The 72,089-nt window shown below is 39.2% G+C and overlaps 2 protein-coding genes across 3 annotated transcripts in view; one reads left to right on the top strand and one right to left on the bottom strand.

The window, feature by feature from the left end:
• SFRP4 (secreted frizzled related protein 4) overlaps positions 1 to 9,086 on the bottom strand; it is a 10,427-nt gene extending 1,341 nt beyond the window's left edge. Inside the window, exons 1-5 of the mRNA XM_090286750.1 lie at positions 8,333 to 9,086; positions 6,991 to 7,071; positions 6,830 to 6,895; positions 4,501 to 4,699; positions 1,129 to 1,192 (exon numbers count right to left, since the gene is read on the bottom strand). Of these exons, the coding sequence (XP_090142876.1) occupies positions 1,129 to 1,192; positions 4,501 to 4,699; positions 6,830 to 6,895; positions 6,991 to 7,071; positions 8,333 to 8,777 (855 nt within the window). The 5' untranslated portion in view covers positions 8,778 to 9,086. The remainder of the gene's footprint in view (positions 1 to 1,128; positions 1,193 to 4,500; positions 4,700 to 6,829; positions 6,896 to 6,990; positions 7,072 to 8,332) is intronic.
• A 3,536-nt stretch (positions 9,087 to 12,622) lies between these two features.
• Positions 12,623 to 54,841, top strand: EPDR1 (ependymin related 1). 2 transcript variants are annotated; one of them, XM_090287369.1, is made up of 4 exons: positions 12,623 to 13,191; positions 51,879 to 52,087; positions 53,215 to 53,407; positions 53,674 to 54,841. In XM_090287369.1, the coding sequence occupies exons 1-4, from the start codon at positions 12,875 to 12,877 to the stop codon at positions 53,681 to 53,683; spliced, it is 729 nt and encodes a 242-aa protein (XP_090143495.1). In that variant the 5' UTR covers positions 12,623 to 12,874; the 3' UTR covers positions 53,684 to 54,841. The 2 variants fall into 2 exon arrangements, with proteins under 2 accessions (XP_090143495.1, XP_090143494.1); XM_090287368.1 differs by lacking the exon at positions 53,674 to 54,841 and having other exon boundaries at positions 12,864 to 13,191; positions 53,215 to 53,513.
• The last annotated feature ends 17,248 nt before the right edge of the window (positions 54,842 to 72,089 follow it).

The raw sequence follows: 72,089 nt of genomic DNA on the forward strand, positions 1-72,089 counted from the left end.
AATGAAAAACACTGTCCCCACCCTCCTAAATGTTCTAAGTAATAAACTCATTACTGTATGTTACTCTTGTGTGGTGATATTTTCAAATTTTTACTGAATTAGATTGTAATATCTCTCATAAAAGTAAAAGGACCGACAAGCTGATTTGTGAAAGCTTTCTTTTCCTTCAGGTCCTTATGGTGGACTTAGCTTCTTCACTAATGCCTCTAATCTACTGCAGTCTTTGAAACCAGATAACTCATTCTTCCGGAATCTTCAATCTAGTAAGACTAAGGCATAACTCCTAAGCAACTCATGAGTTTTTAGCTCAGATATAACAGAGTAGTGTTTGGCTCTTTTATTCAGAAATGCATTGAGTAGGAGAGGCTGTGTTACATAACTCAGTATTAATATATAGTCTCTCGTTAACCAAGTGTTTTATTCATGCAAAGAAATCATAGGCAGTAGCAATAACTTTGTGAACCTTAAAACAAATTTTCCTGAATATATCTAAACATATTTTCAGAAGAAGAGATATTTAAAAAATTTCAAACCAAAGACTTTATTTCCTTAATTCTAGTATGACTTCACATGTCTGGGCAAAAAATTATTCTAACTCCCATAATTGAATTACCAATATGTTTATAATATTACCACTTAAATCATGGATAGTATAAAATATAAGATATTACTTTTTGTATATGATTTATTTTGATAAAAATTTTAAAATTATTTTAAATACAGGGAAGGAAAGATTCTGCTTTGCAGAGTGACAGGATGAGTTTTAGAATTAGGTATTCAGGCCCTTACATGTGTGAAGAAAACATATGTCTGTTTTAATCTCTCTGAATATTAATTCTGCTCAAGTACCTAACTGTTTGCTAAAACAATGAAATGTAATACAATAAAGAAACAAACAAACAAAAAAAAGCACCCCCCAAAACTAACTTAATCTGGAAATAACCAATATGTCAGTATTGAATGCAACCAAATTGCCTTTGAAGTTGAGAGATTTTTGATAAAAATTCCAAGTGAGAATAGCTATATTTGTAACTACCTATTCAAAAGAATGGAAAGAATCCCCAAATTCTACAGAATGCCTTTATATGCACTTAATTTCATATTCCTAGCATGGCTAATTATACTTACAATGGATCTTTTACTAAGCTGGTCTCTCCATTTTTCAACTAAACAATTTTCAAGAAGCATCATCCTGAAAAAGAGTAATTTATCTTAATAAGCAACTTCTAATTATGAAAGTAAGAAGTTTAGAAATGCAAAAAAAGTAAAAAACCAAAATTCTTCAATAACCCACATTCCACCATTTATATTTTGATATTTCTTTTTATTCTTATATTTATATACATATTTTATTTTTTCTTATGTTTTGTTATTTATTTATTTCTATTTTATATATTTTAGACCACATTATATATTTAGATCATACTGTACATTTCCTTTTATCATTGTATTATATTGGGTGGGGCAAAAGTAAGTTTACAGTTGTTCATATGGAAAATAATACAATAATTATAAATAATAATACAAGAATAAATTCTGTGTTTTGCATACTCACAACTATAAACCTACTTTTGCTCCACCTTGTATGCATTTTCTGGTATAATTAGAATTCAAAAATAAAACTTTAATAACCAACTAATATTACATCTATGAATATCTGTAATATATTATATTTCCCTTATCTTGCTCCCTCTCTCTCTCTTTCTATATATATATATATTTTTTTTTTTCAATTCATAGTGTCAGATTGCTTTCAAAATGATTGAATGTTCATTGAATTCACTAACATTAAGACTAGGTAAAAGTTGAATCTTGTTTTTATTTGGATTGGAGAATTAAAGATATAAATATTTTTAATGTTTTATTTATTATTTATATTTCTTGTGGATCTTGTCTCCATAGATGTATGTACACAAAGTGAAATAAACCATTAAGTGAAAGACAAGTACCATATGATCTCACTTGTATGTTAATATAGTAAACTAACAAACAAAATAGAAACAGAAACATGGATGCATGGAATAGACTGACAGCTTTTGGAGAGGAAGGAGGGGAGGGAGGGGAGGACTGAATGAAAGAAAGTGGAGGGATTAGCTATAGAACATATTTGTGTGACCCATGGACACAGACAACAATATGATGATTGCTGAGACAGGGAAGGGAGGGCCTGGGTGGAGGTGGGCAAAGTGAGAAAAGATGGGCACAATTATAATAGCATAAACAATATAATACAATAAAAAAGATTAATGTACACATATTTCTATGTTGCAGGCTTAATGCTTTAAATATTAACTTATATTAAATCTTTAGAGAGTAAGGTTCCTATTCTTTTGTCATATCTATTGTTTTTTTTCTCAATTTTCATTTGTCTTTCTATTTTTATTAGTGATTTTAATGTACATGCTAGTATGTGGTCAAATATGTATACTGAAATTTTCTTTGTAATTTCTTTTTAAAAAATGTTATTTCCCTTGTAATTTCTTACATTACTTTTATGTTTTCAAAGTATTTTGCCATTTAGATATCATACATTTATTTACTTAATTTTATCTTCTTTGTTTTAAAAATAATTATTCTCTTTAATCCATTTGAAATATATTTAAGAGTATGAAGTGAAATTATGCACCATTTTTACAAATAAAAATATTTGCAACTTTCACTAATATTTTATTAACTTTTTATTAACTTTCATTAATATTTTTATTTCCTATTGACTTGCCATATTTCTTACATAATCTAGCTTCTTTTATTCATTAAGATCTGTTTCAAGATTTTTACCTCTGTTTTATTTATCTTTATGTCTACTCTTCTTTTAAAAATTATTTATTATTATTATCGTAATACAGTTGTCCCAATTTTTTCCCCTTTCCCCTCCTCTGCCCATTGCACCCCTTCTCCCATAGTCAATTCCCATACTGTTGTCCATGTCCATGGGTCATTCATGTATGTTCTTTGTCTAATCCCTTTCCCTTCTTTCCACCATTGTCCCCCTCCTTTATGTCTGTCTACTCTTATACCACATGGTTTTAACAAGTATATCATTATACCAATTTGAATGTCTCATAAAGCAAATTTCTTCTCTCCCTCTTATTTTCATAATATTCTTTACATGCTCTTACTAGTTTATTCTTCCCAATGATCATTAGCATCATTTGTGAATAATTAAATCCTAATTGTCCACAAAATCTTTACTACAGTTTGATCAGAATTACATTAAACTTACAAACTAACTCGGGAAATTTAATTCATTTATAATTCATTCATCTGTCTAAATATAATTTAATGACTAGCAAGATGGTACACCCCCAGAACTGCATCTGATACAGTAGCAGATACAAACACCATGCAAGAGATAAGCCTGGAAATATTATTCAACATTCATTTATTCAGCTTCTTTAGAGAGACAAGATATAAGGAGAACAGCTTTGAAACCAAGAACACAAGTTACTATATGTGGTATGAGGAGGGTACCCAAGTACCGATAGAGTATAGGACAAAAAAGTTTTCAAGTGACGTAAATTTCAAAAGAAAAAAAAAATTTTTTTTTTTTTAAGAAATAGGGTCTTGAGCTGTATCTGGAAGAAACAAACATACATATCAGCATTAAAGACAGAGAATCAAAGAAAAGACTTGTTATATAAAAATGAATAATTTTATTGGGGAAGTATATTAAAAAATATTTGGAGCTCATCCTGGAACCTGTGCTGAAGTGTTTGATTTTTATGTTACAGGGAATGTACTGATATATAAAAAGATGCTAAAAGAAATGGGGGGAGGTACACTTCTAGCTAGAGATATGAATACATGTGTATGTGAGTGTGTGTGTAATACTATAGCAAAAATTGTAAACAAAGTGTACATAAGGGAAAAAGTGTGGAACTATAGTCTTAAATGGCCATCTTTTAAAAATATATGTTTTATTTTATTTTAAGATTTTGTTTATTTATTTTTAGAGACAGGGGAAGGGAGGGAAAAAGAGAGAGAGAGAAACATAAGTCTGTGGTTGCCTCTCATGTGCCCCCAACTGGGGACCTGGACTGCAACCCAGGCATGTGCCCTGACTGGGAATTGAACTGGTGAACCTTTGGTTCACAGGCCGGCATTCAATCCACTGAGCCACACCAGCCAGGACTTAAATGACCATCTTTACTTGATTTTTCAGTTATTAACTAAATCTTTAAAAATTGAGTATTTACCACAGTAAGATTGATTTGAAATGAATCGGTTTTACTCAAAGTAACTTATCTTCCTATACATTTTTGAGATCATTTAATAAATTCTGAAATTCATTGTTGAAGATTCTATTCTAATACTCATATTCTATTTTTCCTTAATTCTATGAAGAATTCATTGATATTTAGGATATATAATATCCTGACAATGGCATCTATTTAAATAGCTTTTCAAAAAAGATGGTGCTACTTTTTAAAACCATGACTACTAAATGGGACTCTTATTTTCGTAAGCCTTATGAAGTTTCTTCTACCCCTCCATTCCTACCGTGAACGCCACTCATAACACATGATGAGAACATCTTGATGGGGCAGGATGTGAGGACACTGGCAAGAAGAATTTGTAATGAGGGGGACTTGAGTTCGAGGGATTGGTGATGAGGACTTGAAGATCTCTTTCACATCCACCACTGTCGTTACTTCATTACAGCCACTCCTCTGTACAGCTTTTATTTTGGCATGGATGACTGAAATTTAAAAATTGATATGTGTTGTTGAAGCCTTTGGGGAAAAGTAGGGATGATATATTCATGCCAACTCCTGAGTCTCTCTTAAAGAATCACTCCTGTAATTATGGTCATGTCCAAGTTGCCCAAATGCAGACAAAAACCCACAATTCCATGCTAAATATAAGACCTCTCATATTGTCAACACTGGCTTGAAAGTCCTGAATCATGCCACAAGATATAAAAGTAAATTGACAAGCAGGCTTAGTCTGGAGTCTGCCTTTGAGTCAGTGACTACTCATTGGGTAATAGATAGATTTTGATTAGAGAATTCCATAGGTCCTCCTTAGTTATAAAATTCTGTAGTTCTAAAATTAGATTTTTTTTTTGTTTTTTGTTTCTTTTTTGCTGAAAACCTATCAGGAAATTGAGTTACATAAGACTGTCAATAAAAATTTCATAGAAACAAACATTCGTTTATAATCTGCCATGTAATGATTCGAAATGAGAATCATATATTCTCAGAATCAGAAGCCAGCTTAAAGTTTGTATGGTTCAATGACCCATCTGAGGCTTGAGTTTCCTCTGTTCCAGAGTAAGTTATTAGAGTCAAAACATTTTAGACTGGAAGGAGTCTCTGAAGATCACTGTTCTCAATTCTTTAATTTCCCACACTGCAAAAGCGAGGTCTGTGGTGAGTAGAAGAACTGTTACTACAGATGACTGTTTATGTTACTGTGTCTGATCAAGCTTAAAATTCTGGTTCTTTTGATCCCTCGCTGTTACTGTCTTCCATGGAGTTCTAATCAGACTAGAATATATCTATCTTGGATTCCATCCTAGGAGCTAGTTTATGAAGAAGTCAAAGGATTTAAATAGAAATGGTTTCATCATCTAAGTAGTTATGAAACCATAATGCCCTAGAGAACATCATGAGAGTAAAACTCAGATGACAGACTAAGTAGATCAGATTAAGACAATATGAGTATATCTACATAGAAAGAGTTTTAAACAACAACAACAACAAAAAAGCAGCTAGAAAAAAAAGTGTATTTTTTGGTTGAATTACCCACATTAGCTATGATGATTCTCAAATTTGACAACCTAAAAAGAAGGTTCTTTTTTCAAACTTTTATATTGCCATGATTTTTTTTACTTTCATGTGTGTATGTGATATAAAGATTCTTATGATATAAAATATCACTTTGAATATGGAAAACTAAGCAAATAAAATGAGCATTTTTTCCCCAAAACAGTTTTTGTTATTTCAGCAGAAATTATTTAAGAAATTTGGCCCTGTCTGGTATGGCTCAGTAGATTGAGGGCCAGCCTGTGAACCAAAAGGCCACTGGTTCGATTCCTGGCCACATGCCTGGGTTTCATGCCAGGTCCCCAGCTGGGGGTGCACAAGAGGCAGCCACACATTGACATTTCTCTCCTTCCCTTCCCCTCTCTCTAAAAATAAATAAATAAAATCTTTAAAAAAAGAAATTCAAAGAAACATAAAATAGCCCAAATGAGTATTTTAAAATAAGAACATATTTTTAATTAAATTTACTTCCAAGTGATGATAGTAGAATTAAATTTACTTAAAACATTCAGAATATAATGACTGACTTATCCTTTGAAGAAAGCGCTGACTGGTTTTGTTTTGTTTTTCAAATAAGAGAGAAGAGGGCATTTATGCTATGTTAATAGTTGTAGCCATAGGGTATTGTAATTAACCTATTTCTACAGCTTCTTTAAGATGTTAAATATTCATAGCTATTTATAAGGAAAAAGATACATGGGCAGGTCTTAATTATGGAGCCTCTGGGCCTAAGATAACCAAATCCATGGATCACTCACCTGTCCTTCTTGCAGCAAAGAGAACTTGTGAAAAGAACAAGCAGGGTGTGCTGTCCTGGATGAGCAGGACCTCTCACTAAGACAAGCAGGATCATGATACCAAACTTACAGTCTGAGTAATTTACATTTGTATTTACTTGATTTACCCAGAAAAGCAATAAATTTTACAATAGTTATTATGCCATGTGAAACTCTCACAGTTAATTAGAAAAATCACCAAACCTCTTTTTTACTTTATGACCAGCAGACCTGGCTTTGGAATGTGCCAAGTCCTAAAGAGAATGTTCTCATTAGATGACTTACCATAACTGTAGTTTTTGCTCAGATAGGTTGCCAGAGTTGGCTTCACTTTTTTGCACTTGCACCGGTCTACAGAAGACAAGAGAGAGACAAAATGTTAGAAAATGATTTGGAGAAGCCATTCTGGGGAGACGGAAACTGAGCCCTGAGGACAAAGAACTCACCTGGGCTTAGGCGTTTACAGTCAATGTCAAGAGGCCTTTCTTGCACCATCATGTCTGGTGTAATATCTATCCACTTAGCATCTGAAACACACACAGGGTCATGTGGGTGTGGTCAGTGATTTGGTCTGTCTACCCAGCTGGAATAAGGAACCATCTAGAGACATAAACTAATAGAGCATCACAAGAAATTAATATGATTTTCAACTACTTTCATATAGACATCCCTGGGCTTCAGAAAGACTTTCCAACCCAAATTGATGTGAACGCACATTCATTTAACCTTCCTGATACATACATCCAACCTGGATGAATTATGTCATTCCTTTCCAAATCCATTTTAAAATGTTGATCTTATAAGTTGACTGCTTACTTTAGTCAAAATAACTAAAGTATTTCCAAATCGCCACCTTACATTTTGCAGTGTAGAAACAGTCCACAGCTATGTAATCCAAGAACAAGCACAATTCTTTATCATTTATATAATTTAAGCAAGAATAGTTTTTTCTAAAACTGAATTAGAGAGGAGTTTCAATCTTCCTCTTCATTTTACTTCACTTCTGTTGTATTTTGGGCAATGTTCTGAGTTATGTTTAAACTTGAGAAACTACACCATAATCTCTTAAAATGCACAGCAATCTGGGTCAGGGATAAAATAATGCAAAAATATTCTTAGTTTCACTTCAACAAATGAATTTAAATCTGCTCATTCTTCCTAGGAAAACAAAAAACAAAACAAAACAAACGAACAAACAAAAAACAGCAAAATGACCAAAGAAAAAAAAAAGTAAGTGGAAGACGACATCCAGTTAACTAAGATGCCACAGATCCTGGCTCCTAGTCAAGACCATGAAACAGACATAACAATTTTCCAGGGTGACCAAATTTACAAGCTGCCACTGCTGGTAGAAACGCTTTTTCAGAAGAGCTTTCAAGAGCTAACATTAAGTGGAGAATCCTGTGGTATTGCTTTAAAGATTTTAAAGATTAAATGATAACGAATAAAGTGCATAACGCTGGCTCAGACCCATCATGAGACCTGTACACCTGTTTGCTACTGCTGCTATTACTACGCTGTTATTACTGTAAAGGAAACTGTGCCCAGTGACTTCCTTTGTAAGCAAAATCCTCCTCCCATTATGGGACGTGGCGATCTTCCTATAGAGATATCAGACTCTTTCAGAAGTAAAGCCACCAGCCGTTCCCAACTCCTCCAACCCTCGAAAGTGGGATGGGAGGAGATGCTGACAGACCACACGCGGGAAGCTATAGGTATGGCTATCTTACATGGCAGAGACAGCCAAGGGTGGCCCCTCATCCCCCTCAGCCCTTCCCCCGGCCTCACCCTCTGGGAGGTCAGTGACGATGGCCTCAGGGGAGATACACACTCCGCGGTCGTAGACTGGCAGGTCGTCGCAGGCCAGGCTCTCGGGCCAGCTGTGGTTATACATCTTCATGAGGGGTTCGCAGTCGTCGCGCGCTCGCTGGCACACCGACTTACAGGGCTTGATGGGGTCGTGTAGGAACTCCAAGGTGCAGATGGGCGCGTACATGGCGCAGAGAAAGAAGCGCAGCACGGCGCTGCAGTTCACGTCCACCAGCTCCTCGTACTGCTCGATGGCCAGAATCGCGTTCTCCTGCGTGCTGTGGTGCAGGTGGTTGGGCATCCGCGTGATGTTCCAGGGCATGTGGCGGCACATGGGGATGCGCACCGCCTCGCACGGCGCGCCGCGCACGCCCAGGGCTAGGCGCAGCCCCAAGCATAGCGCGGCCAGCATGGAGAGAAGCATGGCACTGTCTTGCGCCGCTACCCTGACAGGCGGAAAGGTCCCTTCTCTTCCTGCTCTCCTTGTAGTCTTTCTCTCTTCTCTTTCCGAGGAGGTATTCCTTTAGGGCACCGGGCTCCGCAAACTCCCTTAGGCAGCAACGAGGAGCTGCTGGGGCTTACCGGTGAAGTCCGCGGTCTGGAGCACAGTGCACCAGCAGCCCCAGCCCTCAGCCCCCCGCGGCTCGAACCTGGCGTGGTAGCTCCAGGCCCGGACCCGGCAGCTCCAAGCGCAGCCAGCCACGGCCATTGCGGGACCCTATTTATCCCGACACCTCCCATAACGCTCCCTTGGCAGCTGCAGGCGCGGCAAGGGTTCCCCCTCCGCCCCCTCCGCCGCTCCACCCCCAGTCCTCTTTTTGTAGAAGCAGTGACATCATCTCCTCTGAGCCGCAGCCCTTAGCTGAATTTCGACATTCTCCGAAAGTGACACCTTTTTTATCTGGCCAGTCCTTTCTCTTAGGACCAAGAAAAAGCCTTTGGCAGTCGTTTTGGACACCGGAGCCAAAAGGGTGCAAGAGAGGATTTCAAGAGAGAAAAAGACGCTCTTTTGAGCCAAACTGAACTTTGCATCTTATGCAAGGATACAGTTGGAATATGGGAATTTCTGTTGCTCTTTAATTCTGAAAAATACTTGCTTCCTCCAGTTGGGGGCATGAAAAGCACTGAGTAGTGAGACTGTGGGATAGGTGAGTGCAGTACTGTAGTTAATTGCTGGAAGAGGATGGATATGTTATGTAAACAAACCACCCCACCCCACAGCACATTATGTGGAGTTCGTTTTGTTGTTATTGTAGTGGCTAATAGAGGTTAGTTTGGGCTAAGGTTTTTCCAGAATAACATTTGGCCTGTACCTGCTCTGGGAACAGAACTGCCTGAAGGTGCAATAGTATTTTCTAGTGTGAGAAATCTCTTCCACCTACCAACTGTTCCCCTTCTTTTAACTCCCTATTCCTCTCTCCAACGTGAATGACATCTAGTAGAATACAAATAAAAGTCTGGATGGACACCACAGTCTGTAGGATTTTTTCCCCTTCACAACTCAGCAACCTAAAGTTTTGATTTTTGATGTACTTGGAAACTGTTATTTAAATTGAGTAAGAAGTTATGTATCATGGCAAACAAGTATGTATGTCTTGTTTTTTATCTCATTTTGATTAAGAAGAAGAGGTGGTAAAACCTCTGCTGGTCAACTATCCACAGAAAAGGGCGGCGCTATTGTTGCAAGGATACAGGGATCTTCAGTCAGTAAGATTGCTGGTATATGTTATTTTCTTAGGGCGTTAAAACATCTTCTCTGAATGTTAATCTTTAAATCCATAGTTTCATTGGAAATCGGAACTTAAGGCAGACAGGTTTTTCTCCCCAAAACTTTGACCCACCAAGTTAGTTTAGTTTTGACTCTAATCAGGACTGAGAACTAAAATGGCCCAAGGAATAAAAAGCACAACTGACATTTATTGAGCATTTATAATGGGCTAGGCATGATGCCAAGTGCTTTAAATGCATTATCTAATTGGGGGGAGGCATGAATTAAGTATGTAAGTTTAAAGGGTAAATGAGACAAATGTATTGTATTTCAGGATTCACCACAGGAGTCCAGTTTTATTTAGAGGAAACCCAAGATGTCCAAATACAGCTAGGCCAGTCCAGAGAGGTATTCCGGTTTTCCATAGGACAGATCTCAAAGTTCAAAAATGCCAATCCAGGCAGCAAGATAGCAAGCAAAGGAGGTAGCCCAATGTGCTCTCAAGTATTTCTAGCAGCAAAATCCAATGAGACTAACCCCCTGGCTTAGTGAAAAAGATTTTCAACCTTAGTTCCTATGAGGGAAGAAAATACAGTTTTAAGAAAGAGCTGCACTGCCTGCCCTTTTCCTGTGAGTTGGTTGAGGAGGGAAAACTTGAAGAGGGCTCATATGTATGCAGCCAGTTTGAACCTGCTGCGTTTGTTTATGCAAGTACCAAGTCACATTTCAGGTGCTTCCTTGATATTCTCCTTGGCATGTCTTTTAAGAAAGGGTGAGAAGTTAAGAGTCCTTCTCCATAAAGCTCTTTGTTAGTTTGTTAGGTCAGTTGGTACTCTGTCACTAAGTGTTTCAGGCAGGGGGTAGGAGGTTGGGGGGGGGAGTCGTGAGGGATTCATCAGGACATTCTGTCAGCCCACCTCCTTCTTCATGTCTTGCTTTAGCACTCAACCCATTCGTCCATACTTGACACTGATTCATCAAAAGCTTAGCTTCTCCCTAGTGATTCATTTTAAATTTTAAGTGCCTGCTTCTCTGCCCATCCTTTAAATGTCTGGAGTTCTCTGGGGCTGCATTCTCAGCCTTCTTGACCTCTACACGGCCTGCTACTTCAGGTTTTTCTGGCTTGGGCACTATTGATATTAGGGCCCATATAATTCTTTATTGGAAAGGGGAGGTGGTTGTCCTGTGCATTATGGGTAGTAAAATCCCTGGTCTTCCCCCAAATGCCACTGGCAGCTTAATCCCCACCCTACTGTGACAATCAAAAACATTTCCAGATATTGCCAGCTGTTCCCTGGAGGGCAAAGTCACTCTGGATGGATTGCCACTATTCTACTCTTTGGCTTTAATGACCTAGATGCCAGTGGTTTCTCACCCAGACCCCTACCCTTGCTGGTCTCTGGAAGTGCTTATTCAACAGTCTCTGGACTGTTTCCACCTGTACACCCCACAATCACCTCAAAAATCAACCAATCCTAAACTGATTTTCTTTTCCAGCTCAAGACTATTTGAATCCAGTGGCGCAAAGCCAGAACTCACTCTGAGTCTAAATCCTTTTCCATAGTTCATTCTGTTATATCCTCTGCATCCTGGCCACCACCACCTTACTTTTGACAGTATTTCTTGCCTGGATTAAGACAGCATCTTCCTCCTCCTTCTGCTCTCCTTCTGCCTTGTCCTACCTATTCTCCACAGTGACACCTGAGTGGGTTCCTTAAGGCATGTATACCTGCTAATGCCTCTCCCTAGCTTTGAATTTATCCATGGCTCCAATCACCTTCAGAATTAATGCCAAATTCTTAGAATGGCTTTCAAGGCGCCAAATGACCTGGCTCTTTATTACCCTCTGCCTCATAATTGAACCCCAAAATTACACTCATTTTTTTTGTCCCATATCTTTCATCCAGAAATATTCTCTCCCTCTTTCACTCGCCTCACCCCTCCTCATCCTTGAGACACATCAAATGAAAAGATGCTATAAACTTGGAAAGCAAAGGTCTTTTTTTTTAAGTTGCTTCTTTTTTCTTGACTCCATATTATAGATCCTAATATTACATAGACATAAACCATGAACCCAATTAACTTTGTCCTTGAAGATGCTAAATTTCCAGACCCAAACTTATCTAGGCTTCTGGTATTGTCAGGTGATGCCTGAAGGCAGCAGTTTCACTGCAAGTGTGCCATGGAGGCAATGTTCCTGAGTCCTCAGGCCAAGGGCAAGAGCCTATTCCCTAGTCCCCAAGGCTCTATGCTGAGAGTGGGAACTGGAGTGTGGCTATGTTGAGTGATTGGTGTCATTTCTTCAGCAAGGGACCCTTCCTTACAGTTTTAATTTGAAGGAAGATTGCAAGTTTAGCAAAAGGGTCATGTGTAGCATAAAGAGTGCAGTAGTACTGCTTTCCTGACCTTTACTTTGTCCCCCAATGTGTGGGTTACCTGCTGAACCCTTATATTATTGGAGAAACATTTCTCTCTCACCATCCCCTCCCCCTACGTGGATGCCCTTCAGGATGCTAGTGGCACCACTGCCACTGCATTTCCTGTTGGCAGCAGAGAGCAAGTGAAAGCCGAAGCTGCAGTGGGCAGCAGCCCTGGGCAGAAATAGCTCCTGCGCGATTCACTGAAGCTGGCCCAGGACCCTGGATCCGGCTCCTGGCCTCACGCGTAGTGATTCTAATAGCTGTAGAGGCAGGCCATTACGGGGACAGACAGCAATTTGGCTGAGAGGGCATTCAGCCACAGCGTGGGAGAGCCACGCGGCGCCGCCCGCTACTTAGCTGCCCCTTGGGCTCAGATTGGCCTTCGGGGGTTGAATGGCGTGGAGGATCGCGATGCGCGGGCCTGCTCCCCTCCGTGGGGCTTTGGGGCCCCTGGGCGCCTGGCTTCTGGGAGGCTTCTGGGTCTGGGTGCTGGGCGGCTTCTGCGGGCTAGGAGCGGCAGCACTGCGAGCTGACCCCTGGGGGTCTACGGGAACGCCGCGCCCTTGCCAGGCACCGCAGCAGTGGGAGGGACGCCAGGTGCTGTACCAGCAGAGCAGCGGGCGCAACAGCCGCGCCCTGCTCTCCTACGACGGGCTCAACCAGCGCGTGCGGGTGCTGGACGAGAGGAAGGCGCTGATTCCCTGCAAGAGGTACGCGGGGAGCTGGGTGGCTGGCTGGGGCTGCCCGGTGAGATAAGGCTTCTGGGACTGCTCCCGGGCGCTGGATTTCCAGCTATTCGCGGCGCCTCCCTCCTACCAAAGAGAAACTTTGCCAGGAGGGTCACTCCGAGATAGACAGCAAGGTCGGCGGGTGAGTGGAGGGGCTGGCCCACCGAGCGCGGCCTGCCCTCGAGCACTAAATGAGACCCAGTGCGGCGTTGGTAGGTAAAAAAATGAACCCGGCAGAAGTCCATTCACACTGCCGGCGTCCCGTGCCCAGGCCTCAGGCTCTTGGAGCCTCCTCTTGGAGCTTAGGACATGTCTTCTGCACTGCCTCCTTTCTTCCGCGAACAATCTGCGAGGGAAGTACCCAGAACACATATTTTTAAAGAATTAGTCTTTACATTTCAAAGGACATGACAATGCTACAAAAGGTGTAGGGAATCAACCCAAGAAAACATCACCCACAAATTCATCACCCTGTTACAACTATTAAAATTTTGGTCTACTGCCTTAAAAATTGTTTTAAAGCAAGTTTTACATACTTGGATCAAAAACATATATTATTTGTATCTTTTTTATATAACATGATGTCTTATGTGTCCTTATTTGCCATTTTATTAGTTGGACCCCTATATATTTTTAATGGCTGCACAATATTCCACTGAAGGGCTATGCTATAATTTTTTTTTTTAACCACTGGTCTATAATTTACCTTTCCATTTCTATTGTGACAAAGGATATTCCCTTTCTGGGACCTCACCTTACTTCTGAGGCCTTTAAGCCCTGGTTTCTATTTTGGGATCACCACCTGTCAATTCAGTCTTTCCATTTCTCTCTGTGCTCTTCTCAGGGTTATGTTAGTTTTTCTGTACGGCATTTACATCATTAGGAGGGGGTGCCATGTGAATGTCCATGGGCTAAGACTCCAGGGAGGAGTAAGATCTGTAACAAATCTTGATATCAATTCACCTAAATGCTTTTGTTGAGTATTAGGCATCTTGGAGAAAATATGGGATCCTTTCAAAGCAGTACTTTGAAGAGTGCAAGATAATGCATTATAAAATGTAAAACGTGAGTGCTGAGGAGGTCTGTAGCAGCCGAGTCATCGTGGATCTGGGGATATCTGTGAGACCTTTGAAGAACATGAGTGTTTTTGGTTATGTCTCCATGGACATAGAAATAATAATAATAACCAATATTTGAACCCATTAAATACCAAGCATGCTGCTGAGATTTTCCACATAGTATGTGATTTAGTTTAAATCTCACAAGAACTTGACAGTGTAGGATTTATGATCCTTATTTTACAGAGAATCTGAGGTCTAGGAAGATGAAACAACTTCCTTAAGATCACACAGCTGGGACTTGAGGATGCAGGGTAGATTTTTTCACCTGTAATATACCAGCCTCTTGTTCATTCATTCATTCACTTATTCTACATGCATTTGTGTGTGTGTGTGTGTGTGTGTGTGGGTGTGTGTCATTGTTTATAAACCGAGTGTGTCCTGGGCTTCAGGAAGGTCATAGTCTGGGGGGGGGGGTGGAGTCACATAAATAAAACATTCCCATATAGTGAGATGAAGGATGAGCTGCATCTCAGGTGGGCACCTAACCCAGGTTTCCTGTAGAAGGTGAAACATGAGTGATTTCCAAAGCTCCTGTATAAGCTGACCAGAGGAGGTGTGGAGGGGAGAATGGTTCAGGGAGATGCGAGCATATTCCAGGATTGGCTTGTGTGTCCTCCTGCAACAGAACTGTAGGCCAATCACTGTTAGAACTGATGCACAGAGTATGACAAGAGGTTGTGGGGTCCACTGAAGGATTTCTAAACAATGAAATGCCGTGATGGGATAATACAGAGATCACTAGATGCATGGTTGAGAATGAAGGAGAGCAGGAGGAGAAACAAGAACATGCCCTAGAAGACTTTTGTAGTGGTCCAGGTGAAAGACAGGTAGTAACAATGTTGATAGTGAGAAGTGGACACAGTAGGGAAGTGTTGAAGAGGTTTATTGAAGGACATGCAAATGATTAAAGAGTGTGTGGCTGAGGTGATGATAGGAAGGGAAGTATCATTTGGCTTCTGAAGCTAATCTATGATTTCATGGAATAGTGACGGTGATGCTGTTCACTGGGGTAGGGCTTTCTGAACTTCTGGTTAAGGGTTGATTTCTACTCTTTATATGCATTGATGTCAAGGCTGGTAAAGTAGTGGTATATTGATGAATAGTCATGTTGAAGATGGACTGGATGGCCCAAAGCACACTGTCGAAGCAGAGGAGTGTGGCCAGGAGAAGGATAGGGTTCATCCTCCAGATGTAGTATTTTCAAAATTTAAGGGATTAAGCTTTAGAGTCAGACAAATATGAGTTAGAATCCAGATTTCTAATGTGGGTCTCTGGATAAGATACTAAAGTTTCCCGAGCCTTAGGTTCCTCATTTATAAAATGGGAATAGTAATAATGCCTACTTTATTGAATTGTTGTAGGGATTGAACAAGTTCAAGTGTGTAAAGCACATAGTGCAGTGTCTGACACATAGAAGTTGCTCAGCAATGGCTGTGGTTGTCCCTGTCACCACCATCGTCATCACCACTCTGATGAATTTTCCATGGCCCATAGACCTGTTGCCAGCTCTGTGGGCTCAGAAACCTGACCCCTCTGGGTACTCAAGGGCCCTTCCTTTGGGAGCCCAGTCGGAATACACAAACCCAAATATTAAGTTGTATATTTCAATGACTGCTGTAGTTGGCATGGGGCCAGAAATTTCAAATCCACAAGGTCATTCTCTCCCTGTAGGAAGAACTGTGTGGGAGCCAAATTACAATCAGGAGATTGTAAACAAAGAGCTGGAACAAATTCACTGAATTTAACGTTTACTTGCTCTAGGCAAAGCTGTATGCTCAATACTGAACTTTCCATCATGAATAACACAGGCCAGCTCAGAGAAATCTGGCTCAGATAAAGTGATGCATTTATTTTCACCGTAGAGATGCTGTCTCAGTGGCTCACTGCTGGTCCAGATTTCTCCCACTTGCACAGAGCCTTGGTGCATCTACTCATGTCTGTCTTAGCAACCCTCCTTCTGTTGCTCCACAACTGATTGATATGGTCTTTAGATGAATGTATTGTATCTTTAGTGGCGCCAAATTAAATCTTGCTCGCCTAGAAGCTTTTTTATCCCATGTGGTGTTTTCTTATTTCCCTTCCCTGGTCCATCAAATGTTGATTTCACAGTTTAACATTTAGAAGACAATTTTATTCCCCCTTTCCAATTTCTTGGCAAGGTTTTGTCTCATGGCCCAATCTCTAGCCCTAACTCAGATGTAGAAAAGAATGTTTAATGCATAAATGCATTTTAAAACACTTCAAATGTAGATTGGTTAAAATGAACTCAGAAACTTTTCCATGGAGACTTCCGGCCAAGATGGAGGCTTAAACGGACACACTTGGTCTCCCTCTACAACTAGAGAGGAATACAACTACTTCAAAACAAAAGATAACTAGAAATTCCAGAAAATAAAGCTACACGGAAGCCCAACATATGAAGTTATAAACCAGCGGCGCCCTTTGGGCAGGTAAGAAAAGCGAAAGGGGGCGGTGCTGTTTGCGGTAGCCCCAGGGACAGCGGCAGGGAGAGCAATCTCAGCTGCAGTCAAACCCCGGCGGCTCGCGACCCCAACGCTGGGAAAAGCAGCCACCGCATCACCTCTAACAGTGAGGCCCAGAGGGCGGGAGGACAGATCCCGGTCTCCTAGTGGAATAACTGCAGAAATCCATCTTGGACCCCCGCCCCCACACAAAGCGCCACAACGCTGCGAAATAGGTTGCGGATCTGCGCTGGTCACTGGGCAGTGACGACAAAGCGCCACAGCGCGGCGAGAAAGGTTGCTGGTCCGCCGCCGGTCGCTGGGTTGTGACGAGTACACAGGCACAGCCCCCTATAGCCGGCCCAAGAAAACAAAACCCATCTGTCAAAATGAGGCAGACAACTATAGAAATCCCGGTGGCGCAGATGAAGAATCTGACAGATGAACAAATAAGAAACCTGTCAGAGGCTCAGTTCAGGGCCATTGTTATCAGGTGGCTTACAGAATTAACAAAAGATCTGGAAAAAGATGAGAAAGAATTGAAAAACACTCACACTGAAAGGAACAAAACCACATACGAGACAGATGGTGAGGAAATAAAATCCAGAGTTCAAATCAACAAACCAGAACATAGAGAAGGAACAAACAGTCAACCAGTGCAGAGAGAGGAAACGGGAAGCAAGGAAAATGATGAGAGGATCAGAAACCTCTGGGACAGCTATAAGAGATCCAATATACAGATGATCGGATTGCCAGAGGGTGAAGAAGAAGAACTAGAAATTGAAAAATTAAGTGAAAATATAATAAAGCAGAACTTCCCAAACTTGGGGAAAGAAATAGACTTACAGGTCCAGGAAGCACAGAGAGTTCCAAAAAAACTGGACCCAGGGAGAACCACTCCAAGACACATTATAATCAAAATGTCAAAAGTTAAAGATAAAGAGAGAATCTTAAAAGCAGCAAGAGAGAAGAAAAGAATCATGTACAAACGGGTCCCAATTAGACTATCAGCTGACTTCTCAAGGGAGACCCTGCAGGCAAGAAGGGACTGGCAAGAAATATTCAAAGTAATGAAAATCCAAAACCTACAACCACGAATACTTTATCCAGAGAAGTTGTCATTCAGAATAGAAGGGCAGAGAAAGTGTTTCCAGGACAAAACAAAACTGAAAGAGTTCATTAGATCCAAACCACTGTTATATGAGATGTTAAAGGGACTGGTTTAGAAAAAGGAGGATCAAAACTATGAACACTAAAATGAAAACTGCATCACAAGAAACAACAACAGAAGCTAGGGAATTGAAACAAAGGTAAACTAAATAGGCAATGAGAGTGGAAAAAGAACTATAGGTATGGGAGCATATTGGGGGGAGATCAGCAGGGAAGGGGAAGGGGGAGAGGAAGGGAGATGGTATAGGAACTAAGAAACATCGTAGGAGGGAATGGAATAGACAGAGAGGTTGAGAAGAACTATATGCACAACCAATGGACATGGACTAAAATGGGGGGACAAGGGGAGGGAGGGAGGCCACCGGGTGGAGGGGAGCAGAGGGAAGGGAAATTGGAACAAATGTAACACTGTAATCAATAAAACACATTAAAAAAAAAAAGAAAAAAAAAACTTTTCCATGTATTATCAGTCTGTCTGAGAAACAAGATATTATTTGAACAAAATATGGATGGGTTGTCTATATTTATTAGTTGAGAAGTAAGCTTTAGAATTGGATCAACTTCTTAAGATTTTTATTTTGCATTCATATAGTTATGGAAAATCGCACTTATAGTTACTGTGGAATGACTAGAATGACTAGGATTTTCCAGGCTTTCTTTACCCAGAGAGGATGGAAAAGATTAAACAACTTTATAAGCTTCAGATAAGACAAGCCTTAGCAGAGAATGGGAAATATTAGTTATTGATACAATTTTGTTCCAGCAGTCTTTCCTGACTCTTCGATTAAACTCACAAGTATTACAGTACATTTGAAGACTGAAGGAAAAACAAAAAGATTTATTATCATAATCAATGAACATGTTGAACTTTTTTGAAGAAGCAATGTAGATATTGAATGAATTTGTTAGGCTATTGATAATTTACTGCTCCCACTTACAAAATAGTGCCTTGGGTTGAATAAAGCTACTTATGTAGAGTGAGCAGAGAGACATTAAGATAATATACATTGATAAGTCAGCGATAAATCTTAGAAGACTACAGTAGTCCCTCTCTATATAGTGGTTCACTTATCGTAGCCTCACTGTATCATGGGATTTTTAAAAATACTATACTTAATTATTTATCGTGGATTTTTCACTATATCATGGGATTTTGCATTACTGTATATGTATGTTGTTAAAGTTACATAGGTTTAAGAGTGTAGAATAAATATAATGTTTCTACTTAGTGGGGGGGTCTAGAATGTAATACCCGCAATAAGTGAGGGAATACTGTATTCAACAACCAATCCTAAAATGGACAAAGGACCTGAATCAATAGACACTTCCCCAAAAACGACATACAGATGGCAAATAGGCATATGAAAAGATGCTCAACATAACGAATCACAGAGAAGTTCAAATTAAAACCACAATAAGGTATCAGCTCTCACCTGTCAGAATGGCTATCATCAATAAATCAACAAGCAACAGGTGTTTGTGAGGATGTGGAGAAAGGGAAACCCTTAGTCCACTGTTGGTGGGAATGCAGACTGGTACACACTGTGGAAAACAGCAAGGAGGTTCCTCGAAAAATTAAAAATAGAACTACCATGTGACCCAGCAATTCCACTTCTGGGCATTTATCCAAAGAAATCCAAAACACTAATTCGAGGAGATATATGCATCTCTACCTTCATTGCAGCATTATTTATGATAGCCATGATATGGAAACAACCTAAGTATCCAATAATAGATAATTAGAGAAAGAAGAAGTGGTACTTATATACGATGGAATATTATTCAGCCATAAAAAAAGAGGGAAATCTTACCATTTGTGACAACATGGCTGGACCTAAAGGATGTTATACTAAGTGAAATAAGTCAGACAGAGGAAGACAAATACCATATGAGTCCAAGTACATGAGGAATTAAAAAAATAAAAGAAAGAAAGAAAACAGAAACAAACTCATAATTACAGAGAATATTTTGATGGTTGCTCTATGGGAGGGGGTTGAGAGCTAGATGAAAAATGTGAAGGATTAAGAAGTACAAATTGGTAGTTACAAAATAGTTATGGGTGTGTAACGTATAGCATAAGGAATATAGTCAACAATATTGTAATAATTATGTATGGTGTCAGATTAAGTGTGAGATTTATCAAGGGGATTACTTTGTAAATTTTATAAATGTCTAATCATTATACTGTATACCGGAAACTAATATAAAATTGAATGTCAACTGTAATTGGAAAATTAAAAAAATTAAAAACAAACCAACAAACAACCAATCTTACCTGTTTGGGGATTTTCTTTCTTATTAAAAGATGGAAAGAAAAATATGTCTTAAATGGATTGGAAAGTGGTTTTTATTCGTTATGATTTATTCATAACTGTCTTAATTTTCTCTGAGCATTTTTATTTTTTGGAGAATGGAGTATCACTTCTTTTATCTCTTTTTTTTCCCAGAAAACCACCTAGTGTAGTGGAGAGAGGATGGGCATCCAGTTAGATAGTCATGGAATGCCAAACAGGGCTTCTAATCCTGGCACCACCACAATGAGGTCCTTAAATTCTCAGAACATAGTGTTTTCCATCTCTTAATTTGATTTAATAATACTCTACAATGTTGATACTAAATACTTATGTCTTCTTCCTTAAGTTAGGTTCACATAAGATTAAACGATAGCATGAAAGCTATAACTATATCAGGTTAATACCTGTTTAGACAATGATGCAATGAATTTGACATAGATTCTAAATTTTTTCTTGACTTGTTCCTTCATGTAGTTAAATTCAGTTCTTTTTGTTCCTTCTCCTTTTCACCTAAGCTTGTGCTTGTGAGTAGAAGAAAGATGCTTTGGACCCAAACTCAGAAAGCTCTCCCATCTGTGGATCTTCCCTGTATACTAAAAGACTGAAAGGGACTGCTCACAGAAGTATTCCTCCAGGTATCTGCTGAGGAAGATCAATTTCAAGGGATGCTATCACACTAGCTAACTTCAGTGATCATATATGTGTTTAAGAATTAGATGAATCTTTTTTCTCCAAATATATTATTTTATTTTATTTTGAAACTATCTTATACTTATGGAAAAGTTCCAATTGTAGTACATAGCCACCATTTCCCCCCAAATTATTTGAGTGAGTTATCAACTTGATATCCCCAAAACTCCCAACTATCTCAGTGTGTATTGTCTAGCAAAAAAGACATTTTTCCTGCAAACTGCAGGATGAAGCCTGTCCAGAAAAAGTCCAGCCATTGTTAATAAAACGAGAATGGTTTGTGCAATATTGATGTAACCTGGCAGCCAAGGAGAACAGATTAGAATGCACATGCATGAACACTGATGACTTCACTGTACTAGTCAGTGGGAAGCAGTAGATGCCATTGAGTGAGCGTGTATACTGTGTGGCAGTCACATTCAAAATGACTGAGCAAGTAGAGCAACAAACATGCACCAAATTTTGCATTAAGCTGAACATGCCCCTGTAGACACTATTCAGATAATTCAGAAGGCTACAGCTATGGGCAACTTGTGATTGGCAACTTCATCACAACAACGTATCCGCTCATAGATCCTGTCTCATGCAGTGTTTTTCAGCAAAACATCAAATCACCCACATGGCTCAGCCCCGCTACGATTCAGATTTAGTACTCTGAGACTTCTGGATTTTCCCAAAACTAAAATTACCTTTGAAAGAGAAGACATTTCGAACCTCCCATGAAATTCAGGAAAATATGATGGAGCAGCTGATGGTGGCTGTGAAGACTGTGTGAGGTCCCAAGGTGCCTACTTTGAAGGGGACTGAGGTGTAATTGTCCTATGTACAATGTTTCTTGTCTCTTGCATTTTCTTTAATAAATGTTTCTGTTTATTATATTACATGGTTGAATACCTTCTGGACAGACTTCGTATATTCATTTCTACCATTTGCAATTAAAGTCTCATTCAGGTTTTGAAAGTTGTTCTTTCTATGTTCTTTACAGCAAAATAACAGTTTATATTCAAGCATTGCATTTACATCTTTTTCTATCTGGAACAATTTCTCAATCTTTCTTGAACTTCAGTACTTTGGAAGAGTACAGTACATTTTTTTTTTTTTTTTTGTAGAATGCTCCTCAGTTTGTGTTTATCTGCTGTTTCTTCATAATTAATTAGATTCAAAATATTCACCCATGGCAGCAATATCAGAGCAGTAATACTTTATTCTTTTTGCATCCTGATGTTTACTTTGGCCACTTGATTAACTGATGTTTAGAAGATTTCCTCAGTATGAAGTCACATTTTGGTTACTTTGTGAATAGTATTTTGTAGGGAGATGTTTTGAAACCATGTACATATCCCATTCTTCGTTAACCTTTCAATTTATCCATTTATTTATATCAGCATGGACTCAAGGATTGTCATTGTATATATTTCATTTGCTCTCATTGCTTATTTTGCTGTTCACACTGTTCCTTATTTGGCTGGTGGGTGCCTTGTCAACTTGCTTCTATGTTCTTTTCACATGTCTCTCTTAGTCTTTGAGGACTTCATTGTTTTCAGGAACCACAAGATATTCCAAGATTACCTGTACTTTCCCTGCCAGAGTTCTGGAATAACCCATTTCTTCAGGAGCTCTAGTTATTTTTACTGGAGAATAATATTTGAAAGGCAAGATCTCTGCTATAGTTGTGATCATGGCTGTTGGGTGGGGCTGCTTCCAGGCTCTGTCAGTGGACAAAGCAAGGGGGTGTAGGTTTGAACACATGCGCGCACACACACACACACACACTCACACCCCCCCACACATAGTTGCTTGCTCACACATATAGACACACATTTACGTGTACATTATTTCTAAACTTCCAATTCTAATTCATAGAGGTACTTATTTACACCAATATCTCTAATTCTAATCTACTACCACATTGTTTATTGTAGTTTTCTCCAGTTCATTTTTGTAACTCCTCGTTCAGAGGAAACTTGTTCCCATTATTCAGTTGCAGTACATAACCAATTGTGCATTGCTATGATGCTTCTCCCTACGCAGATGTCCTCCTTACCCTGCTTGAGCTCTGCATGACAGGTCAGGCCATACAGATGCCTATCTTGTTTGGCGCTATCGAATGGCTCTAAATTGTTTAAAAATAGGAAGGGAGAGATCACATTATTATTTTTTTACTTTTTACTTTTTTGTGTTTGTTTCCCTTTGGATCTCAGAGTAACAGCATTGTAAATTCTCAGCATGTGTCTGTGTGGCTGAAAAAGTATAAAGTGCTCAACAATTTATTTGATCACAAACCCTGTTTTGCATGGATTGAGCTTTCATTTTATGAAAGTATGATTTTTAGAATTTCAGGAGAATAACTCCTTTTGACTTTAATTCCTCCTCTAGATCCCTGAGGGCTGGAGCCAGCCTCTTTTATTAGCTCAGAAGTTTCACTACTTGTGGCCTTTTGATTCTTGAAAAATAAACCATGCTGACTTGCAATACTGAGTTTTTCTTCAAGAATAAGATTTTCTTGGAAGCACATGAAGTTTGCTTTAGGAGTCTTAATTCAATGGGCCTGGTGACCATGGATTTCAGAAGGTTGATGCTGGGGGATGTGGAGAGGAAGAAGACAGTGAAGAACAAGAAGTTTCAAGGAAGATAAACTCAGGAAAGTAAAAGGACTAGTCGGGTATAGGACTAACATAAATAGAAGCCAGAGGTAGTCGCCATACTGTTCCAAAAACATGTTTACTTTTCTCCATTAACCTTGAGCTCTTTTTTCCTGATTCCGACCTCAAAGATGATGGTCGAGGCAAAGTGCCCAAAGATCTGAATATATTCCACCAATTAGTGGTTTGTTTTTCCTGGAATAAATGTAATAGTCTTATATTTCCCCAATTCCAGTAAAAATATTCTGTTTTCCCCCTTTATAATTTCTTTTATTTTACCCATCCTTAAAGAAGAAAAAAAATTTTTTCTCTTAATCCTACTAGCTGAATCCCCATTTTCTCCTTATTTTGAAAGTAAATCTCATGCTAACTCCAATTTCTTTCCTCCCATGTTCACTTGAATCCCCTCCAATCAAACTTTTACCATCTGAAACTGCTGTGGTCAAGAGCAATACGCTTCACATTACTTATCAACTGGTATTTTATCAGTTCTTATTTTACTGTCAATCATTTCTTCCATCTTGATACACATTCTTCATGTGGCTTTCAGGACACTATACTCTTCTGGTTTCCTCTTCCACCTCATTTGCTCTCCTTCTCAGTCTCCTTTGTTCCTTCTCCTCTAATCTGGGACCATTAATGGTAGAATGTCCCTGGGCTCAGGCTTTCCAGCCCTTTACTTTACTGTTCACTCTCCTCTTTTGTTGATCTTGTCCAGGTCATGGCTTTAAATGTCATCTTTACATGGAACACTCCCACGTGTATATCTCTAGCCTATAGGTCTCTCCTGAACTCTGCACTCATATATCCAAATGCTTTGTTGAGTTCTTCATTTGGATCTCTAGTAGTCATCTCATACTCAATGTGTCCAAAACTAATGACTGTCCTGAAACAAATAAACAAACAGAAGTTCTTCCTCTTGAAGTGTGTGTGTATGTGTGTGTGTGTGTGTGTGTGTGTGTGTGTGTTTTAATTTCAGCTGATAGCAACTCCATTTGCTTAGGATCAACCCTTGGAGTCATTGTTGATTTCTTTTTCTCCCCTTGCCACAAATGATCCATAAGCAAATCCTGTTGATTCTGATTTCAGTATAGACCCAGAATCTGAACACAACTTTACTATAGTCTTGGCCCCAAACTGTTGTGGAGCAAGTGCAAGAACCAAATGGTCGGAGACAACCAAATTAGAATTTAAAGAGCCTTTATTAGCTGGCCAGCGACTGCCCACCCGTCCACAAGCCGGACTTAGGTGGACAGCCCCGACCTTAGGGATTGGGGGGTTTATGAAGCATTTCAGGTGCATTCTTGTTCTTGCAGATGCAGGAACTTGGACAGAAATACAGCTTATATAGACAAAAAATTTCCACTATTCCCCAGATCATTGCTGAAAGGAATAGGTCACTGCTCAAAGGAATAACAGTTAGGTCAAGTTCCTTGTTCTGCTTGGTTGAAGCATGCAACCGGAGGGGTCCTGAGTCTGGGACCCAAGTTCAGCTGATTACCCTACTGGCTGGGCATACCTTTTAACACAAACTTCATTATTCTTGCTGCATTTTTTGCAATAGCCTCTTTATGAGTTCCCCTAATTTTGCCACTGCCCCTTTTGGTCTCAACACAGGATCTTAAGTGATTCTGCTAAAAAATGTTGTATCATGTCACTTGTATGCTCAAAAGCCTCCAATGCCTTGCTGCCTCTCAGAGTAAATGCCCTTACAAAGACTTGACCATCCAATGGGATCTGCTCCCCCACCTCCTCCATACCTTGTTGCTGACCTCATCACTCCATTATCCATCCATTATTATATCACCAGCTCACTCACTTTAGTCCATGATCTCAGCATACTTCTTATCCTTTGGCACTGTGTTGTTCCCTCTGCCTATAAAGCCTTTTCCCTAAAAAGCTTCATGGCCCACTCTCAAATTAGACTGTCTTTCTTCTTCACCTTCTCATACACCCCACCTTACTGCCTTCTATGTTCAAGATTCTTAACCACTATTTAACATACTATTTAATAATTTAAAGTCTTTCCTAAAAACATTTGCAAGCTCACCCATACTAACTAGTCTATTTCTGCTATCTTCCAACTCCTGGATTCTCCTCCTTCAGTTTTCAGCTTCTCCTCTCCTCAGAGAGAACTTTTGTGACCATTCCACAAACCTGTCCCTATAACCCACTGTACAGCACATTTCATTCTGTTTTGCTCAGGACACTATCATGGTGTAACATTGTCTTATCAGTTCAGTTGTCTGGTGTTTATTGTCTCTCTCCTCCCTAAATTGAGAGAAGAATGTTATCAATTTGGTTTACCATCAAATTCCCAGAACCTGGAGGTGTTCGGCATATAGAAAGTCTCAATGTGTGTTAAATGAATAAATATCATTTTTAAGGTTTTTGGGTTACTAACATTATTCATGGTGGAAAATTTAGACAACTCAGAAGAGCAAAATACAGAGATTAAAGATTGCTCATAATCCTGTTATCCCTGGTTGAATGTGCTTCTGGATTTTTTCCTATTTCTGTATATAGAGTTTTAAAATTAAAATGGAAACATGATATTCATGTTTTTTATTTAACAAAATCTCTCTTATGCCACGAAGTAATCTTTAACAGAATCATTCTTAGTGACAGTGGTATTCAAGCTAATGGATAGAACATTGTTTCTTTAAGCAGTACCTTATTATGGGACAATTATCTTTCTTTACCCTCTGTTTTTCACTAGTGTAAACAACTACATATTTAATATTGCGCAATTATATGTGTACCATTTAAAATATATTTTGGATAAAGTCATAGATTAAAAAACGATAGAAAAGGGATCTACATATTTAAAATATTTTGGCAACTTTGCCTTTCAGGTGTTTCCCACACTTATAAGGAGGCTGATTATTGTTAGTGATTTTTAACATGATAAGAAACAGAAAGGCAAAATGATTTACCTACAATGATGTCACACCTCCTTGTCATGATTCTCACTCTAATGTGAATGCCTCTAATATTTCAGTTAAGTCTCTTCCAAAGCTACTCTATCATGCTCAGTAAGTATTTTCCTGACCTATTTTATGGATAATTTATTCTAATCAGGATGATATTAAACTTCAGCAACCTAGTGATTTTAACTAATAATCACTTAACATTAAACCATCTTTGCATTCCTGAAATAAATTCTAATTTATCAGTGTGCATAGTTTGCTTGATTTGATATGCTATTATTTTACTTGACTTGTTTTTAATCCATAGCCACAATTTAGTTTGACCTATAGTATTTTATTATGCTTTATATATTTTAATGTAAGGCTTTTCATATCTTTGTAAAAGCATTGGTTTTCTATATTTTTCTATGCTCTAAAGCCTTGAGGTTCCAGAGAAGGAAAACTCTGACTCCAAAAAACCTCCGCTGCCTTGCGGCATACCTCTTCAGGGGAAAGGCTAAGGGAGTAAACCCCGACAGAAAATCCGGAGCCGGAGTCCCTAAGGCGGTTTGACGTTGTAGTCAACACCGGCAACTCCTGCGGCGCACCTGAAGCCAAGCTGTATTGACTCCGTCTTTCCCTTGGATCCTTCAGCTGCGAAGAGAGGGGGGGTCTGCTGCATGGGCAACAGCAGACCCTCCATATCACCCTGCCCAGGCTCTGTAGCTTCAACACGGGAGGAGACAGATACCGTGTCACTCCCGAGTCGGACTGCACAGCCATTCTCGGCGGTGCAGATAGACTCTTAGGAAGCTACACCATCGTCTCTCGAGACGGACGGCTGCCGACGACGACGACGACGACGACGAAAGCCTTGAGGTTGGAAAGGACTAATTAATAAAACCATTTGGACCCAATTTCTTATGAAGAAGTAACTCTGATTTCTTTTTAAGGTAAAATATCAAAAGTGTAAGATGTCATTAGGCCATTGTAAGGATATTTCCCCTCTCTGGTTATTGATCCATTTAACTTTCTGTTTCATTCTGAGTCATTTTTGATTTTTTACATTTTCTATGAAATCTCACATTTCATCAAGATTCTATTTATCATGTTTATATATAGTATTTTATTAACTCTTAAACAACTCCACCTTGTCTTGTTTGACACCTCTGTTTCTTCTTCTCAATTACATTTTAACAATACACTCATGGATTTGTGCAATGGTTTTATGGTGTATTATTAATTTATATTTTAGATCATATAGCTCCTTTATTAAGAATAATTTTTGTTGTCCAATTACACTGTGTACCTATATTTTAAAAAGTTTTTAAGTAGATTTGTAGTGTAGCCTTCCCTTGTAGGGCATATCACAACTTCCAAAAATGAATACCCTGAGTTCTTTTCATGCATGACTCTCTTCCCAGCTGTTCTCTCATCAAACATTGCCCCTGTGTCTCTCTTGCTTTTCAATCTTAGTTTCAAGGAATTTCCACCAATATGGGCATTGGAAGTTTTCCAAGTGCCAGTGGTTTCCTCCAGAAGCCATGTTACTTTCCTCTTGGTTCTTCTTTGGACTGAGAGGCTATCTGAGAAACCAGATGCCCTAACAGAGTGCCTATGTTGTTCTCAGATCCTCCAAAGAAAGAAGAAACTCTTGGGATAGATAGTCTCCGAACAGAAGGTAGCTGCCCCAGGACAACTCTTTGCAGAGAGGCTCTGGAGGAAGTGGGGAGGCTGATGCAGCAAATGTGGAGAAAACACAAGAGGATGGAAGCTCTAAATTTCAGGAGAAACAGGACAATGGGCCAGTGGACAAATCTATCAGCCCATACTCCTGGAGCTAAGGATGTTGGGGATAGAATTTATCCCAGATTTAATATTCATTAAAATGCCACATCAGGTACTATGTTCTGGCGTGGGTTATGTGTTTCCTCTGCATGTGCAAGTCCTCTTTTTTTTTGAATGGAGCCCTCTACCTATCCTCTTTGTCACACACTCTGTATTTTGGACAATGATTCACCTTTTGGCCCAGCTTCAGGTGTTGTCTGGCTTACCCTTGGGATCCCAAAGGAAGCACTCCAGTGAGGTGTCAGTTCTTTTTAAGGAGTTAGAGAATGCAGCTTGGAAATCTGCTTTTCTGATTGCAGGATACAGGTTTGTTGTTGCTGCTGCTGCTGTTGTTTTGGTAAAGGACAAGTATTTATTTAGATACCACTAGGTATATTGAAAAGAAGTTAAAGTGTTTAGATGGTTTCTAGTCTTTCTTTCTCTTACCATGCAGTTCAAACCTCTAAAAGGTCAACTTCTTCACCAGTTAAAACACAGTTAAATTTTTCTATTGTGTGTGTTTGTACAAACTTATAAGTACTTTGCCACAAAGTCTGCTATTAAAAAAGAAACATGTATTATTTTACCCATTTTATTTTTCACTGCAAATTCTTTTATATTAATATTCTTATTTACCCGAATCCTTTGTTTAGATTCATGTTTCAGGCAGCTAGAAAACATATTCAATTAATTTTATTCAGTGAGGGTACTTTCAGAGACTTTGAATGTCTGAGAACATCAACTTATTGCTGTCTTAGATAATAATGATTCTGGGATTATACAATTCATTTGCTTAAAATTTTTAATGGCATTTAGAGATTTAGAAGTCTGATTCCAAAGTAATTTTGGTTTAGTTTTGATAATTTTTTTCTGCTCAAGTTTTTGTAGGTTGTTTCCATTAATGTCTCCAGGTTATGTCTGGCTCTAAGGAAATTTTACCTACTATTTCTGAAGGTCTAATACAGTGTCTTCTCTCTTTGTTCCTTGTAATATTTCTCTACTTACATGTATTGGTTCTCTTACATTTGTCCCCCAAGTTTCTTAGCTTTTCATTTCTTTATGTTTTTCTCTTACTTTTGGTGTGATACCTTTTAATTTACTGCTACTGTTTTTTTTTTTTTCCATAGCCACATGCTCCACACTGTTTCATCTGTATTTTCTATTTTGATAATCATGTTTTTCACAAGAAAGCTATTCTTGTGGTCACACATTATTCCTTTTTTATTAAATGTAGCTTTATCCCAACTCCCAGTGAATGTAAAAAGTAAGATTTATAGTTTAGTTTCACTAACCGTTAGCAGAAACAGTGTGTATGTGTGCGTTTATAGTCCAACATAACTGATGTATTTCTACTGAAAAGCATAGTGCTGGTTTTATGAACATGACTATTGTACCCTCCCAACCTGTTTAATATCCCCTGACATGTATTTCTAGAAATCATTGTGTACCAGGGCAACAGGGATATCTCAATATTAATGAGGCTATTTTTTTTTAATAGTGGTGGGGAAAAAAGCTATGTTGAACTATTGTCTCATGAGAAGTTTTTTATTATCTTCTATCAGATGAAAGAATATATGCCCACCTCTTGCCAATATTCATCCTGGTACAATCTTGGGAAAAAAACCTCTTCAATTTCATGAGCACTGTTTTCCTCTTTTGAGTTAGAATCCAAGTAGTAGAGATACGTCTCTTTACAGCTTCTTAAATTGCACACATAATCATACTTTGATTTTACTTTTCCTAGGACTACGTTCTTAAGTAATTTAACTTTCTTTTTGTTGTATGTGGTTGGCATCAGCCTGCACAATGAGTTTGTGTCTAACACAACAATTTCAAAATAGCATTTTTCTTTTATGTCTCATGATTACTGTAGGGTGTAACTCCATCTTGGTTTATGCCAGAATGGCAAGTGGCTGCAGCTCAATTCTTCCTGCTAAGAGAGAGCTGGAATGCATTACTAATCTATTATGTTGCATATTAACATATTAAACAAATCCAAAGTTTGTCCAATTTCTTTTATAAAAGCCACAGTCCTTTTGTAATCACAATATTATATTTGTCCATTCCATTTTCTGTAATGTAATGTACCTCCGGTAGTCAAGAAGTTTTACATGGATAGGAAGAATCACTTTTTCCCTTTGTGGAAAGAGTGAAGGAGCATAGTGTTAGTGAATTAGAATAAGTCTGGTTGGAGACCAGATCTTTGGTTGAATCCTGGCACAATTATTTGCTATTAAGTTATGCTCTGATCCTCATTATGTAGGGGCATCAGCTATTCTCTGTAAAAAGTTGTAAAGGTCTGCTAAGAAGTTGCAAAGGTCTGCTAAAAGATATTGTCAGGGAACTGGAATGGGGGAATGTTAAAGCCGCTTGATGATTTACAAGCTAAGAGACCCCAGCTCAGCTTCTTCCCATAATCCCTATCTCCTTCCATTTGCTTGTGACTTGTTTAGAACTCTTGTAATGTTATGTCTTACAGAATGTCTAGCCTTTTTTCAAAACTAATTGGTTTACAAAGAATTTGACCATAACTAAGAGGCTGCAGCTGCAAGCTAAAGATAACCTTATGGCCTCACAAATTTCTGTTCCTGTTACTGCCAAGACATTCCTGCAGCCCTGCCCAGCCCCCGCTTCCCAAGACTGCTTCCCGCCAAAGGAGAAACAAAGAAGCAAACCTCTTATACAAGCCCTGCCCTAAAACCCATTCAAGGTCGGAGATTCGTTGGAGACTTACTCAGGTCTCAGCCCAACCGCCAGCAATAAACTTTGCTTACTTTACACACTGCTTCAGAGTGTTCAATCTCGCTTATGCAGCTGCAACAATATTTTCTCATTTGTTAAAAAAGAAAAAAAAAAGGAGAGGAGACTTCTGGCCAAGATGGAGGTCTAGACTGACATGCTCTGTCTCCCAGCACAACTAAGAAGGAATACAACTACCGCAAAACCAGAAATAACCAGAAGTTCCAGAAAATAAATAGAAATCCAATGTATGAAGTTATAAAGAAGTGGTGCTCGTCCGGACAGGTAGGAGGCGTGAGCCAGGGTGGAGAGGTCAAGCTATGCTGGTGGCAGCAGCAGCAGTGGGACAGCGGTAAGCACAGACACGCATATTTAAGGGGAGGTGAGAAGTGCCTGGGGAGCACCCCTGGCTGCAGACAAAACCCATTAGCTTGCGATTCCAACGCTGGGGAAGGCAGACCCCCATTGCCTTGGACTGTGAGGCCCGTAGGGGATGGGGACAGAGGAGGAGGCTCCCAATCTCTCAGCAGAGGGCGAATGGCAGGAATCCATCTTGGACCCCCACCCCCATAGAAAACACCACAGCATGGTGAGAAGGGTCGCCCGTTTGTGACAAGTGCATGGGTCTCTGCCCCCTATAGCGTAGGAGGTGTGACAGCCCCACCCAGGAAGCAAAGGTAAACACAAAATGGTCAGGATGGCACAGATCAAGATAGAGATCGCGGTGACACAGCTGACCAGACAGCAAATATCTAATCTAGCGAAGCAGCAGATAGGAAATCTTTCTGAGGCACAGTTCAGAGCTTTGGTTATAAAAATGTTTAGAGACCTAACAGCAGATCCTAAACAAGATGGAGAAGGAATGAAGGCTAGTCCTGCTGAAAAGAACAAAAACACATACAAAACTAGTGGTGAGGGAAAGAAAACTAGGGATCAAATCAACAAATTGGAACATAGGGAAGGAATAAACAGTCAACCAGTGCAGAAAGAGGAAACGAAAAGTGAAGAAAATGAGCAGAGGCTCAGAAACCTATGGGACAGCTATAAGCAGGCCAATGTCCAAATCATAGGGTTGCCAGAAGGTGAAGAAGAAGAACTAGAAATTGAAAAATTATGTGAAAACATAATGAAGCAGAACTTCCCTAACTTGTGGAAGGAAATAGACTTACAGGTCCAGGAAGCACAGAGAGTTCCAAGAAAACTGGACCCAGGGAGAACCACTCCAAGACACATTATAATCAAAATGTCAAAAATTAAGGACAAAGAGAAAATCTTAAAAGCAGCAAGAGAGAAGAAGAGAATTACATACAAAGGGGTCCCAATAAGACTATCAGCTGATTTCTCAAAAGAAACTCTGCTGGCAAAAATGGACTGGCAAGAAATATTCAAAGTAATTAAAAGCAAAAACCTACAATGATGATTACTCTATCCAGCGAAGCTGTCATTCAGAATAGAAGGGCAGAGAAAGTGCTTCCAGGACAAACTAAAACTGAAGGAGTTCATCAGATCCAAACCACTGTTACATGAAATGTTAAAGGGACTTGTTTAGGAGAAAGAGGATCAAAACTTATGAACATTAAAATGAAAACTATATCACAACAACCAACAACAGAAGCTAGGGAACTGAAACAAAGGCAAACTAAGTAGGCAACAAGAGTGGGAACAAAATTATAGGTATGGGGAACATTATGGGAGGAGGTCAGGAGGGAGGGGGAAGAAGGGAAAGGGAAGGAGATGGTACAGGAATTAAGAAGCATAGTAGGAGGGAGTGGAGTAGACAGGAAAATGTTGAGAAGAACTATATGCACAACCAATGAGCATGGACTAAGGGGGGGGCAACTGGAGGAAGGGAGTCACTGGGTGGAAGGGAACAGAGGGAGAAGAAATTGGGACAACTGTAACAGCATAATCAATAAAGCATATATATATATATATATATATATATATATATATAAAGGAGAGTCTGGGCTGGTGTCACTCAGTGTATTGAGCGCCGGACTGTGAACCAAAGCATTGCAGGTTCGATTCCCAGTCAGGGCACATGCCTGGGTTGAAGGCCAAGTTCCCAGTTGGGGGCACACAAGAGGCAACCACACACTTATGTTTCTCTCCTTCTCTTTCTCCCTCCCTTGTCCTCTCTCTAAAAATAAATAAATAAATTTTTTTTAAAAAGAGAGAAAAATGTTAATAACATGTCAGTCAGCTGAATTTTCCAGTCCTTAGATGAATTTTCTTCTTTGACTGTTGTTAGCTTTTTTGTTTTTGTTTTGTTTTCTGACTACCCTAATTCAGGTCAGAAAAACAAATGCCTCTTGGCTGTAAATGCAGTAGCTGTTCAGGGTCATCTGTGCCCAGATTAGACTCTGGTGTTTTAGATTCTAGGATTAGCCAAATTCTTGGGCCCTGCTCATTCTGGAAGCAAAGACTCTCATAGACTTGTAGATTTATTATAAGGAACCCCACAGGTAATATCTTATAAAGAAGTGTTTTTTACTTATTTAAGGTGCTCTCAGCTGCAGCAAATCTGACTACCAGAGGCTTAAACTATGAGGATGTTTGGTTTTTACGTCAAGATTCTGGTGATACATGTTCCTAGGTTTGACTCAACAGTTTCATCAAGGCCCCAGGTTCTTCTCCATTCATCTACTCTGCCATTCTTAGAATGTTGGCTCTTAGCTGCAAGATGACATGTTGACTTGTTACTTCATTGCTTAAAGTTGGCTGCCTCCACCCCAAACACATGTCCTTACCCAACTATGTTCAAAGACAAGAAATAAAGGAAGAGGAGGAAATAGGACAGAGACTCTCCTCTTTATGTTTCTTTTTTATTTTTTGCACTGAATTTTTTAAATTTAAAAATTTTTAATTAAGCTTATTAAGATAACATTGGTTAATAATATTACATAATGTTCAGGTATACAATTTTATAGTACATATGTACACTCCATTTTATGTTCACCACCCAAAGTCTAATCTCCTTTAATCACCATTTGACACATTTTACCCTCTTTGTCCCCCTCCACTTCCCTTCACCATTCTATGAGTTTGTCTGTTTGTTTTGTTTGTTATTTTGTTGCTTTCTGTTTTGTATTGCACACATGAATAGAATTATACAGTTCTGCTCCCTTTATGTCTGACTTATTTTACTTAGCAAGATCCATCCTTGTTGTCACAAATGGCAATATTTCATCATTTTTTATGACTGAATAGTATTCCATTGCATATATGTACCACATCTTTATTCCTCTGTTCTTTTGACTGAAGAGAATTTTCCAGAGGATTTCCTCTCCCCACATGTCATCATGTTTCCTTTAGATGTCCAGTGCCAGAATGACATATACCCCTAGCTCCAAAGGAGACTAAGAAAATGAGTATATGTGCATACTTTCTTAGCCTCTATACTGAGAGACAGGTGAGGGAAAAGGGGTGGGAATGCCTGCTGGGTCTTTTACAAGAGAATCCACTATAGCACTCAGGAATGTTCTCTCCTTATCTCTCCATTTCACCTGGATGACTTAATCCTTCTTTGTTACATAGTAGATCCAGTGTTAGGTATACAGGTTAAGGGAGTAGTTTCCTTGTTAAACATTAACTGAGTATAGTAAATAAAACTATAACCAGACTTTCCTACAAAGTTATACATCCTTGCGTTTATATAACAATTTTACATCCATTATCTCAAATCATCTTCATAATAATGTGATGACCTTAAAAATTTTAGTCTCTCTTTACATTTGAGAAATAGATTAAAATTGTGATCAAATAGCCCACTAGTGGCTGACTGGGAACCTTGACTCCTTGCCCTAAGCTTCTTTACAGTGCTTTTCACATTATAAATCTTATCCTGAAATAGAAAAACTATACATCAAAGTTTTCTCCCTGACTTCAGGTCAGGATGGAGTTGTAGATAAATGTGGTACTTGCATCTTCCCACAACCACATCAAAATTACATCTAAATTACAGAACAACCATCATTCAGAACCACTGGAAATCTAGCTGAATAGAAGTCCTATAACGAGGGATTTAAAGAAGAAGCCACATCAAGACTGGTAGGAGGGCTGAAGACTTGGAAGCAGCTGGTCCCATACTCATGTGTGGGAGATAAAAATTGGAAGAAATATCTCAGTGGCAGAGGTCCCCTCTGAAGAGTGAGGAGTCCCAGCCCCACATGAAGCTCCTCAGCCTAGGGTTCCAGGGCTGGAAATAGAAGTCCCCATAACTTCAGGCTATAAAAACTAGTGGGGATTGTGGCTGAGTGAGACAGAGGGATTCTGAAGTTCCAGGCATTTCCTCTTAAAGGGCCCTGCATGAACATACGCAGACTCACTCCTTCTGAACTCCAGTGCTGGGGCAGCATCTCAAAAGTAACCAGGGACATATGAGGAGGAACTGAATTATCTGGCATCAGAGTAAGAGTTGGAGGGGAAGCGTTCAGCCATACAGAAATGCTGCCAGAGGCCATTGTTCTTTTTCTGAGACCCTACCCACAGAGTTAGCAGGCAAGCACAATATCTGAGTACCCATCCATCTGGCTCACACTCTTTGCCCCACCCTGGTGATTCCCTGAGACTCTGCTATACCCTACTTGCTGGCTCAACCAAACTGTTTCCAATAGATTTTCCATATGAATGGCATGTCTAGGTTCATGCTTCACACTATCCTAAAATCTCCTGAATAAGCAGTATCTGGCTTCAGGATGCCCCATACTTCTTGCTACGTGGCCCCAGGCCCTGCACTAGCAGCATCCAGACTTGTTCTGCATCTTGGCCTCACCTGGGCACCTCCAAGACTGGCACAAGTAGCAGCTATCTGCAAATCACTTTCTAACTCATGCCAGGTGGCTCTGAGCAAAACACAGGAGGAAGCTGACCTTGGTCTGCACTTCCTTGGAGGTCCCAGAGCCAGCACACGTGGTGGATAGCTTTAGATCAGATTGAAACATCATCACTTCTACAATGACATGGAGTGGACTCAGAATTCACCCGAGCTCTGCTGAAGCAAGTCCTGCTCTGTGAGGGGTGGGCCCCGGCACAGCTCATCCTCCACAGTAGTTGCTGCCAGTTACTGCAGCTGATTGGCCTGGGGGTAAATCACTCCCATTGATGTAACAACAGCAATCAAGGTTCAAATACACTAGGAGAGTGTACACAATCCACACTGGGTTGGGGCACACCTGAAGTGGCCAGCTTGGGTGATCCGAGAGGCTGTGCCTGTGAGCCCTACAGAACACCTACGGCATGAGGCCACTCTACCAAGCCAGGGAGTTGTAGAAGCTCTACCAAATACATAGAAACAAACAGAGGGAGGCTGCCAAAATGAAGAGAGAAAGAAACATGTCCCAAATAAAAGAATAAAATGGAACTCCAGAAAAACAGACAAAATGGATACAAGCAATACTGCTCAATGAACATAGTGAGAACTTCAACAGCATAAAAAGGACATGGAAACCATTAAAAAGCACCAGTCAGAAATGAAGGATACACTAACTTAAATGAAGAATAATTTTTTAATCTTCACCTAAGGACATGCTTATTTATATTTTTTTTAGAGAGAAGGGAAAGAAGGGAGAGAAACATTAATGTGAGAAATGTCAATTGGTTGCCTCTTGTATGCACCCTGACCTGAGACTGAACCTGTAACCTAGGCATGTGTCCTGACTGGAAATTGAACCTGTGACCTTTCAATTTAGGGGACAATGTTCCAACCAACTGAACCTCACCAACCAGAGCTGAAATGAAGAACAATTAACCAACAGTAGAGTAAATGAAGCCAAAAATCAGATCAGTGATTTGAAATATAAGGACGCAAAAAAGACCCATTAGAACAGCAAAAAGAAAATAGAATCCAAAAATTTATGATAGTGTAAGGCACCTCTGGGACAAGTTCAAGCATACCAACATTTGCAGCATGGATGTGCTGGACGGAGAAGAGAGAGAATTGAAAACCTATGTGAAAAAATAATGATGGAAAAATTCCCTAATCTGGAAAAATAGATAGTCCTACAAATACAGGAAGTGCAGAGAGTCCCAAACAAGATAAACCCCAAAAGGCCCATGTCAAGACACATCATAACGAAAATGCAAAAGGTTATATATGAAGAGAGAACCTTAAAAGAAGTGAGAGAAAAGCAGTTAGTTTTCTACTAGGGAGTCTCATGACACTGTCAACTGATTTCTTAACAGAAACTTTACAGGCCAGATGTATTGGCAAGAAATGTTCAAAGTGATGGAAAAGCAAAGATGAACAACCAAGATTATTCTACCCAGCAAGTTATCACTTAAAATCAAAGCACAAAGAACTTCCCAGATAAGAAAAGATAAAGGAGTTTGTCACCACCAAACCAGTATTACATTAAATTTAAAGGATCTTTAAGAAGAAGAGGGGGAAAAAAAGATAAAAATATGAATATGAACAATAAACTGCCAATACATACATATCTTTCAACAATTGAATCTAAAAAACAAAATAAACAAGCAGAACAGAAACAAATTCAGATACAGAAAATATTTTTTTAAATTTATTTTTATTGTTTTTCTATTACAGTTGTCCCACTTTTTCCTCTATTGCTCCCCCCACCACCCAGCCCACCCCTTCTCCACAGTCAATCTCCACCTCATTGTTCATGTCCATGAGTTATTTATACTAGTTCCTTCCTTTCCTTACCCTCCTTCTCTCCCTCACTCCCTCCACACTAGTAACTGTTATTTTGTTTCTTGTTTACATGCCTCTGGTTCAAATTTGTTCATTTGTTTGTATTGTTTGTATTGTTCATTAGTCTCCTGAATTAGGTGATATTATATGGTATTTTTCTTTAATTGCCTGGCTTATTTCACTAAGCATAATTCTCTATAGTTCCATCCAACTTGTCGCAAATGACAGGAGTTCCTTCTTTCTGCTGCATAGTATTCCATTGTGTAAATGTACCACAGTTTTTTGATCCACTCATCTACAGATGGGCACTTAGGCTGTTTCCAGCACTTGGCTATTGTAAATATCACTGCTATGAACATAGGGATACGTAAGTTCTTTTGAATTCGGGTTTCAGAATTCTTTGGGTATAATCCTAACAGAAGAATTGCTAGTTCAAAAGGCAGTTTCATTTTCAGTTTTTTGAGGAAGTTCCATACTGTTTTCCATAGTGGCTGCATTCCCACCAACAGTGCAGTAGGGTTCCCTTTTCTCCGCATTCTCACCAGCACTTGTTCGTTGATTTGCTGATGATGGCCATCTGACTGGTGTAAAGTGGTATCTCATTGTGGTTTTTATTTGCATCTCTCTGCTGGCTCATGAAGTAGAGCATTCTTTCATATGCCTATTAACCCACTGTATTTTCTCCTTGGATAAGTGTTTGTTCAGGTCATTTGCCTATTTTTTAATTGAGCTGTCTTTCTTCTTGGTGTTGAGATGTGTAAGTTCTTTATGTATTTTGAAGATCAATCCCTTGTCTCAGGTATCATTGGTAAATATGTTTTCCCATATGGTTGGTTCCCTTTTCATCTTGCTAATGTTTTCTTTTGCTGAGCAGAAACTCTTTAGTTTGATGTAGTACAATTTGTTTATTTTTTTCCTTTATTTCCCTTGCCTTAGGAGATGTACTGGTGAAAATATTGCTACTTAGGGTATCTGATATTTTCCTGCCTATGTTTTCCTCTAGGACTTTTATGGTGTCACAGCTTACATTTAAGTCTTTGATCCATCTTGAATTTATTCTGGTTTGTGGTGTAAGTTGGTAGTCTAGTTTCATTTTTTTGGAGGTCCCTGTCCAGTTCTCCCAGTATCATTTGTTGAAGAGGATCTTTTCACTCCATTTTATCTTCCTTCCCTCTTTGTAGAATATTAGTTGACCATATAGACCTGGGTTTATTTCTGGACTCTATTATGTTCCATTGATCTAAATGTCTGTTCTTATGCCATACCAGGCTGTTTTGATTATAGTGGCTTTGTAGAATAGTTTGATGTAAGATATTGTGATTCCTCCTACTGTGTTCTTCTCTCTCAAGATTGCTTTTGCTATTTGGGGTCTTTTTTGGTTCCATATGAATTTATGGAGTATTTGTTCTAGGTCAGTGAAATATGTCACTGGTATTTTAATAGGGATTGCATTGAATCTATAAATTGCTTTGGGTAGTATGGACATTTTAATGATGTTGATTCTTCCCATTCATGAACATGGTATATGCTTCCATTTATTTGTATCTTCCTTAATTTCTTTCTTCAGTGTTATGTAGTTTTCTGAGTATAGGTTTTTTATTTCTTTGTTTAAGTTTATACCTAGGTACTTTATTTGTCATGTTGCTATATGTAAATGAGATTTTTTTTCTAGTTTCTATCTCTGATTTTTTTATTGTTGGTGTACAGAAATGCCTTTGAGTTCTGAATATTGACTTTGTACCCTGCTATTTTGCCAAATTCATTTATTTTGTCGAGTACTTTTTTTCGTGGAGTCTGTTGGGTTTTCTATGTACACTATCATGTCATCTGCAAATAATGTCAGTTTTACTTCCTCTTTTCCAATTTAGAGGCCTTTTGTTTCTTTTTCTTGTCTGATTGCTTTGGCTAGAACTTCCAATACTATGTTGAATAGGAGTGGAGAGAGTGGATATCCTTGTCTTGTTCCCGATCTCAGGGGGAATGCTTTCAGTTTTTGTCCATTGAGTATGATGTTGGCTTCAGGTTTCTCACATATGGCCTTTAGTATATTGAGGTATTCTCCCTTTCTTTTCAGTTTGCTGAGTGTTTTCACCATAAATGGGTGTTGTACTTTATCAAATGTTTTTTCAGCATCTATGGATATGATCATGTGATTATTGTCTTTCATTTTGTTTATGTGGTGTATTAAGCTTATTAATTTGCAAATACTAAACCATCCTTGTATCCCTGGGATGAATCCCACTTGATCATGATGTATGCTCTTTTTAATGTGTTGCTGGATCCAGTTTGCCAATATTTTGTTGAGGAATTTGGCATCTATGTTCATCAGTGATATTGGCCTGTACTTTTCTTTTTTGTTGTGTCTCTATCTGGTTTTGGAATTAGGATAATACAGGCTTCGGAGAAAGAGTTTGGGAGTTTTCTCTATTCTTGAATTTTTTGGAATAGTTTGAGAAGGGTAGGCATTAGTTTTTTCCTAAATGTTTTGTAAAATTTGCCTGTGAAGCCGTCCAGGGCATTTGTGTGCTGGGAGTTTTTTAATTACTTTTTCAGTTTCACTCTTTGTTATCAGTCTGTTTAGGCTTTTTTGTTTTTCTTGATTCAGTTATGGAAGAAAATATGTTTCTAGAAATTTGTCCATTTTATCTAAGTTGTCAAGTTTCTTACCGTACAGTTGTTTCTAATAATTTCTTACAGTCCTTTGTATTCCTGTGATATCAGTTGTAATTGCTCCTCTTTCATTTCTGCTTTTGTTTATTTGCATCCTCTATCTTTTGTTCTTGATGAGCCTGGCTAAAGGCTTGTCGATTTTGTTTATCTTATCAAAGAACCAGCTCCTACTTTGTTGATGTTTTGAATTGTTTGTTTGGCCTCTATGTCATTTAATTCTACTCTTTTCTTGATGAGTTCCTTCCTTCTACTTGCTCTGGACTTTGTTTGTTGTTATTATTCTAGTTCTTGAAGCTGTAGGGTTAGATTTTTTATTTGTGATTCTTCTATGCCTTTTACATATGCTTGTATCTATGAACTTTCCTCTCAGGACTGCTTTTGCTTTGTCCTATAGGTTTTGGGCTGTTCTGTGTTCATTATTTTTTGTTTCCAGAAACTTCTTGATTTCTTCCTTGATGTCATTGCTAACCCATTTATTATTTAATACCATGTTATTCATTGTCCATGAGTTTGAATGTCTTTGAGTGTTTTCCTTGAGGCTGATTTCTAGTTTCAAGGCATTGTGATCTGAGAAGATGCTTGATATAATTTCAGTTTTTTTTTAATTTGTTGTGGCTTGTTTTGTGTTCTACCATGTGGTCTGTCTTTGAAAATGTTCCATGTGCACTTGAAAAGAATGTGTATTTTGCTTCTTTGGGGTAAAAAGTTCTATATATATATCAGTTAAGTCCATATGGTTTAGTGTGTTGTTTAATGCATGTATATCCTTGGTGTTTCTTTGCTTCAAAGATCTGTCCATTGCTGACAATGGAGTGTTAAAGTTCCCTACTGTGAGTGTGTTGTTGTTGATATCCTTCTTTTATCTTCCAATATTATCCTTATATATTTGGGTGCTCCTATGTTGGGTGCATATAGGTTTACCAGGGTTATATCTTCTTGATGGATTGTTCCTTTAAGTATTATAAAATGTCCTTCTTTGTCTCTTTTTATGGTCTTTGTGTGAAATTTGTTTTGTCTGATGTAAGTATTGCTACCCCAGCTTTTTTTCATTTCCACTTGCTTGGAATACTTTTTTCCATCCCTTCACTTTCAGTTTTTGTAAATCTACCTTTTTGAGGTGTGTTTCTTGTAGACAGCATATATGTCGGTCATGTTTTCATATCCATTCTGCTACCCTTAATCTTTTTATTGGAGCTTTAAATCCATTTACACTTAAGGTTATTATTGACAGGTATTTATTCATTTGTCTTTGTACCCGTGCTCCTCTCCCTCTCTCTTTTTTCTTTTTTTTTACAGCATACCCATTAGCATCTCTTGCAATACTGGTTTGGTGGAGATGTATTCTTTTAGTCTTCCCTTGTCTGGGAAACTCCTTATTTCACCTTCAATTTTGAAAGAGAGCCTTGCTGGGTAGAGTAATCTTGGTTGTTTTTCATCATTTGAAATATTTTTTGCTATTTCCTTCTGACTATAGTGTTTCTGTAGAGAAATCCATTGATAGTCTTATTGGAGCTGCCTTGTATGTTATTTGCTGTTTTTCTCTTGCTGACTTTAGGATTCTCTCTTTGTCTTTGAATGTTACCATTTAAATTATGATGTGCCTTGGAGTGGGCCTTCTTGGGTTCATCTTCATTGGGACCTTCTGTGCTTCCTGGATTTGCATGACTTTTTTTCTCATCAAGTTAGGAAAATTTTCTGTCATTCCTTTTTCAATCAGGTTTTCTGTCCCATTCACCTCTTCTTCACCTTCTTTTATCCCTATGATATCGATATTGTTTCATTTCATGTTGTCCTGCAGTTCTGTTAAACCCTCTTCATTCTTTTTAAATCTTTTTTCATTTTGTTGTATTGTCTGGGAATTTTTTTCTACATTGCCCTCTAACTCACTGATCCGATCCTCTGCTTTGCTTAGCCTGCTTTTGATTGATTCTACTGTGTTCTTCAGTTCAAAAATTGTATTCATTTCTTTCTGGTTCTTTTTCTAAGTATATTTTATTGACTATGTTGTTACAGTAGTTACAGTATTTTTCCCTTTGCTCCCCTCTGCCCAATATCCCCCTTCCCTCCAACAATCCTACCCCCCCTTAGTTCATGTCCATAGATCTTGCATATAAGTTCTTTGCTTCACCATTTCCTACACTATTCTTAACTTCCCCCTGTCTATTTTGTACCAACCAATTATGCTTCTTAGTCCCTGCACCATTTTCCCATTTCTCTGCCTCCCCCCTCCCAGCTGATAACCCTCCAAATGATCCCCATACCTATGATTCTGTTCCTATTTTGGTTTGCTTAGGTGGATTTTGTTTTTATTTTTTAGATTCCGTTGTTGATAGTTGTGAGTTTGTTGTCATTTTATTGTTCCTAATTTTGATCTTTTTATTAAATAAGTCCCTCTGACATTTTATATAATAACAGCTTGGTGATGAAGAACTCCTTTAGCTTCACCTTGTCTGGGAAGCACTCCATCTGCCCTTCCATTCTATTCTTTGCTGGATAGAGTAATCTTGGTTGTAGGTTGCTTTTTATCACATTGAATACTGCTTGCCAGTCCCTTCCTGCCTGAAAAGTGTCTTTTGAGAAATCAGCTGATAGTCCTATAGGCACCGCTTTGTAGGCAACTACCTGCCTCTCTCTTGCTCCCCCTCCCCCCCAGGACTCTGTATTTATCTTTCACCTTTGGAATCTCAATCATGATGCATCCTGGTGTAGTCATCTCTGGGTCCAGCTCTCACAGGACCCTCCATGCTTCCCGGACCTGTATGTCCATCTCCTTTGCAAAATTTGGGAAGTTTTCCTCCTTTTTTCCAATTCTTGCTTCCTTATTCTGCACTGGTTGACTGTTCTTTTCTTTCTTTCTTATGTTCCAAATCATTGATTTGAACCCCATTTTTTTTCCCTTCACTGTTGGCTTTGTGTGGATTTTTCTTTGTTTCACTTAGCATAGCCTTCACTTCTTCTCTTATGCGTTTGCCATAATCAGGCATAACTGTCGAGCCTGTGAGCATCTTTATCACCAGTGTTTTGAATTCTATGTCTGTTAGGTCATTTATCTCCTCATTTGTTAGGCTGGCTATCTCCTCGTCACTTAGTTCCCCTTCTGGATCCTTGATCCATTTCCCCTTTTGGGTCATACTTCTCTGTCTCCTCATTCTGACAGGCTCCTGTGTTTGTTTGCCTCTGCATCCAAGGTAGCGCTGTTCCTCCTGTTATGTTGTAAGGGGCGGAGCCTTAGGGATTCATCAGTACAGGGCGACCTGTTTCACCACGTCGTGGTGCTGTATGTGGGGGAGGGGTCCGAGAGGCTACAATGCCACCTGCCCAGCACTCGCCCCTTTTCCGGGCACCTCTCCCACTTCTGCACCAGACTGGTGCCCCTCTACCTGCTGCTCTGGCCATCGTTCCCAGAGTGGGTGGGTCTGCGGATGTTCTAGGAGAGTGGAGACCCTTTAAACAAGCGGACTCTGTTGAGACTGGCAGTTTCTGCCTCCACCCCAACCCCCACTGGTCTACATAGTCAGAGGTAATGAGGCTTTATTTTCCCTGGTGCTGGGACCGTGGGCTTCAAGGTTTGATGTGCAACTGGGAATGCTGCCCCTTTTGGTGTGGTCCAGAGAATATTTTGATGGTTGCCAGATGGGAAGGGGTTTGGTGGAATGGTGAAAAAGGTGAAGAGATTAAGAAGTACAGTTAGTTGTTATAGAACAGTCATGGAGATATAAGGTACATAGAGAATATAGTCAATAATATTCTAATAACTATGTATAATATCAGATGGGTACAGGATTTATTGGGATAATCACTTAATAAGTTATATAATGTCTAATTACTGTGGTGTACATTTGAAACTAATATAATATTGTATGTCTACTGTAACTGAAAAAAATTTAAATTAAAAACAGTTTTCTCCTGCCTTATAATAGTAAGGTAAGCTTTTAGTATCTTTTGTAATGGAAGGAAATTAGTGAAGCTCTATATCCAGTTAAAAATCACAGTGTGTTTTTTTTAGGAAACAGTATTATTTTATAAAATGTAAAATGGGAATTTCCTTTGATCAAACAGTGTCAACTTATAAATTTTCCATTTTGTTGTAAATACAGGCAAAAAGATTGTTAATATTGTTAATATTAAGAATAATTAATCTCACATAGATGGAGAAATGTGAATTTAGTAAAATTATTGTAAAACAATCTTATTTAAGAAAATTAAAATAATCATTGATTAAAAATTTCCAAATACCAAATTGAATCTAGCAGCACATAAAAAAAAGAATACATTATGATCAAGTGAGGCTTTTTTCAGGAATGCAAGGATAATTTCATTTTAAAGAATCCAAGAACATCTATGAAAATAAATATGTGATCAGCTCTTAGTCTCCAGAAATCCAGTTGATAATTTTTTTTTTCAGTGAAAAGAAAAAGAACTGTTTAACAGTTAAATAGATTTAGATTATTTGTGGATTTCTGCTGTTGAGTCTTATGTTCTTTAAAATATCCACAAACACATAGTTCTGCCTTCCCCTACCAAACCAGGCCAGCCTTAGAAAAGTCAGAAACACCATTTCCCTACTTCCTAGGCACAGTTCATCTTTACCAGTAGCTGCCAATCACTCAAATATGATTGGGGAGGTCCTTTCTGTGCTGTGGTGCCCTCCAGCTCTCAATGCAGAACCACGTGAATTCTTAGCCTCCTTGTAAAGTGCCTTCTTCCTGCAAACCACGTGGATCTCCTCTCCTTCTCAAAACTGCATGACGAGAGCCTCTTAAAGCAGCCTGGAGAGCCCTCTCAAAACCACATGGAGAACTCAGCTTTCTTTTTTTTTTTTTTTTTTTTCAGATTTAATGTGTTTTATTGATTAAAATATTACATTTGTGCCAATTTCCCTTCCCTCTGCTCCCCTCCACCCGGTGGCCCCCCTCCCTCCAGTTGTCCCCCCCTTTTAGATTATGTCCATTAGTTGTGCATACAGTTCCTCCCAACCTCTCTCCGTCTATTCCATTCCCTCCTACCTTGATCCCCAATTCCTATATCATCTCCCTCCCTTTCCCCATTCCCCCTCCCTGTTGACCTCCCCCCAATATGCTTCCCGTACCCACAGTTCCTTTTCCACTCTCGTTGCCTATTTAGTTTGCCTTTGTTTCATCTCCCTAGCTTCTGTTTTTTTTTTAAACCAGTCCCTTTAACATCTCATATAACAGTGGTTTGGATCTAATGAACTCTTTCAGTTTTATTTTGTCCTGGAAACACTTTCTCTGTCCTTCTATTCTGAATGACAATTTCGCTGGGTAGAGTATTCGTGGTTGTAGGTTTTGGATTTTCATTACTTTGAATATTTCTTGCCAGTCCCTTCTTGCCTGCAGGGTCTCCCTTGAGAAGTCAGCTGATAGTCTAATTGGGACCCCTTTGTACATAATTCTTTTCTTCTCTCTTGCTGCTTTTAAGATTCTCTCTTTATCTTTAATTTTTGACATTTTGATTATAATGTGTCTTGGAGTGGTTCTCCCTGGGTCCAGTCTCTTGGGAACTCTCCTTGCTTCCTGGACCTGCAAGTCTATTCCCTTCCCCAAGTCTGGGAAGTTCTCCTTTATTATATTTTCACTCAATTTTTCAAGTTCTAGTTCATCTTCCTCATTCTCTGGCAAACCAATGATTCTTATGTTGGGCCTTTTATAGCTGTCCCAGAGGTTTCTGATCCTTTCATTGTTGCTTCCCATTTCCTCTCGCTGCATTGGTTGACTGCTTGTTCCTTCTCCATATTCCAGTTTGTTGAAATGAACTCTGGATTTTATTTCCTTTCCTTCTGTCTCGTATGCGGTTTTGTTCCTTTCGTTATGAAAGTTTTTCACTTCTTTCATATCTTTTTCCTGCTCTTTTGTGAATTCTGTAAGCCATCTGTTAACAATGGCCCAGAACTGAGCCTCTGACAGGTTTCTTATCTGTTCATCTGTCAGGTTCTCTATCTGCTGTCTGGTGAGTTGTATCACCGGGATTTCTATAGTTGTCTGCCTCATTTTGACAGATGCGTTTTGTTTTCTTGGGCTGGCTGTCGGGGGCAGTGCCTGTGTACGCGTCACAAATCAGCGACCGGCCGGCGCCTGCCTGTCTGCGACCTATTTCGCAGCCCTGTGGTGCTTTCTTTGAGGGCGGGGGTCCAAGATGGATTCACACAGTTATTCAGCTAGGAGACCGGGATCCGTCCTCCCGCCCCCCTGGGCCTCACTGTTCAAGGCGATGCGGCGGCCGCTCTCCCCAGCGCCGGAGTCGCGCACCGGCAGGGGCTTGGCCGCAGCCGGGATTCCTCGCCGGGTCGCGCACCGCCAGGGGCTTGACGGATCCGGGATTCCTCGCAGTCCACCATTGTCCAGGTGCGACCGCAAACAGCACTGCCCTCTTTAACTCTTACCTGCCCAAATGGCACCGCTGGTTTATAACTTCATATGTTGGACTTCCGTGTAGTTTTATTTTCTGGAATTTCTAGTTATCCTTTGTTTTGAAGTAGTTGTATTCCTCTCTAGTTGTAGAGGGAGACCTAGCGTGTCCGTCTAAGCCTCCATCTTGGCCGGAAGTCCGAGAACTCAGCTTTTTAAATCTGCATGGAGAAGGCCCCTTCACCAAGCCGAATGAAGGGGATGTGAGAGAGCGAGCGAGCGAGAGCAAGCGAGAGAGAGAGAGAGAGAGAGAGACCGAGACCCCAGTTGATAAAATTTAATAAACATTTTTGATACAAAGCATTCAGTGGCAATTGATGGATGCTTCCTTAATATAATGAGATCTGTACAGTCCTTAATTTATTTAATATTGAAACCATAGCCTTTCCCCCACTAAACCCAGGAAGAAGGCAAGGAGATGCATTATCTCTATTTTGTTTGATATTGTGTTGTATTTATTGGCCAATATGAGCAGAGAGATAAAATAATAGAGGTGCAAGAATTATAAAAAGAGAAAAACTATCTCTTTGATTGAAATGGATGCAGTATACTTGAAAAACATGAAAGACATAAAAAATAAAACAAATTCAAACAATAACATAATTTAGTAAGGTAGTAGTATACAAATTAACCTGAAAAATGAATATTTACAAACAATAATCTACTAGAAACTACAGTGGAAGAGAAGGTTTTATTTCAAACAGTAACAGCAGCAACAAAAGCTAAACTACTTAGGAATAAATTTGAAGGAAATGTACAAAATCTGTGTAGGAAAAATTAAACACTCTTGAAATATACAAAGACACAAAATAATATTTGAAAAAATCAAAAGAGATTTTTTTGGGGATGATAGAATGACTCAACATCATAAAGATGTCCATACTTTCTATATTAATGTATAAATTTAACTCAATTTACCTCCCCCAAGTGCAAAAAAGGTTAGGTTTTTTGGGAGTTAAGTAAGTGGTAGGAACCATATTTACAGTGGTATCTGGCCAGCAAGGAGTGGTTTGCGTGCTGTTGTTGACCCAGGGCTGGCCTGCCTGCCTTGTCCCCCACTTCTATTCCAGCATCTCACCTTGCTTGATTGCACCCCATGGGTATAGTTTGTGACAGTTTCCTTCAGAGCCAGGCTTTGATCTCACCTCCCAGAATCAGTTTCTGTTGAAGTTGGTCAGTTCTTTGGGTCCACAGTTATTACCCACACAGCATCCCAGGCTGATGACTCATTTCAACCCTGGCTGACCTCTGCATTTTGACCTTTTGGCTCCGTTGGGACCCAGACCCTGTAACCTATTTGCAATGGAGAACCTGAAACTTAATTGTGCATATGTTCACATAAACATACAAGCCACTATAGCATCATGAAAATATTTTCCAAAACTTTGTGCAGAGCAGTACTCACATTTATGTGCACATGGTATTTTGAAAATCAAATTTTATTTTGTTTCTTTAATTAGAATACTTTCTGTTATACTTAAGATACTGTTGACATAGCTCAATATCAGACTATGCACTCATTAAAAATATTTTCTTTGGAAAACAGAAAAGAACAGAGAACAATATAACAAATACCTATGTTCAGACCACCCAGAGTTAACAAATGTTAACATTTGTAATGATTGTTTTAAGTCTACAATTTTCATTTAAAAATTAAATAGTACTTTTTGGTATAGGCAAAGCTGGCCTCCTGAAAACAGTAAAGTTGGCCATTTCTCTCCTGCTGTCACCTTCCCTTTCTTGGCAGGTGACTGACCATGTGTTGGTGGCCCTTGGTTCTGCAGTGGGTCATGCTGTGCTTCTCCCAGAACTGTTGGGACTCTAGGTGGGACAGTGGAGCCTTCAACTATATTATAAATGAGTCCTGCTTATGAGTCACATAAAAGTTCCAAGCAGAAAAAGGAAATGGGGAAGGGATTAAGAAGCATAATTGGTAGGAACAAAATAGACAGGGGGATGTCTGGAATAGTATAGGAAAAGGAGAAGCCAAAGTACTTACATGCACGATCCACGGGCATGAACTAAGGGGAGGATTGCTGGAGGCAAAGGTAGTATGGGGTGGAGAGGGGCAAAGGAGGAAAAATTGGGGCCAAAAAAAAGTTCCAAGCAGAAAATGGAAAGTTTATTAGAACAAAGGAAACTTATCATAGCTTTTTTGCAAGGGGATATCCAGGCACTGGGCTTCAGAAAAGAAATGAATCTAGGAACTGAACAGCTGTTGGAATCCCAGCTTGCTCTTGCTTCTTTCTTCTTCATTCGTTGCTCTTATTCAGTTCGTATGTTGAAAAATAGCCTCCCACAACTTCTGTGTTTACATATGCCATATCCAGTCACATGAAGAGACAGACTTGCAGAACTTCTGTCACAATTACACATCTCTGAGGGAGGTCAGGTGTCTGCCTCTGGTTCAGCAAGCTCTGCTGAGTGTGACCAAGTCATGTACACAAACTATGATTCCAGGCCCTCACTTCTGTGGTCTTATGGGCTTAGGGGCTGCTGGCTATTCTCAAGAAGGAACCCCCTCTCCTGAACATGACTGTATATCTTCCAAGGGGCAACCAGGGTAGTTTGAGAAGCACACAACTGAAGTTTCAGCAAATGCTAGGAATGACTTTCTAGGATAAACATCTTAAACTTGGAAAACACAAGAGTATGACACTGATGAGGAGGAGAATAACGAAGACTACCCCTGAGGGCCAAAAATACAGGCATTTTGTGGGGGCCTGCTGTCATTAAAAGGGCTGTGGAACAGAATTCTTGTATGCACAAAAATTCCCATGTTTACGAATGGACTGTGCTCTGAAGTCGATGACGTTTTTGTACTCCTTCCATGAATGTTCAGACTCTGAAGTACCAGGGACCTAATGAGAAACCAGTGACAATATAACCCCAAATTCCTCCAAAGGACTTATAGTTTGATGTGAACCCTGGGTGTGTATTGTAAGAGACTGACCCATTTTTGAGCAATATGGCATAAAATGAACACTCACTTTTCAGTCTACATACACTCTCACTTCTAAAGGGCTGTGCTCGAGTTTTACCCTTGTAAGCAATTTCAAAGATTTTCTGGAATAAGCAGGATATATATATATATATATATATATATATATATATATATATATATATATACACACACACACACACATACATATATATGTATATATATGTGATTATATATATATGATTCAGAGAAGGAAAACTCTGACTCCAAAAAACCTCCGCTGCCTTGCGGCATACCTCTTCAGGGGAAAGGCTAAGGGAGTAAACCCCGACAGAAAATCCGGAGCCGGAGTCCCTAAGGCGGTTTGACGTTGTAGTCAACACCGGCAACTCCTGCGGCGCACCTGAAGCCAAGTTGTATTGACTCCGTCTTTCCCTTGGATCCTTCAGCTGCGAAGAGAGGGGGGGTCTGCTGCATGGGCAACAGCAGACCCTCCATATCACCCTGCCCAGGCTCTGTAGCTTCATCGCAAGATGTCGATTCAACACGGGAGGAGACAGATACCGTGTCACTCCCGAGTCGGACTGCACAGCCATTCTCGGCGGTGCAGATAGACTCTTAAGAAGCTACACCATCGTCTCTCGAGACGGACGGCTGCCGACGATATATATATGATTATATAAAATGAGGTCACATATATATTCTTATACCAGTTTGTACAAAACAGATGCTGTAATACTGTTTAACCATATAGACAGTGATCACTTATAATACCTTTTCTTGAAGAAAATATTTTTAAGCTCAGACTTGGGATGGTGAGCAGGCATCCTCCATGAAGGCTGTGTAGTGCAGTGAGTCTCACATACCATAGATAATTTGTGTCAGCTATCTTTATTTGCTAATGAAAAGCCACTCCTTCAGGCTCTGCTGCTCTCAGGGGCTGCAATTTTACTTTTTGAAGTCAGGGCTGCAACCTCATTCTGAGTTTTGGATTGACAGTCAAATGCATAGAAACTCAGCAGGCATATGATTTCATTTGTGTGGAATCTAAAAATCAAAATAAATAAGCAGAACAGAAACAGTTTAATAGACACAGAAAACATTCTAATGGTTACCAGACAGGTGTGATGTTGGAGGATGGGTGAAAAAGTACAAATTGGTAGTTACAGAATAGTCATGGGGATGTAAAGTACAGCAGACTTAATATAGTTAATAATATATGTATGGTGTCAGATGGATGTGAGATTTATCAGACTGATCACTTAGTATGTTATATAATATCTAATCACAGGGTTGTATACCTGAAACTAATATAATATTGTATGTCAACTATAATTAAAAAATAAAAAGTTATTTAAAATAAAGAAAAAAAAAGAAACTCAGTGGGCTTCATCCAAGATTGCTTAGCTTTCAGAATGACACCATAAGGTTGAGAACACTGTGTAAGGTGATCGCAGGTCGTTTGCTGACTCCCAGCACAGCCTGGGAATAGGGTGTGCATGTGGGCATGAGAGATGAGGCAGAGAGCATGCAGACAATGTGCATGGGTAGCCATTCACTTCGGGGTCCCCTCAGCTTTTGTCCTTGCTTATCTCAGCCTCCTCCCAGTAGGTGAGGGGTGCCCATTCTCAGTGCTGCTGTGTCTCCTCACCAAAGCCCTTTCTTTATTCATGACTGACAGTCTGGACTATGGGGCTGAGGTGCCTGGTCCATCCTCTATGGATTCTTATTGTTACACATTCACTGTATATAATTCCTCGACTTAGTGATAGTAGGAGAACTCAACCAAGTCAATGGTTAAATCTTCTTGTGTCTCTGTGTCTAAAGATAGGTCATAAATATCTGTTAATCCAGAATCAGGTCTTCCTCATGTTTGTATCTTAAGCACAGAGTCTGTCATATGATGCTTGACAGGTAATTGTTCAGTGAATATTCAGTTATGAGCTCTGAGTTGTATTTTATATTCAGATTGTTTATATGTCCAGTGTTTATAAGCAAATGATTGCCTACAGGCTATTTTCTATTGTAAGAGTAATTTGTATCAAAGGCTTTGGCCTTTGTGCTGATAAAAGCCACAATGGGTGTCACTTAAAGTCCTGAACTATTCTCTTTTTCTCTGTCTTTCAGATTATTTGAATATATTTTGCTCTATAAAGAAGGAGTGATGTTTCAGATTGAACAAGCCACCAAGCAGTGCTCCAAGATCACCCTGACAGACTCCTGGGACCCTCTTGACATTCCTCAGAACTCCACTTTTGAGGACCAGTACTCCATAGGGGGGCCCCAGGAGCAGATCACTGTTCAGGAGTGGTCTGATCGAAAGTCAGCTAGATCATGTAAGGGTTCAAAAAATATGAGAGGGTTACACCTCAGAAAGCATCATGGGAAAAATGTTTAAGTCTATTGAGGAAGGTAGTTGGTAGGGAAATTTATAAGCATAGTTGAATTGTTTAACTCCCATTGAAGTCCCCACATATATTTTACTAGTTGTGTAGAACCAAGATCTAAGTAAGCATCATATTTGAAACACCTCAGCCTTCTAGTACCACCTGTATCTTTCTGTCACATTAACTCTTATGGACTTAAACTTGATTCTGACATTTAATGATTCCCCTCACCCCCCTCCCTACACCAGTGACATGGAAAGAGTTTATCTAAGGCACACATTAGAATTGGGTTCCTCTTTTTCCTTCCCCGCATTACTTCCTAATGTCAGAGTGACCAAATTTACTGCCAGCATTTTTAGCAACTGCTTTTATACATAGATGTGAAGCTCTGTCTGCTCCATTGCCAATGCCTTATCCCAAGACTGTCAAAAACACTATGGGAAACAACATGACAGCTGGCAAAAAGACAACAACACAGCATTACCATATGAACCACCAGTTCCACTTCTGATCATATACTTAAAATAATTGAAAGCAAAGACTCAGATATTTGAACATATATGTTTACAGCAGAATTATTTATAATCATCAGAAAGTAGAAACAACCCAGGTGTCCATCAGCAGATGAATGGATAAACAAAATGTGGTATATTCATATAATGGAATATATTCAGCATTAGAAAAGAAGGAAACTCTGACATGTAATACAACATGGATGAACTTTGAGGACATGATGCTAAGTGAAATAAGCCAGTCACTAAAGGATAAATACTGTATAATTCCATTAATATGAAGTACCTAGTAGTCAAGTTCATAAAGACAGAAAGAAAATGGTAGCTACTAGGGGCTAGGGGGGTTAGCATTTAATGGGCACTGAGTTTCAACTGGGGAAGATGGAAAAGTTTTGGAGAGGGTAGTGGTGATAGTTACACAGCCATGTGAATGTACTTAATGCCAAAGAATTGTACTTAGAAATGGTTAAAATGTTAAACTTTATGTGTTGTTTACCATAATGAAATGTACAGGCAATTTGCCTTTTTTCTATATTAAAAATTCAACTTCCCTTCCTCTTACAGATGAAACCTGGATTGGCATTTATACAGTAAAGGATTGTTATCCTGTCCAGGAAACCTTCACCAAAAATTACAGTGTAGTAATGTCCACACGATTTTTCGACATACACCTGGGCATTGCAGACCCCTCGGTGTTTGTTCCCCCAAGCACATGCCAGAGCGCCCGGCTGGAGAGGATGAGTGAGGACTGTTCCTGGTAAGCCTGAGAATTCAGGAGTGACAGCACTGGGCAACAGACACCGGTGGCCTTAGCTCAAAATGGATTTGAGACGAGAGATGAGAATCTTTGGAGATACACATTGATTTTTTTGTTGTTGTTGTTTTTTGTATATACGCTGTTAATTACTCAATTTAGGTTTACAAGAGAGAATAGGATGGAGGCCCTGTGGTTAATATGAACTGGAGAGATGAACATGGGACTTTGTGTAGCCTATCTGGGTGCTGTGCTTTCTCCATGTGCAGGTGTCTATGAAGTGCAGAGGCTTACATGGGGCTGAGGATCAGCGGGAGCAGTTTGCCTGGGCAGAGAAGAATGTTTACTGACATTTCCAAGAACCATCAGATTTCTGGCACATGGTGATAATAAAAAGCAGAACAGTTTTGGTCCGTTTTGCTATTTTTAAGTTCTCTGCAGATAATGAACGTTTTTATTGCCTCCACCAGGGAGTTGATTGCTCCCCACTGACCCCACTCCATGCTCCCTAGGCTACTGAAAAATATGGTGCCTTAAAATCTCTTACAAACTTAAGAGTTTATGGCATGAGCCAATTGATATAAACATTTTGGAAGGAAATGAAAGGCTATAATACAAAGTAATTATTCCTCTAAAGGGACATTTTAAACAAGAGAGTTTGAAAATCTTAATGTCTGTCGTTGGATAAGCATGAGCCATGCATGTGTCCTTTTTTTCTGTGCAAGTGTATTGATGCTTGTGCTGAATCATCACATACTTTTCAAGAGACCTATAGAGACAGGTAATCTTCTGAAAATAGCACTGAACTTGGAGTTGGAGGACTATTGTCTCCAAAATCCAGGACTTGAATTTCCCTATACTTTATTGCCTTTGACTAACTAAATGCCCCACGCTTTCCCTCACCTTGGCCTTGCTGGGGCACAACCTCTTTGTCTACCTGATTTCTGCTCATCCTTTGTAGGTCAGCTCACACAAGACCTTCAGGGAACATCTCCCAAACCTGGATTGGGAGCACCTTGCAGCTTAAGCATGCTATTTTCACATTACTTATTTAGGCTGTGTGTTACTTTCCTGCTTACTGGACACTATCACACACTAGCTTGGTTAGAAGCTCCTTCAGTGTAGGAACTGTGTTTACTTTTAAATGCCCAGCACCAAGTAAGTGCCTGGCACATGTTCAGTGCCCTAAAAATTTGTAGAGTGGAGAATGCCAGCCTCTTTAGTTCTTAGTTTCCTCATCTGTTAATGGGGTTTGGTTTGCTGATTTCTACAGAGGCTCCCAGTAATAAAGTTAATTATTCCAGGTTATTCAATTATTGTGTTTCTTCTGCCCATATATCTATTATATATTCCTGGGAGAAATGTTTGACATCTATGTTGTGTTGACAACAATCTGTATTACTGTCTGTATTATTTCAATAAACAAATTTTATTGTATTTCAGTGTTCCTTAGTATATTTGCTTTTGTAATAAATATGTTATCTTTGTTATAAGGGGGTTAAAACTCTTTAATTAATTAAGTTCTTCATGTGATCTAAACCAAATTCATTATCCTCTCTCAAAACTTGCTCTTTTCTGCTTAAATTCCAGTTGCCTGGGTCAGAAGTGTTAGAGTCATTCTTGACCCATTTTTCTCCTTTAGTTCTCACAGACAATCAGTGTCCTGAGTCCTATCAAAATAGTTCTTAGAGCTGATGCCTCTTGTTCATCCCCTCAGCCATCATTCAGGTCCAGGATGTTAGCATCACTAGATTTGCAAGACTTTCACACCCTCTGTCCTTTATCCTGGTCTTTTCTTTTAGAAGCTGTCCTCTGCTCATTAAGTCAGTCATAAGCCAATACCAAACCCTGTTATCTTTTAGTGCCCATGCTGGTTCTTAGAGTTACAGAGCAGAGTGAAGCCCAGCTGAGGCATGCACGGATGGGGGCTTTCACAGTGACCTTCCTTCAAGGTAGGCCAGTCTGACAGAACCTTTAACAGGGTTTTCCCTACTTCTTATTTCTCCACCCACAGGATGACCCTGCTGCTCTCCAGAATGCACATCCCCCTTAGCTGTGGATCTTTGCTGTGCCCACCCCTATTCACACTTTCTCCTACTCAAAGGAGAAAGGAAAGGAACTCTTTTTGTTGTATTCAAGAACATATAAAGTGTACAGCCTTTTGTTTTTCAGTCAGCCTGTTTTAGTAGTTAAGCCATTTCACAGAAATGAATAAAAAGCCCCCCTTCTAGGAGGATTTTAATTCTGGTGGGACCTCAGTACACACCTGATGGTGCCCTGCTCCCATGGTTTTCCACTGTCTTGAAGTGAAGCGGACTCTCCTTAGTATGGTGTCAAGGCCATTTCCATCAGATTCCAGGTTCCTTTTTCAGCCTCAGCACTTGGCACTGCCCTTCTTTCCCAATTGCCACAGAGCCTGAGAAGTGAGGCCCATGTCATGCTTGGGTGGCAGGAAGGTTTCCTTAGTCACCAATCTTATGTAAAACTCTCTAGTGGCCACTGTCGTCAGAAATAGAAGCACTCTTAAATAGGGCAGAGGCTTACCCTATTAATAAAGTGGAGTATCCTGTGTCTCAACTGCAGCCATGGTATTCCTGACAATGGGCCTGATCTAGGAGTGGGTGCCACTTTGCAGGTACCCTGCCTTATGTGTCTCAGCTTTTATGTTACAAAAACTCACTTAAGTTCCACCTCTTCCAAGCAAGTTGCCAGGATCCATGCAGGTGCTGAAGTGTTAGCTATCCTTTGCCTTCAACTCTGCAGGCACAGTCCTTGGACAGAGCTATCCTTCCCTCTTTCCCACTGACCCATGGAGAGTCAAAGGGGCCTAGCCTTTCGGCCCTCAGTTGCTCTATTATCAGGGTGATTTCCTTAGACAAAACTTTGCTAATTGAGATAATGCTGCTTTTCTTAAAATTGTGTTCACATTTTAAAATTATTTAAATATTTTTAAAAGCCAAAAAGTTTGGTTCTCTAAGGAAATTTCATATGAAGTACACTTAATTTCTTACCAAGCTAAATAAATTCCATACCATCTGAAAACTCAACACTCACTTCTTGCTGGATTTTCTTTACAAAGTCTTCCTGTTCAATGTCCCCTCTGTTATTTTAAATCACTTTGTCTGTATACTCACCTGTAATTCATGAGGGTGTTTTCCAGTTTTTTAAGTTTGTAGCTCCTGTCTTTATCTGTGGAAAGCACCTCAAATGCAGGAATGGCGTCCTTGCCCTTCTTGTTGAGTTGAAATGACTTCAGTTGGAGGAGAGAATGATCCTCCTCAGCCAATTCTGTGAATAAATTTATGAGATTTAAAGGCCTTGGAAATAAACATCTCTTTAAAAGACAAATTTAACTTTATATATGGATCTTCTAGCATCAATAATGTTTCTTAAAAACTATGCTAGAATAATAGCTGAGATGTATTTTTATTTGTTTTAAAGCAGAATTTTTAGCTCAGTTACATGTGTATAAAAAATATTGGGCTTATAATTTGTTGTATATTTTATTCAGGGAGAGCAGTGCTTACTTTTATGATAGCTCAATTTTAAAATTTATATTGTTTTTATAAAGCAAAATAGCAGATATTTACTATATCTTTTTCATATTGGAAGGTGGAATATGTAATGTAGCTTCAGGAATTAAGGAGTAGGCTATCATTATCCTGTAACTTAGGATAATTTGTAGTGAATAGACATGCACAGTACTTAGGTAATCTGAGTGTATGTATGTGCTGTGCAGCAGCTGCAGCTGTATCACTCCCAATGGCCTGCTGTATATTTATTTTAGCATATATTTGTTCAAGTCCCATAGCTAAGTGTTCTTTTCCTTTATCAGGATAATTTTTGATGGCAAAATAGGTATCTTTCTTACTAAAACATATCTTCTATCATTATAATTTTCATTTGAGCTCTATAGTTTAAATAAAGAAAATTATTTAAGAAACACAAGTCATCTTATCTTTTGAAATGGTTTTTCAAACCTGAAGTAATCTCCCAGCCTGGTTGATTAGTTTTCTCAGCCTGGAGAAAGGTTGAGAAAAGACTAGTATTGGCTCCCCATCAACTTAAACTATTGGAAAGTTCCCAGTTCACTAAATACAGGAACACCTATTCCATTAACAGTATAGTTTTGGACTAAGACATATGGAGATTTTATATACATGTAAATTTAGGGTCTCTTGGCTTTGTTTCACTTCTAGTGGCAGAAATGATACCTTTGATGTGGAGTATTGGTGCATCTGTCCTGTCTTATAAATAAGTACATCTTAGCCAAGACAAGCTTCCCATTAAATTCCATTATAAAATGCGGACTTCTCACCCAGAAAAAATAAAGTTATGGAAAAAACAAATTGAAAAATTTTTGATGAGAAAATGACCAAGATAAATGTTTCTTTTGAAACACTTGTAATCACCTTATTTGATGGGCACATGTGATCAGCAGTTGCAATTTAGTCTCTTTTTAGCAGGGCTCTTGGTTTTCACAAATTGTTCATTCTAAAGTGATCTTTCCTAAGTAGCTCTCGCCTTTCTAAGGACTTAGGGATGATAAAGTGAACACATATATTGGCCTGTCTTGCATGATCTTAGGACATTATCATGAACTATGTTGCCCATTACATCATGGGAATAAGTCAAGTAATATCTCAAGTCTGACAAAGGTGTATGTTTTTAATAAAGTGGTTTGGTAAAACCTCCTGTCACTTAACAGTGTTCATAATTTCCTCCTAAATCGAGAACCATACACATATTCTTATCACCATAATTCACACTATATAAAAAGTAACCAGGATAACTGCAAAGATTTCAGATGGACTCCAATACTCTTGATAGTTTGGTATTAAGGTTATTGTTTATGTCTTATGTGTCCTACCTAATATCAATAAATATTATGATTATAGCAATCCTATAAATTCTAGCTCAAACTACTTATATCCCAAACAGCAAAGAGACCTGGAGAATAAGTATACAAGGAAGAGGAGGAAGGGTAAGGAAGGAGAGTGGAAGGAAAAGGAGGAGTTGCTTTTGATTTATCATTATAAAGTTTCAATCTAAAGTTAGTGATGCGTATTGATGAATTAACATGAGAACAGTTCAATCCAAACTGTAGCAGCATCTTAGAGATTTTTAGTTCAGATACTCCCCTTTAAAGTTATCCTAATATAGAGCATTTCCAAATGAAATGTTCTTCCCTAAACCACAAACCATTGGCCTCTTCTAAGAAATTCAGAGTTATTGCCATGCCTGTAGCTCCATGAACCTTGTAGAAGATGTTGTGACTTAATAAGAAATGAAAATAGCCTGAATTATAAAGCATACTGGTTTGGGGAATACTGTCTCTGCTTTTTCAGTTCAACAAATTTGAAATAATTTTATTTCGTTTACTCAGAACAACTAAAGTTCAATATTCGTGTGTGCTTAAGTGCTTAGAAATTGAACATTGGAGGACAGTTTCTGTATGAAATTATACTATTATGTAGATAGTCTTTGGATAATAATAGATTACCATGTTATTTTGAAAACTCATATCTCACTATACTGAATGCTCAACCCACGGAGCCATACTGTCCAGGATAATGAGCTATTTAGATATTTAAGCAATGGACAGAGAAGGTCTGCATGTTCAAGGCTGAAAAGTAGTGAAATCATGAAGATCTAATAAAGCAAGATTGCCATTGGAATACCATCTCATCAAATTGCTTTCAGAATAGGATTTATATAAAAGAATACAAAAAAACTATTTTTTTGTCTGAAGACAAAGTGTTTTATCAGAACACTGGTTTACATGGAATCTAAGACAAAGGATTTATTAATTTAACTGTGTCCAGGAGAAGAAATTATAGAATCTGACAGAGAATGTTGGGGACAATTTTAAGATAAATTTCATATGTTGTTACTTTGGCCAAGATCCAGGAGTACCCAGATTTTACTTCCCTATCTCTGTCAAGGATCCATAACCAAGCAAGCTTGGAAGGCAGAGACAAACCATTACCATTATTTAGCTGGAACTTTGCCCTTGGTATCATACTTCTGAGGAATTCCAGTGAGCTAGGCTAGACTGAGTGCAAGAGATAGAGGTCAAAGTAGCTTCAGCTAGAGAAGGCTAAATTACTTGGTTTGTCCATTCTACTGCAAATGCTAACTCAAATAGATCTTAGCACTCCCAGTTCAGCAAAAGGGCCCACAGAGCAGAACTGCTGGCACCAGAGGAGAGAAGCAAGGCCAAATAAAGAAAGTATTTGCCTTTCTGTCCAATGCTGCCTTCCCTCCACCTTGTCTGGTCAGAGCAGTAGCCAAACTGCATAAAGCAGAACATCCAAAATCGAGACAAAGACTTGGTGAAGCCTGTGAGTCAGGCAGAACTTAATGGACTCAGCGGCCTGAAAGAATTATTCCTTCTGACTAGGTGGATTTCTTTCTGATTAGAAATTCTGCTTTTCAGTAATTTATCACAGGTGAATGTCCTAAATGGTATATTTAAGTATTCCACTCACTGGAAAGGTTAAAAACGCCATTGTAAAATAATGCACTGTTGTTCTGATTTATATACTGGTCTCTTATCAAAGTTAAGTTATTTATTATATGTCAGTTTCTGAGAGAGGTCATATGGTGTAATAGAAAGGAGGAGGGGTTGAAATATACATATTTGAATTCAAATACTGATTAGGTCACTTATCTAGGATAAGTTATTGCAACTTTCTATAAGCCTATGTTTTTCTCCTACTTTAAGTGTTTTTTAATTAAATATTTTATTTATTTTATTTTTTTGTAGAGGAAGGGACAGAGAAAGAGAAGGAGGGAAACCTCAATCTTTCTCTCTCTCTCTCTCTCTCTCTCACACACACACACACACACACACACACTCACACACTACTGGGACCTGGCCTGCAACCCAGGCATGTGTCCTGACTGGGAATTGAACCAGTGACCCTTTGGTTAGCAGGCCAGTGCTCAATCCACTGAGCCACACCAGCCAGGGCTAAGTGGCTTTAATATGATTAAATGAAATAGTATTTATAAAGTGTGCAACACATGGTTTTGCCAGTAATAGGTGCTCAAAATTTTAGACACTTCCTACCTTTGCTTTCTTTCACCTGAGAGTCAGACCAGTCCTCCATGGGCCAACACATTCAAATTTTTATGACTGGAAATCTGTTAAGGATTAAAGTCATGGTGACCTTTGAAGGCAGTGCCCTCTGTAGGCTCCCCTTGGCCTATTAGCTGGCCTTCCCTCTGAGATAACTCTCTTTTCCATTGCTTCACACCCATTGGCAAAAGTGTTCATCTATCCCTAGCCATACCCAGGTACCATCAGGAATAATAAAATCTTAGTTTTTAAAATAACAATGACTTGCTCTTAATAAATATGGCTTTTATGCTTCTTGGGATTCTGTACACAACACCTTAAGAACAGAAAAAGATAAAAATAGTGTCAATCTCAATCTTAGAGAACATTACCAGCACTTTCTTTGTGTCAGGGTCTTATTCAGAGTTTTATGCTGATTATCTCATTTACTCTCTACAACAACTTTTGAGCTGAATATTATTATTATTATTAATTAACCCAATTCAGAAGTGAAAAGACTGAAATTTAAAACAAATGTCCTTGACTGAAGAGAATAGCTGATAACAATCTCCAACTATAATTTTACCTACAAGGTGTATGTTACTAGTGCGTTACTTATAAGGGTCACATTTGTTAAATGAAGAAAAGCTTAATGAATACATTAAAACAATTTTTTACAGCCAATTTGGAACATGATCTGAATATAAAACTATGACAAAATCACCTTTGTTTGGTTGACAGCAGTACCTCTGGACTTCTGGGTTTTCATGGAACCTTCTTATCTTTTCCCAAATTTCATGGTCAATGTACATTTAAACAGGCAAACAAACAAACAAATATGTAGTCACAATAGTGCTGGAAACTAGAAGTATCCATTAGCAGCTTTCCAACCTGTATAAGAGTTATCACTAAATAGCCAACAGAGGGGTTAGCTGAGCAGGGGCCATGACCATTTCACAGCTAGGCTTTGAAAAGTACCAGAGCAAGCTGCAATAACAGAGAAAAACATTCCCACCCACTGCTACCCCTCTGCCAAAGGTCTGGCCTGATTAGTTAGAAAACCAGCATGTATCTTCTTTACTGGGAGAGAAAATTTCTAGGACAGCTGAAGCCATCCATTCATCCCTTATTTTCACCCTACTCCTCAAGAGCATCACTTTACTGAGTCAATTCCAAGTAGTAGTATTTCTAGCTGCAGCCAAGGGTGAAATAGGACAGGTAGTGTTCTCAGAATTGTAGTTTTCAGGCTGAAGAAGAACTGTCCCCTGTCCAAAAGATCAGGAAGCAATCCATCCATTAAACTTTGTGAGCTCTGCTGTGTGAGAGACTCTTTGAGGTACTGGAATACCATGGAGGGCAAAATGGGCAAGGTCATGACCTCAGGGAGCTTTCATTCTGGTGTGTGTGCTGGAGGGGGGCACAAAGAGACCACTAAAAACATCAGAGAGTGACAAGAACTAAACAGAATGAAAAGAGAGTGATAGCACAGAGTGAATAAATAGCTACTTTAAATGGATGGTCAGGGAATGCCTTTCTGAGGAGGTGCCCTTTAACTAGAGATCTAAACATTAAGAAGCAGCTAGTCATGAAAAGATCCAGAATCAGTTTACAATGAGTTCATCTTGTTTGAGGAAGCATACAGGCCCAAGTGGAAGGAGCTTTATGGTCAAGACCTTCAAAGAGAGAGATTTCATATGAAGATGAAGAGACAGCCAAGGGCAGACTCCTGGATGCTGGCAGAACAGAGCAAGGAGTCTGACTTTATTCTAAAGACAATAGGGAACTAATGAAAATAAAAAAAATTGTCTGCTGTGGGGAAATGGATGGTAGTAGAATGGGAGGGAAAGCAAGAACAGTGGAGGCTATTGCAGTCACCTGAGGGCCAAAGACGGCAGCTTGCATGAGGGTGGCAACAGTGATCTGGGAAGACGGGGGAGGGTCAGGATATGTTTGGGAGTCAGTGAGACATTTTGACGGATTAGATGTGAAAGGAGTCAAGGAAATCCCAGTCAAATGTCAGTCATGATTAAATTTACCTCTGAGATTAAGAGAAGTAGATAATGAGGAGGAAAAAAAATCTTCCCTCAGTGAAATATCTAAGTGTGTGTGTGTGTACATGTGTGTGTGTAAACTATAGAACTATGGAGAATAATTTTCAGATAATGTATATCAAGGTCTGTCCAGAAAGTGTACAGCCACATAATATGAAAAATAGAAACATTTATTGAAGAAGATACAATATACAAGAAACATGGTACATAGGACAATGATGCCTCAGTTCCCCTCAAAGTAAGCACCTTGGGACCTCACACAGTTCTCCCAATCTCTATAAGCTGCTCTGTTGTATTTTCCTGAATATCATCGATGGTCTGAAATGTCTTCCCTTTCAAAGGTGATTTTAGTTTGGGACAAGGCAGAAGTCACAGGGTGCCAAATCTGAGCTGTGGTGGACCTGAGTCACTTGGGTGATTTGATGTTTTATCAAAAAACTCTGCATGAGATGTGATGCATAAAAAGGAGTGTTGCGATGAAGCTGCCAATCACCAGTTGCCCATAGCTGTGGCCTTCTGAATCATTCAAATAGTTTCTTCGGAGGAATGTTTAAGCTTAACACAAAATTTGATGCAGATTCTTTTTTTTTCCCTACTCATTCACACATTTTGAACGCAATGGCCACACAGTACACATGCTCACTCAACAGCATCAACCACCTCCAATGACTAGTACAATGAAGTCATTACTGTTCATTTATGCACATTTCAGTTCACTATCCTTGGCTGCCAGGTTACATCAATGTCACAGAAACCATTTTCTTTATTTTAAAATATATTTTATTGATTATGTTGTTATAAGAGTTTCAATTTTTTTACCCCTTTGCTCCCCTCTGCCAAGTATCCTCTTTCCCTCCAGCAATCCCACCCCCCTTAATTCATGTCCATGGGTAGTGTATATAAGTTCTTTGGCTTCACCCTTTCCTATATTATTCTTAACTTACCCCTGTTTATTTTGTAGCAACCGATTATGCTTCTTAATCCTTGCACCATATCCCCATTTCTCCCACTCCTCCCTTCCAGCTGATAACCCTCCAAATGATCCCCATACCTATGATTCTGTTCTTATTCTGGTTTGCTTAGTTGGAGTTTGTTTTTATTTTTTAGATTCAGTTGTTGATAGTTGTGAGTTTGTTGTCATTTTAGTGTTCAGTTTTGATCTTCTTTTTCTTAAGCAAGTCCCTTTCACATTTCATATAATAATGGCTTGGTGATGATAAACTCCTTTAGCTTTACCCTGCCTGGGAAGCACTTCATCAGCCCTTCCATTCTAAGTGATAGCTTTGCTGGATAGAGTAATCCTGGTTGCGGGTTGCCTTTCATCACATTGAATACTGCTTGCCAGTCCCTTCCTGCCTGCAAAGTGTCCTGTGAGAAATCAGCTGATAGTCCTATAGGCACCCCCGTAGGCAAATCTCTGCCTCTCTCTTGCTGCCCCCAGGACTTTCTCTTTATCTTTCACCCTATGCATCTCAATCACGATGTATCTTGGTGTGGTCCCCTCTCGGTCAAGGTCGCCCAGGACCCTCCACGCTTCCCAGACCTGTATGTCCATCTCTTTTGCAAAATTTGGGAAGTTTTCCTCATTTTTTTCAATTCTTGCTTCCTCATTCTGCACTGGTTGACTTTTTTTCTTCCTTATGTTCCAAATCATTGATTTGAACCCCGGTTTCCTTCCCTTCACCATTGGTTTTGTGTGGATTTTCCTTCATTTCACTTAGCATAGCCTTCACTTCTTCCCTTATGCGTCTGCCATACTCAAGCATATCTGTCAAGCCTGTGAGCATCTTTATCACCAGCGTTTTGAATTCTGTGTCTGTTAGGTTGTCTATCTCCTCATCTGTTATGTTGGCTACCTCCTCGTTACTTAGTTCTCCCACTGAAACCTTGATCCATTTCCCCTTTTGGGCCATACTTCTCTGTCTTTTCATTCTGACAGGTTCCTATGTTTGCATGCCTCCGCGTCCCAGGTAGAGCTGTTGCTCCTGTTATGTTGTAAGGGGCGGAGCCTTAGGGATTCATCAGTACAGGGCAACCTGTTTCACCACGTTGTGGCGCTGTATGTAGGGGAGGCCTCCAAAAGTGAACAATGATGCCTGCCCAGCACTCCCCCCTCTTCCAGGTACCTCTCCCACTTCTGCACCAGACTGGCACCCCTCTAGCTGCTGCCCTGGCGATTGTTCCCAGAGTGGGTTGATCTGTGGATGTTCTAGGACTATTGGGGCCCTTTAAACAAGCAGACTCTGCTGAGACTGGCAGTTTCTGTCTCTACCCCAACCCCCACTGGTCTGCACAGTCAGAAGCTATAAGGTTTGGTTTTCCCCAGTGCTGGGATCATGGGCTGCGAGGTCTGGTGAGGAGTTGGGAATGCTCCCAGGTATCCCTCCTGACTTTTTAAAATGTGTGGCTGCACTTTCTGCTGGCCCGCTGCTGCCGCCGCCACCGCCGCCTCCACCGCTGCCACCCCTGCTACTGTCGCTGCCACCACATCGCGTCCTCTCCACCCTGGCTCCGCTCCTTCTACCTGTCTGTATGAGTATTCCTTCTTCATATCTTTGTTTGCTAGACTTCCATGCAGTTTGATTTTCTGGAACTTCTGGTTGTTTCTAGTTTTGAGGTAGTTGCATTTCTTCTTAGTTGTGGAGGGAGACACAGCATGTCTGTCTATGCCTCCATCTTGGCCGGAAGTCCCATTTTTTTTATATTAACAACATTTGGACGTTTTTTGGACAGACCTTCCTTGTATATGCATAACCATGTCTGTCTGTAATGCTATGTAATAAAATATAAATTTGAATTTTTCCTAAATTCATGAAATTATGCCAAATGTTCAAAGCTGAGGACAACATTCAGAGCTACTAGCAGTTGAGGCCAGCTACCCTCTTCTTTTACTAATGAAGAATTGGCCTGCTAATGGTTGAATATTTATGTGCCCCCACCCTATCAAATTTATATGTTTTACATATTAGTAAGTAAGGCCCATTAGGAGGTGATTGGATTATGAAAGCATAGTCCTCATGGATGAGGTTAGTGCCCTTATAAAAGTGGCTAGAGAGAGCTCCCTCATTCCTCCCATGATGGGAGGTTACAGTGAGAAGATAGCTGTTGTTTGTGAACCAGGTATCAAGTTCTCACTGGATACCAAATCTGCTGGCAATTGATCTTAGAATTCCCAGCCTCCAGAACTGAAAGAAATAAATTTCTGTTGTTTATAAGACACCCAATATGTGGTATTTTGTTATGGCAGCCCAAAGAGACTAAAATATAGCCTTACCACTAACTCATCACATAAGATGAGGACTGTAGAGAGACAAATGTGGCAGGGAAAGCACAGCTTCTAAATGGAGGTGCAACTTTTATTTCCCATATGACCTGTGAACATGAACCTGTCTGCCCACTAGTGAGATTGGTCTGTTGTTACTCAGTTGAATTTCTGTTTAGAAAGAAGAAATTTTAATAACAAATATTTTACAATTCAATGGTTTTTAAAATGCCAGACATAAGCAGAAATGGAATGGAAACAAAAATTCTATTCATGCTATCATCAAGAAAACAAAGACCCTTACAAGAAATTTGTGAAACCTATATTCTAGAACAAATAAATAAATGTAAACTTTATAGATGTACATCAGTATAAAATAATATTAATCAAATTTTGAATTTATCTACAAAATAGCTTATAGAGAACATTTTTCCCATTTAATATAAGAATTAAAAATATATAGTTTCAATCCCAAAGGGTTTACTTTGCAATTTGACAAAGTAATTTAAAGTTTATCTGAAAAAATAAGGAACAGGGATGAGAGAAAAAAGAAAGCACAGTTATGGACTCTCCCTATGAGATGTTAGTTATAGAATGAAGTGTTAAATTAAAAGCTGTACAGAATCTACAGTTCACAAATAAATAATTGGGTATATAGTCTTGAAATAGACACACAAACTTAACATTTCATAATGAAGTATCATGAGCTCACATAAGGAGTGGGTTTTCTTACCAAAAATGTATTGGGAAAAATCATCCATTTCTTTTTTTACCTTAAATTTTTTTTTATCTTTTAATTACAATTGACATACACTATTATATTAGTTTCAGGTATACAACATAGTGATTAGACATTACATACCTTGCTAGGTAATCACCCCAATAAATCTAGTACACATCTGACACCATACATAGATAAAACAATATATTAACTATATTCCCTATGCTTGTACTTTACATCTCCATGGCTGTTCTGTACTTATCAATTGTACTTCTTAATCCCTTCATCTTTTTCACTCCTCCTTCTATCCCCCCTCCCATCTGGCAACCATTAAAATGTTCTTTGTATCTATGAATTTGTTCTGTTCTTCTTGTTTATTTTGTTTTTTAGATTCCACATATAAGTGAAATAATACAGCATGTGTATTCCTCTGTCTGACTTATTTCACTCAGCGCAATACCTTCTAGGTTCATCCATGTTGCTGCAGATGACAAGATTTGATTATTTTTTATGACTGATTATATTCCACTGTATATATGCACTACTTCTCTTTATCCATTCATCTACTGATGGACATTAGTGATGATGTCATATCTTGGCTACTGTACAAAATGCTGCAGTAATCATATGGTTGTATTTGTCTTTTATTTTATTTTATTTTTATTTTTTAATTTTATTTTTATTGTTTTTCTATTACAATTGTCCCACTTCTTCCTTCATTGCTACACCCCACTCAGCCCACCCCTTCTCCCACAGTCAATCCCCACTCTGTTGTCTGTGTTTATGAATTATTTATACTAGTTTGTTTACTAACCCTTCCCCTACTTACCCCCGTCTCTCCCTCCCCCCTGATAACTGTTACTCTGTTTCTTGTCCAATTTTGTTCATTTGTTTGTGTTGTACATTAGTCTCCTGTATCAGGTGATATCATATGGTATCTTTTCTTTAATTTCATGGCTTATTTCGCTAAGCCTAATGCTCTCTAGTTCCATCCATGTTGTTGCAAATGGCAGAAGTTCCTTCTTTATTTCTGCTGCATAGTATTCCACTGCGTAAATGTACCACAGTTTTTTAATCCACTCATATACAGATGGGCACCTAGGCTGTTTCCAGCACTTGACTATTGTAAACAGCACTGCTTTGAACATAGGGGTGCATACGTTCTTTTGAATTGGGGTTTCAGAATTCTTCGGGTATAATCCTAGCAGTGGAATCGCTGGTTCAAAAGGCAGTTCCATTTTTAGTTTCTTTGAGGAATATCCATACTGTTTTCCATAGTGGCTGCATCAGTCAGCGTTCCTACCAACATTGCAGTAAGGTTCCTGTTTCTACACATCCTCGTCAGCACTTATTGTTTGTTGATTTGTTGATGATGGCCATTCTGACTGGTGTGAGGTGGTATCTCATTGTGGTTTTATTTGCATCTCTCTGATGGCTAGTGATGTTGAGCATTCTTTCATATGCCTATGGACCCTCTATATATCCTCCTTGGAGAAGTTTGTTCAGGACATTTGCCCATTTTTTAATTGGGCTGTCTTCTTTGCATTGAGATATGTAAGTTCTTTATATTTTTGGAGATCAATCCCTTGTCTGAGGTATCATTGGCAAATATGTTTTCCCATATGATTGGTTCCATTTTCATCTTGCTGATGTTTTCTTTTGCTAAACAGAAACTCTTTAGTTTGATGTAGTCCCATTTGTTTATTCTTTCCTTTATTTTCATAGCCTTAAGAGATGTATTGGCAAAAATATTGCTACAGGGGATATCTGAAAATTTCCTGCCTATGTTTTCCTCTAGGACTTTTATGGTGTCACATTTTACATTTAAGTCTTTGATTGATCTTGAGTTTGTTCTGGTGTGTTGTGTAAGTTGGTGTTCTAGTTTCATTTTTTGCACATCCCTGTCCAGTTTTTCCAGCACCATTTGTTGAAGAGGTTCTTCTTGTTCCATTTTATGTTCCTTCCCCCTTTGTCAAATATTAGTTGACTATAGAGGTATGGGTTTATTTCTGGGCTCTCTATTCTGTCCCATTGATCTATATGTTCTTATGCCAGTAGCAGGCTGTTTTGATTACTGTGGCCTGGTAGTATAATTTGATGTCAGGTATTGTGATTCCTCCTATTGCATTCTTCTGTTTCGAGATTGCTATGGCTATTTGGGGTCTTTTTTGGTTCCGTATAAATTTTTGAAGTATTTGTTCTAAGTCTGTGAAATACATCGCTGGTATTTTAATAGGGATTGCATTGAATCTATAAATTGCTTTGGGTAGTATGGACATTTTAATGATGTTGATTATTCCCCTTAATGAACATTGTATATGCTTCTATTTATTTGTATCTTCCTTAATATCTTTCTTCAGTGTTATGTAGTTTTCCGAGTATAGATCTTTTACCTCTTTGATTAAATTTATTCCTAGGTACTTTATTTTTCTTGTTGCTATAGTAAAATGGATTTTTTCTAGTTCCTATCTCTGATATTTTATTGTTGGTGTACAGAAATGCCTTTGTTTATTGAATATGGACTTTGTACCCTGCTATTTTGTCAAATTCACTTATTAGGTTGAGTAGTTTTCTCATGGAGTCTCTGGGGCTTTCTAAGTACACTATCATGTCATCTGCAAATAATGACAGTTTTATTTAATCTTTTCTAAGCTGGGGGCCTTTTATTTCTTTTTCTTGTCTAATTGCTGTGGCTAGAACTTCCAAGACTGTGTTAAATAGGAGTGTAGAGAGTGTACATCCTTGTTTTGTTCCTGATCTCAGGGGAAATGCTTTCAGTTTTTGTCCATTGAGTATGATGTTGACTTCACGTTTCTTGTATATGCCCTTTATTATTTTTTTCTTTTTTTAAAGTATATTTTATTGATTATGCTGTTACAGTAGTTCCATTTTTTTCCCCTTTGCTCCCCCTTCCCAGCACCCCCCTTTCCTCCAGTAATCCCACCCCCCTTAGTTCATGTCCATGGGTTGTGCATATAAGTTCTTTGAATTCACCCTTTCCTATATTATTCTTAACTTCTCCCTGTCTATTTTGTACCAACCAATTATGCTTCTTGATTCCTGGACCATTACCTCATTTTTCGACCTCCCCTTTCCCAGGTAATAACCCTCTAAATGATCCCCATACTCATAATTCTCTTCCTATTCTGGTTTTCTTAGTTGGAGGTTTTTTTTATTTTTTAGATTCAGTTGTTGATAGTTATGAGTTTGTTGTCATTTTAGTGTTCATAGTTTTGATCTTCTTTTTCTTAAGTAAGTCCCTTTGACATTTCATGTAATAATGGCTTGGTGATGATGAACTCCTTTAGCTTTACCTTGTATGGGAAGCACTTCATCTGCCCTTCCATTCTAAGTGATAGCTTTGCTGGATAGCATAATCTTGGCTGTAGGTTGCTTTTCATCACATTGAATACTGCTTGCCAGTCCCTTCCTGCCTGCAAAGTGTCCTGTGAGAAATCAGCTGATAGTCCTATAGGCACCCCTCTGTAGGCAACTCTCTGCCTCTCTCTTGCTGCCCCCAGTACTTTGTCTTTATCTTTCACCTTTGGCATCTCAGTCATGATGCATCCTGGTGTGGGGTCCAGCTCACCCAGGACCCTCCGTGCTTCCTGGACCTGTATGTCCATTTCCTCTGCAAAATTTGGGAAGTTTTCCTCATTTTTTTCAATTCTTGCTTCCTCATTCTGCACTGGTTGACTGTTTTTTTCTTCCTCATGTTTCAAATCATTGATCTGAACCTCAATTTTCTTCCCATCACCTTTGGTTTTGTGTGGATTTTCCTTCATTTCACTTAACATAGTCTTCACTTCTTCTTTTATGCATTTGCCATACTCAAGCATATACGTCAAGCCTGTGAGCATCTTTATCACCAGTGTTTTGAATTCTGTGTCTGTTAGGTTGTCTAACCCCTTGTTTGTAAGGTTGGCTATCTCCTAGTCGTTTAGTTCTCCCACTGAAACCTTGATCCATCTTCCCTTTTGGGCCATACTTCTCTGTCTCCTCATTCTGACAGGCTCCTGTGTTTGTTTGCCTCCCCGCCCCAGATAGAGCTGTCACTACTGTTATGTTGTAAGGGGTCGAGCCTTAGGGATTCATCAGTACAGGGCGACTTGTTTCACCACGTTGTGGCGCTGTATGTGGGGGAGGCATCCAAAAGTAAACAATGCCGCCTGCCCACCACTTGCCCCTTTTCTAGGCACCTCTCCCACTTCTGCACCAGACTGGCACCCCTCTAGCTGCTGCCCTGGCGATTGTTCCCAGAGTGGGTTGATCTGTGGATGTTATAGGACAATTGGGGCCCTTTAAACAAGAGGACTCTACATAGACTGGTAGTTTTTGTCTCCACCCCGACCCCCACTGGTCTGCACAGTAAGAATCAATAAGGTTTGATTTTCTCCAGTGCTGGGATCATGGGCTGTGAGGTCTGGTGAGGAGTTGGGAATGCTCCTCAGGTATCCCTCCTGACTTTTTAAAATGTGTGGCTGCACTTTCTGCCAGTCTGCCATTGACACTGCTGCTGCCGCTGCTGTTGCCACTACCGCACCACATCCTCTCTGTACTGGCTCCACTCCTCCTACATCTCTGGATGAGTATTTCTTCTTTATATCTTTGTTTGCTGGACTTCCATGCAGTTTGATTTTCTGGAACTTCTGGTTGTTTCTAGTTTTGAGGTAGTTGCATTCCTTCTTAGTTGTGGAGGGAGATGCAGCATGTCTGTCTACGCCTCCATCTTTGCCCGAAGTTCCTTGTATATGGCCTTTATAATGTTGAGGTATGCTCTCTCTATTCCCAGTTTGTTGAGCATTTTCATCATAAATGTGTGCTGTACTTTATCAAATGACTTTTCAGCACCTATTGATATAATCATGTAGTTTTTGTCTCTTATTTTGTTTATGTGGTTTGTTACATTTATTGATTTTCAAATATTAAACCAACCTTACATTCCTGGGATGAATCCCACTTGATCATGATGTATGATCTTTTTAATGTGTTTGCTGGATCCCGTTTGCCAATATTTTGTTGAGGAATTTAGCATCTATATTCATCAGTGATATTGGCCTGTAGTTTTCTTTCTTTGTTGTGTCTTGACCTGGTTTTGGAATTAGGGTAATACTGGCTTTATTGAAAGAGTTTGGGATTCTTCCCTCTTCCTGAATTGTTTGGAATAGTTTGAGAAGGGTAGGCATTAGTTCTTCCCTAAGTGTTTTTCTAAAATTTACCTGTGAAGTCTTCTGGTCCAGGGCTTTTGTGTGCCTGGAGATTTTTTATTACTGTTTCAATTTCAGTCTTTTTATCAGTCTGCTCAGGATTTCTGCTTCTTCTTGATTTAGTTTTGGAAGATAGTATGTCTCTAGAAAGCTGTCCATTTTATCTAGATTGTCAAGTTTCTTACCATATAGTTGTTTGTAGTAATTTCTTATGATCCTTTGTATTTCTGTGATATCGGTTGTGATTTCTCCTCTTTTGTTTCTTATTTTGTTTATTTGGGTCCTCTTTCTTTTTTTCTTGATGAGCTGAGCTAAAGGCTTGTCAACTTTTTTTTATCTTTTCAAAGAACCAGCTCCTACTTTCATTGACCTTTTGAATTG

This window comes from Furipterus horrens, unplaced genomic scaffold (assembly GCF_987537825.1).
Source record: "Furipterus horrens unplaced genomic scaffold, mFurHor1.1.pri manual_scaffold_9, whole genome shotgun sequence".
NCBI classification, from domain to species: Eukaryota; Metazoa; Chordata; class Mammalia; order Chiroptera; family Furipteridae; genus Furipterus; species Furipterus horrens.

Bases quoted from the DNA above. Each gene is read 5' to 3' on its own strand.
- EPDR1 (XM_090287369.1), top strand. From the start codon at position 12,875: ATGGCGTGGAGGATCGCGATGCGCGGGCCTGCTCCCCTCCGTGGGGCT. The intron at 13,192-51,878 runs GTACGCGGGGAG...TCTGTCTTTCAG, and splicing joins GCGCTGATTCCCTGCAAGAG to ATTATTTGAATATATTTTGC. The intron at 52,088-53,214 runs GTAAGGGTTCAA...TTCCTCTTACAG, and splicing joins TCGAAAGTCAGCTAGATCAT to ATGAAACCTGGATTGGCATT.